The following is a 72089-nucleotide window of genomic DNA, read 5'->3' on the forward strand; positions in this document are numbered from 1 at the left end:
TGATATATGATACTCATTATATTTAACTTTTAATTAATTCAAATATGCATGTTTGGTCTCTTCACATATAAACTGTTGTTACATTTGAATATTAAAATATAATATTATTAAAGATGGTTGCATTCCTTGTGCACATTTGCTGCCAAAAAAGTAAGAGACATGCCATTTTACTCACATGAATTAGTGGTATGAAATTGCCCTTAATTATTCTTTTATTCAAAGAGGAATGTGATCATAAGTTTTCTCCTAATTTTTATTATATATTATTTTACCTAATTATTCTTATAACCTAAAAACTATTTATTTACTATTTTGACTATCTCACTACTTCTTATTCATTAATATTACATATTGAAAGAATTATACACCTATAGATATTGATATTTCTTTCTTTGTGTTGTAGAATATTAAGTATAAGAAAAAGATGAGAAGTGTGGGAAAATATTATTTATTAATTATGTGTAGTAGTGAAAGAGAATTGAGACACACAAACATTTTAAGTCTTCAATTATATATTTTTTTTTTTGGTGTTCCATTCGGTGTTTGGTGCCCGCATTGGAGCCTCGACTAATCCGGATCGTGCGTTGCAGGGCTCATTAAGGTGGCAGCGCTCCCAACAGAGTTTTTTTCATACCCAGGGTCGAACCCTCGACCTCTGGTTAAGGGTGGAGCAGCCCCATCCACTGCACCACAACTCATGTTGGTAACTATATTCATAACGTAGAGTAACTATATTAGGAAAAGAGAGAATTGAGACAAAAAAAATATTATGGGTCTACAATATATTATATTATCACTATGCAAAAGAGGGTTTTTAATATGTTGAAGAAAGATATTTTTATGGTGGATTCGAGCTTTGGACTCTTCAATTAATTCAGAGTTGTTTGAGTTGTACATCGTTGATGGGTTGTTGTATCCTGAAGGAGACAAGTCAAAGAGATATACTGCCGAATCGATGTAGATTACGCCGCAATGCTCTTGAATCTACTTGAGAAAGAGCGAGATACCCATGCTTCAACCAAGAAGAATATTATTTTATTTTCTTCATTTTTGTCGATTTTTATTTTTCAATTTTATTATAATTGTGGTATATTGCACCAATAGAAACTATCTCACTATTGACTATTCTAGAACTATTTTACCATTAAACATAAGCTAATAATACAAATCTAACATATCACATGTGTATGTGTATTTAAGTGGTGAAACAATTGAAAATTAAGGTAAATTTGTGAATATTTTCACTAGAAAAGGGATATAAAAATGCTAAAAATGCACTATTCAATGAATTGAAGATTTAATATGCTTAATCAGATATTATGTAGACTAGAATCCACATTTACCAATAACTAAAGAACAGTTAACTTTTAAGAAATTACCATTTTTTTTAGAAAATATTTTGGATACTCTAAATCCAATTCAAGAAAAATAACTAGCTTTAAATAGTAAAACTTTATTTACAGATTTCAAGTTAAATTTGGTCATAGATCATAATATAAACTTTTTAAATTAAAGTTCCATAAAATATGGAAACTTCTAGCTTCCTTCCACCGATAAATCATTTGGAAATTAGCAACTTTTCTTACACAGTGTTTCTTAAAACAACTATATTTATTATTTAATCAAACTATATTGCACAAAAGGCAAAAAGAACAGAAAAAAGTTGAAACAAAACGTACGTAACAAACATAAATTCCTTTTCTCATAAGATATGATTTTTTCTCTTTTTAATTTACACAATAAAGGGAAAATAAAACAAGAACAAATGTACACACTATAGTCTAAATAGTTTAGACCACGAAAATATTTATTTTTTTAATATTAAAGAAATTCAACAATTTATATATGTATATAGGTTAAAAAAGAGTTTGTCCTTGTCCTATATTTTGCCCATCAAAATTTAAATAAGAATTTGAGAAAAAGGGGAAAAAAGAGAAATGAGGAGGTTAAAAAAAGGAAACAACTTCTCTTACCTATTTTAATTTTTTTTTTTTTTGTTAAATATTAATAGTTGTTGAATAACGTCAACATGCTATTTATAGCTAGGCTTTGATAACGGATCAGGTCTCATGATCAAATATGATACTTGCTTTATGGACTTAGTTTAGAGATAAATGTGCTATCACTATTAATTATTTACTCTTGACATAATGATAAGTGAATTAAGCTCCATTTAGTAGACGATTGACAATTCAATAACCTTATGAGCCTACGTTGTTTAAATTCTCCAAAAATACAGTCGCGCCTATGTTGGGTTCATAGAAGTGTGAATGAAAAATGAAGAAAAAAAAAATAGTGGAGAAGAGCAGATACCAATTTGAAAAGTGTACTCCCAAAATTGAAAAATTCACTAATTCTCCCACATTGGTGGGAGAAGGGAATTTTGGAGTGTTTATAATGATTTGGATTTGAATTTGGCAAATAATCGATCGATGAGGTTTATCGTTTTGGACAAACTTTATTTGACGAAATCTGCTCAATACTCCATTTATATGCATGCAGTAACAGTAACAAATGCAACGTTTCGACAGAACTGATACACTGTTTCGACTGAACTTATGCATGCACTGAACTGATATACTGTTTATGTTTCGACTGAACAGATTCAATTCTTCAATAAAGTGATGCACTGTTTCGAACCGGTGCACTGTTTGGTGAAATGGTATACTGCTTCAGCAAAAATGCTGCGGACATGCATTTTCAGAAACATCACACCATTTAAGTGAACCAATGCCACCTTTTCGAAGAGACATCTGCTAGGCTATATAAAACTGCTTTCCTTCACAAGTTTTGACAAGAAATTTTCAGATTAAAAACTCTCTTCTTGTCTCAAAAATATTCTGTGTGATCACTCAAAACGTTCTGTGAGTTCAAAGATATTTCAACCGTTTGAGGTACCGCTACTGTTGGTCTGTTCACCATTTTATCCTGGGAGGAAAAATTCCACAACCTCGGATACAGTGAGGAGGATTATTTCCTTAAGGAAAAGTCATGAATTCGGACGACTTGGCTATTTTGTGCTTCATTTTAATTTCTGCAAAATAAAATACACCTCTTGGAAAGGTCATTTTGATCTTGTGTTGAGGGTATTTGATATACTTCATTGTGTTTTTGTTTATACTTGAACTCAAGTTGAAGTTAATGTTGTAATATACAAATTCTGTGTACCCGAAGTACAAATGAAATAACAGCCCATACATATTTTTTCCTTAAAAAATAACTATTTTTAAAGAATTTGACATGTAACCATGTTAGACATTCTGAAGAATTAGTATTAATCGATTAGATCAGAGCTAGTAAAAGCATGTTGAATAAATCATTTTATTGATAGTTGATTCACCTTTTTATTTCAAGAAGTAACCATTATATATGCATCTAAGAAATATAATTATAATAAGAAACAAAGCAGCCACTATTTATTATCTGTTGCTGCCTCAATTCCAAATAAGAAAAATATCATATTTCGCTTTTTAAGAATCAGTTTGAGTAATCTTTAAATTAAATTCAATTAGATAAATTAAATAATTTAAATTTATAATTTAAATATAAAAGAACTACATGCCACTAGGCGATATTTTTCCATTTGTTATCTAGGTTTTGGTAAACATAATTACCTGATATTTATTGTTTGAAGGAGGTAACAGTTATTCCATGGAATTAGTTGAGGTGTGTATAAGCGTGCGGACGCGAACACTACAATTTTTTCTTTTAAATAATCAAAAACTACACTAAATGAGAAATACTATAATTAATTACTTGCAATTCACTCTCATATCAATATGATCAAAAATATATATATTAAAATATTAATCAGCAATTAATATTTTAAATTTGTAAGTTAGATATAAAAGAACTACATGACACCAGGTGATATCTTTCCATTTGTTATCTAGGTCTTGACGGATAAAATTACCTAGTACTTGTTGGTAAATGAAGGTGACAATTATCCGTAAAATTAGTTGAGGTGCGCATAAGTGCACGATCGCGAACACCATAATTCTTTTTTAAAAAAAAAAATCAAAAATTACACGAGACTAAAATTACTCTAATTGATTACTTGCAATTCTCTCTCATAAGAATATGATAAAAAATATATATATTAAAATATTAATAAAAAATAACCTAACTTGATTTTTTGAAAAATGAAACATGACAAGTATTACGAGACGGAGGGAGTAATAACTTTTGTCTGTTTTCCGTACCCCTCTATATATCTTTGTCAACTTCTCTTCTTGTCTCTCACCTCTAAAATTTTCCCTCCTTTTCCTCCTTTTTTCTTTTCCACCATTTTTCTCTTTGGAAAAAGAAAAGAAAAAATAATGGTGAAGTTTTCTAAAGAACTTGAAGCACAATTAATTCCAGAATGGAAAGATGCTTTTGTAAATTATTGGCAACTTAAAAAACAAGTTAAGAAAATCAAGATTTCAAGAAAACCAAAACATAATATTCATCATTTACGTGATGGAAATTCTTCTATTATTCATGATTTTGGTCGATCCATTTTCGATTCGATTCGTTCTATCACCATTTCTAACAAGCTTCATAAACCTCATGATCAAATTTCCCAAGTATGGTTTTTTTTTTCCTTTCTTGTACTATATTATATTGTATAGCTTTTTGTTTTTCAAGTTTTATTTTGTAGTATTGTTTGAAAAAGAAAGGGAAAAGCTAAGTGATGTTGTTTTGAGGCAAAAAAGTTTGTTTAAAATATTTAGTTAAAATATATAGTCCATGGTTGCACCACCACTATCAATAGTGTCAAATGCATGTTTACTCTTGCTTTTTGCCACCTTTTTTTCTTTTCTTCTCCTTCATGAAATATTTTAGTACAAAAATCGAAAACAGACTCTCTATCTCGAGGTCAATGTATATTTTATATCCTTTCCGGACCTTATTTATGAAATTACGTGGGATACATCGTTATTGTATTTTTAATTTTTTATACAATATATATAGTAAAGATGGTTGTTTAGTTTCTATATTAATCTTCAACATGAAGATTAATATCAAGAAAATATCAAAGGTGGTGTGTGATATATAGCATGGTGGCAACAATAATGAAACGGTTCTTTTTTTTTTTTTCCTTTTATGTCATTTTTATCATGAAGTTATCGTGAAGAGTTGAAACAAGTACAACAACCTGAAAAAAGGAGTCAAAAATGAAAATGACAATTTAATTATTATCTAGGAATTTTGTTAGAATTAGTAAAGTTATCAATATTACTTTCTATATTGCTATTAATATAGCTTCTTTTTTCTTTTTTTTTTTTTGAAATTGTTTATGGTAGGTGAAGAGCATAATCAAAGAAGGAGAAGATGGAGGGGAACAAGAAGAGCAACAAGAAATGTATGAAACTGAAAATGAGCTGGTTCAGTTGTTTTCTGAAGAAGATGAGGTAATAATAATAATTTATTTCATGATTTAAAAAAAGAGGTAATAATAACAATCTACTACTAATTAGAAAATTCAATTTGAAAAGGACAAAAAAAAGGAATTAGCTACAAAAAGTTGAATAACACGTAACTAATATAACATCTTTGATAATTTGTAGCTACCTTGAGCTTCGAGAGTGTATCAAATATACTCTCTCTACCTCTTAAGGTAGATGTACGGTCTGCGTATACTTTATTCTCAGACCTCACTCGTAAAATTATGCTGAATATATTATTATTGTTGTTGTTGATGATGACTTATCGATAATTGTATCAAGTTATTTGTCTAGCGATAAAAATTATATATCCTCGGTTGATTTTTTTTATTTTTTTTTTAAAGTGAAGTTACAAAATGGGGTATTGAAAATTTTCAAATATTATGTTAATTTAGTGTCTTTCAATTTTCTTAATTTTTTTTTAGTATATTTGCATTTGTATTTTGTAGGTGAGACTATTTTTTGAGATGTTGGATGAAGAGCTAAAAAAAGTGAATGATTTTTACAAGACGAAAGAAAGTGAGTTTCTTGAAAGAGGTGATATTCTTAATAAGCAACTCCAAATATTATTGGATCTCAAGCAAGTTCTCAGTGACCGGCGCCGGAAAACCCTCGGGTCAAGGTCCGGATCCGGGTTTTTCAGTCGGACCCAATCGTCGTCTGGCCGGAACTCTGATTTTTCCGGTGAGTTATTGTTCAATTTTTCATCCTTTGTTTACAACATTTCTAATTAAGCATGACATGTGAATATAGTTAGTAACACAAGTTTATTTTCCTTAATATAATGTAATGTTTGTATAGTTCTAGGGCAATTTTGGAATGTAGTCTAAGTAAATACATTAAAGTTGTTATATTGAGAATACTTTTCCAATTTGCTTGGGTTTAATGTCTAAATCAAAAAAGATAATGCATAAAGTATTTCATATTTATGCAGAATCTAAAAAAAGGTCGCATTTTAAAGGTTTAGTTTCTAAATCGAAAGAAGATAATTCTTGTCAAGATATCGCAATTCAGATTATTGTATTAAGTTGAACATTTCAAGGTACTCCTAGGTTAACTATTTGAAAAAAAAAAAAAATCCTTTTTCTCATACTTGAAAATATATTAAATGAAGATTTAGTTACATTTATTTTTAATTGTAGTGCATATTTTTCCAAATTTTAAAGAATTATATATATAAAAAAAAATACTATAATAAGATTGATGTGTGAATAGTCTTGAAAGCATGTATGTATAGTTTCCTCCATTTACATGAATCATGGTGGTCCCAAAATACAAAGATTGTAACTTAATTTTCTTCCAACAAAATAATTATTCTTGTTTGATGATATATATTAGTGGATTCCACAACATTTTTCATATAAAAATTTCCACCTTATGATACTCACTCTTTTAAGATTTTAAACTTAAAATAGCATAAAAGGATTTAAATTATATACGCTGATTGCATAAAACTTTTTACACTATCACTATCATTTGGCCTATTAATAAGATGTTAGCCAGTATGGTACCAATTTTATCATATTACCAATTAAAGCATTATAATAACTTTATCAATAACCTGATATTGTGTATAGAACTTAAACTCAATACTTATATTTTGTGTATAGAACTTAAACTCAATACTCATATTTTTTGCCAACCGTTAGGGTATAGATCTTAAACTCAATAAGTGTAGTGTCACAGATATCATATGATATCAATTTAATTTTTTTTTTTTTTCTGAAAGTTGTTCGGACTATTTTAAAATATTTCTAGATGTGTTAGATCCTCGAAAAGTTATACATTTTTCGATAAGATCCGACACGCAAGAGGCGGAAGGATATTCATCTGAACCCCTTTCACTAAAAAATCACACTGTGTATACAAAATCAAAATATGTTACTACATACGGCCTATAGTATATTGTAGATGAAACCCGTTGCTAAAAATTCTGCCTCCACTACTGCACTAGACTCTACAAAAATACGATCAGATGCGTGTTGGACCCTCCAAAACCTATGCATTTACCGTAAATCCATCACGAATGTGATAACATTTTTGAATGATCCGAGCAACACAGTTTGAAACATAATAACATTCTCTCTTTTTTTTTTTTTGATGTTGTGTAGAAACAGCAAGTGAATATTGTGTTAGCCCAACAGGGTCAGAAACACCATCACAAACAGAAGAAGTGATAACAGCACTAGAGAAAAATGGGATAAATTTTGTGAATTCAGCAAGCACAAGGGCTAAGACTAAGAAAGGAGGCAAACCAAAAGTTGCCATGAGGATTGATATACCAGCCACAACACCAACAAGAACCATTGCTGCTGTCACATCTATGTTATGGGAAGATTTAGTGAATAACCCTAAAAAAGATGGACCTAGAGAATACATCAACAAGAAGAAAATTCAATGTGCTGAAAAGATGATTAGAAGTGCTTTTGTTGAACTCTATAGAGGCCTTGGCTTACTCAAAAATTACAGGTTTGTCGTCAATCTGTCGCTAAATAGTCCATATCTGACATAATAATATACATGTCTGTCGTCAATCTGTTGCTAAATAGTTAGGTTTGTCGTCAATCTGTCGCTAAATGATTAGTTTCGTATCTGATATAATAATGCATGTTTGTCGTCAATCTTTCGCTAAATAGTTCGTATCTGACATAATACAAGTTTGTCATCAATTTGTTGCTAAATAGTCCGTATCTGACATACAGGTTTGTTGTGAATCTGTTGCTAAATACTTTGTCGTCAATCTATCGCTAAATAGTCCATATATGATATAATACAGGTTTATCGTCAATCTGTTGCTAAATAGTTCGTATCTGACATAATATACATGTTTATCGTCAATCTGTGTCACTGAATCGTTCGTATCTGACACAAATTTTTGATGATATATTGTTAAATAAGATTAGTCGCGAAATTTTGTTGTTTAGGGACAGAAGTTGTCTATTGCTAACTCCTATCTTTTATAGTATTTCATTTTTCAAATATAAGTCGTGTAGTTTTCAGGAGGAGATTCAGAATTTTAAATAAGTATATGTACGATATTATGAATATTATCACTATACCTGTTATATACCTGCATAATGATAATAATATAGTAACAAGCAGTAACAACATTAGAAATTTTGCTAAAGGTATTGTTAATCAAGAACGTCCAAGATTTAGCATAATAATATAAAATGTAATATTTGTAGCGTTAATTACACAATATAATTTTTGAACCGACAGCATGTTCAACTGACCAAGATACCGATAGTCGTAGAAAAAAGTAATATTTGTCGAGTACAATGTAGAATTTTAATCATATTAATCATGGTAATAATAAATTTTATAAGTTCTACATAATGTATCAATAGAGGGAAAATACTTATACAATCAAATTACTTAAGAGGTGATTGCGTATAGCTAGCTTTCTATTTAATAAAGTAATTAGGTAACATATTAAATTACACAATTAGTAATAACTTAAATCCTAACTAAATATATATATATATGTGTGTGTCAAATAATAGTCCTAATTTAGTTATGAAAAACAAAAACACTTACTCTTTTTAGGAATGTTATGTATTTGCATTTTATAATTTAATAGATTTATGTCGTGATATTTTATTCATTCAACCACATTTGGAAACAATCATGTAACAAACAATAAAGTGTGTATATCTTTTATAAACGGAAAAAAAAAAAAAAAGCATCAAGAAGATGACAAAATAAAGCATTAAAAGTTTAGCAAACATTTCTAAACTCTTTTTTTGTTTGTTTGTTTTTTTATTTCTCTATTTTGGCAAATTATATGTCAGCTTTTCATCAAAACGTTACTTTTTTTCATTACGAATGGAAGTAGTTTCTTCAACGTATTTATTACTTTAATTTCAGTTCTAATAATTTCACTAACTTTGTTTTTTTTCAGCTCACTAAATATGGTGGCTTTCGTGAAGATACTTAAAAAGTTTGACAAGGTAATGTATTTTAAAAAAATAAAAAAAATGGAAAAATCAGTGTTTGCATCAGATCAATAAATGCATGCAACTCGTTAAATATTTTGTGATAATTTTATTTTTATTTTTTTACCCTCATCAAACAGGTAGCTAAGCAGCAATCATCAGCAAATTATCTTAAACAAGTGAAAAGATCTCATTTCATTAGTTCTGATAAGGTAAATTTTACGTAAAAAATTAAGAACTTATTACTATGATTATCTTTATGAATTATCACCTGTGCTTTATGAAAATGATTTTTCTCATATCAAATATATTTATAGTTTAACATTGTTTTACATTTTCTGTTGTCTTAGTGAATGTTCTTGGAAGGGTAAAAGAAAAAAAGTTCTCATGCATCTATTAGTGATGAGATATGATTAAGATGTCACTAAGTATTTGTGTTAAATCCCCTCATCTACCTATATTGCTCGAACTCTTCAAAAAAGTTTTCGCACTCGTATCAATGTGATCTGCCTTTTGTTGTATCATATCACGGCACGCACATCGACACTTAGATTCATACCCTAAATCCTAAAATTTACGTGATGAAAAATCTGAATTTTAGATTCATATCTATATAAAGAATCGACCCGTGGCCAAGTCCAAGCAACATATAGCTATTCTATCATGAATGAAATAGAAGTATATTAATTATTTATATATATGAAATATTGTTAGTGGTTAATGAGTTAATGGTGGAAAATGCATGTACTAATGTTTACAATATTTTATTTTATTATGTGTTTTGGTTATTGGTGAGAAGGTGGTTAGGCTAATGGATGAAGTGGAGTCCTTATTCACACAGCACTTTGCAAACAGTGACAGGAAAAAGGCAATGAAGTTCTTAAGACCCCAACAGAATAAAGAATCTCATATGGTCACTTTTTTTGTTGGTAAAATTCTTCACTCACCACCCACCCACCCCCACCCCCTTATTATAAAAATAATATAACTAAATAAAAGTTAATATCCACTTCCTAATATCTCACTAGATAGATCCATCTATATGCATATGCTAAGTAGTGCTAATAAAAGGTACTGTAAAAAAAGTCCAATTAAGCTAACAACAATTGAAATGACAACTAGGAAGAGGTTGCTTCTTCCTTAATCAGAGATCTCGGGTTCGAATCTTGGGTATGAAATAATCCTTGATAGAGAGTGCTATCCCGAATGGGCCCTACCTGACGCGAAACTGAATTAGTCGGGCTCTAATATGGATACCAAACACCGGATGGAAACCAAAAAAATCAACAACATTTGAAATGAAAATTTTAATCTTTATATTTATTTACAAATTTTATAGTCTACTGGCTAAAAATGTTAAAGATCTCAATAAAATTTGACAATATTACTCAATCTGTTACAAACTACTCGCCATGTTTCCTTTTTTATGAATCAAATTACATAAACTCGATCAATGTTTTAAGATTTATTTTTTATTGGGCTATAGATTTGATATGAGAAGCAGCGCAACTTATATTACTTTTGTATAATTTTGGAATATATAAATCGTATTTTCAAAATATAGAATTAATGTAATTCAAGTTAATGCTGAAATTAATTAAATTGACTCTCGAGAAGCGAAATACAACAACTAATATGGGGCAGAGGGAGAACCAAACATGGGAATAGGATGACTAATGTACTTATTCAAAATTCAATGTGTAACTCAAATAAATTCATTAACTCAAAAAAATAAAATACAATGCAAAATTTGGTTATATAGTCGTGCATTGAACATGTAAAATACGACGAAAATCTGCTATAACATGTTAAATTATACCAATAATGTAATTTTTTTTACACTGACGTTATATATAAGTTAAATACGAGTAGTTATATTTATCGATTTTTATTCGATTTTGCAGGTCTTTTCACAGGTTGTTTTGTGACGTTATTTAGTGTATACGCAATTTTGGCTCATTTGAGTGGCATGTTTTCTCCTACAACTGAAGCTGGCTATGTTGAAACTGTTTACCCTATTTTCAGGTACTTTTTAAAAAAAAAAAAAAAATAATTCTCACATTATTCTCATTTTTCCCTCTTTTTTCCTCTATTTATGGAATGTCTTTTTCCTCTTAAAGTAGATACAATTTTTTAGAAAATTTGATATTGTCATTGATTAACTAGTTAGTATGTAGACTGGTCGTTCACCCAACTGATTAAACTAATAATAGCCGTCGGATGTATAATATATGTATAAATCGTAAGGATTGGTAAGGTAACACCTAGCGTCCCTTGCTTGTACTTATCCCTGTTGAGGATTACTAATTTTTAATAAAAGACTGTTAGAAAAAATATGTATAAATCGTGTATAATCAATCTATTTATACGAGCTAGAAAAAGTAACCAGTAAATCTGCTCCACTATTTATGTGAAGATCCCTATATTTTTTGACAAAAATCTACTAATGAAGGATAATTTGGTGTATGTTAAGATTGTTAACATCCTGAACTTTGTGTCACTAGTACTAATTTTCTCTCATTTTTTAAAATCATGTAACAGCCCATAATAAGTCATACCTAGAAAACAAAGTAGATAACCTGCTATAACATGTTAAATTATAATAATTATGTAAACGAAGTTAAGTGAAGGGGAGCCTTGGAGTACCTTTGTTACCTTAGAAACAGCCTCTGGCAGAAATGAAAGATAAGGCTGCATACAATACACCCTTGTGATGGGCTCTTCCCCGGACCCTGTGCATAGCGGGAGCTTTAGTGCACCGGGCTGCCATTTTTTTTATGTAAACGAAGTTAAGTATTTTCGATGATTACAACGTTGTATGATGCTGAAAATGAGTTACGTGTAATGTTGTGCAGCATGTTCGCATTGCTAAGCTTACATTTGTTCATGTATGGATGCAATCTGTTCGTTTGGAAGAGCACAAGGATCAATTACAACTTCATATTTGAGTTTCAACCTAAAACAGCTCTCAAATATAGAGATGCTTTCCTCATAGGCACTTGCTTAATGACTTCTGTTGTTGGGGCTCTTGTTATTCACTTGATCTTACTTTCGAGTGGATTTTCTCCGAGCCAAGTCGATGCAATCCCTGGAATTCTCCTACTGGTTTGTCAACCGAATTCTTGCTTACTCGAAACATTTATGTTGAATGCAGATTGAGAGTTTTTGAATTGACTATCCTTGCATTTTTCAGATTTTTCTTGCTCTGCTGATATGTCCGTTGAATGTTTTCTATCGCCCAACACGCTTCTACTTCCTCAAAGTGATACGTAACATCATCTGCTCTCCGTTTTACAAGGTACTTTCATATCCTGAAAAATGAAAATCTTAGAGTGGTTACTATAAATAGTTTTTAATAATGTAATGATGTTGATGCAGGTCCTGATGGTAGACTTTTTCATGGCTGATCAACTAACAAGCCAGGTATTCAGGCTATCTTCTACTCGAAGGGGAGCTCTAGAGCAACGATAAAGTTGTCTCTGTGTGACCGTGTGACCTATAGGTCAAGGGTTCGAGCCATGGTATCAGTCACTGATACTTGCGTCGGGGTAGGCTGCCTACATTACACCCCCTTGGGTGTGGCCCTTCCCCGGACCCTGAGTGAACGCAGGATGTTCTGTGCACTGAGCTGCCCTTTGCATTATCTTCTATTCAACCACAATCTTGAATAGCATATTGATGATCTTGTTTTTTTTTTTTTTCCTGTCTTTAGATCCCATTGATGAGGCACTTGGAATCATCAGCTTGCTACTTTATTGCTGGAAGTTTGAAAAGTCATGGACTTCCAACATGTAAATCCGGTAGGATGTACAGAGAGCTCGCTTATGTTATCTCCTTCGCGCCATATTATTGGCGAGCAATGCAGGTAAATATTGTAACAGCTATCACTGCCAAAGACTGGAACTTTTACAATTTTCAGTGTGAACTAACTAGCGTATGTTTGTGATCTATCTAGTGTGCAAGGAGATGGTTCGACGAGTCTGACGTGAATCACCTAGCTAACTTGGGAAAGTATGTTTCTGCTATGGTAGCAGCTGGTGCTAGGCTAACCTATGCAAGGCAGCCTGATTCAAAATTATGGCTGGCGATCGTCTTGGTGACTTCAGTTATAGCCACAGTTTATCAATTGTATTGGGATTTTGTTAAGGACTGGGGATTTTTTGACCTAAAATCCAAAAACATTTTGCTCAGAGATGAACTGATCTTGAAGAATAAGAGCATTTACTATGCTTCAATTGTAAGTCCTTTCTCTTTGAACAGCCTTTTCGTTACATACAACAATATCATAGAGTAACCGGTAAAGTTGCTGTCATGTGACCAGAAGGTCATGGGTTCAAGACGTGGAAACAGCCTCCTGCAGAACTGCAGGATAAGGCTGTGTACAATAGACGTCCGGACCTTCCCCGAACCCCGTGCATAGTGGGAGCTTTGGTGCACCGGGCTGCCCTTTTACAACAATGTCATATATCTGAACATATTTTTGAAAATTTCAATCTTAGGCTTTGAATCTGGTCTTGAGAGTTGCTTGGGTAGAGACAGTGATGCATTTCAACTTCGGACTATTTGAATCGCGTTTACTTGACTTTACGCTTGCCTCGTTGGAAGTTATTCGACGTGGTCACTGGAACTTCTACAGGTACACCAAGTCCCTAAATATATCAGATTTTGTAGGAAATGAATATTCCTTACTGTATCTCTCTGGTTGTTTAGGTTGGAGCACGAGCACTTGAACAATGTTGGAAAATTCAGAGCAGTGAAAGCAGTTCCATTGCCTTTCCGCGAGACAGACTCCGATGGATAGAATAGATTTTAGAACCATGTTTGGATAACGAAGACAGAGGCTTCTCAATAAGAGGAAAGCAGTGCTTTCTGCAGCAGAAAATTGGAGGCACTTATCGCTTATGGTGTGAGTGGAGAATCCGCCATCATCTTGTTGATCGTTTAACAATCAATCGACCCTTATGGTTCAACGTGTTTCCAAGCAAAGTTGTTATTTCCATGCCTGTTTGTATATGTTCTCATTCTTAACAACTCAATTGTGATCAGAAATGTATCTCTGAGATCTTCTATTATTCTTAGTAAATATCAAATGTATCGATTTCCCAGAATAATTTTGTCCTCCTACCACAATATGATTGTATGTTATCAACATTCTGCGTCTTAAATCACATTATGATTGTCAAGTAATATCTAGGAATAAAGTAAGAGATGATAGTCCAAAACACACATGAAGTATCACATTTTTGCGAGTTTCATATCTGAACTAGAAGTTGTTTGTGTTTTCTACCTGAACTTTCACTAACTATTTATCAACACACAACTCGAAGATGACTAGAACAAGTGTGTTTGATTACAACCGCCAAAAGGCGCATGGCAACTTAATTTGGCCATAAAATTCCGTCCACGTGCCAGCTGAGTCATTAACTTCGAGACATTTTCTGATAAATTGTGTGTAATAGTTGAGGTAGTAAATGCAAACAACGGATAAGGAACTCGCAAAACAGTGATACTTCAGGTGTGTTCATCCGAAGAATGCTGAAGCTGATGGAAAGGACAAAACATGAATACTTTGTTTATTGATATCCTCTTTATCTGTACTAGTTACACATATCTTACTCGTTAAGAATGAAAGAGCGCTAAAATTTCATTGCAAATTACAAATATATGCACATTCAAAGAAGGACAAGGCATAACAAATGTGTATCGAAACAGTATATAGATAAAGAGGACGAATAGAGGAAAGCTTATCTAGAGAATTTTCCTACTTTTATCATCTCTGCTATCTTGTTGGACAGGCAATATGCAGTGGACTGGATAGTGATCATTGGATTTACGCCAACAGCGCCTGGAAGGACACTAGCATCACAAACAAATAGTCCATCTGCTTCCCAACTCTCTCCGTTCTCATCGACTGCACTGTCTTTTTCGCTCATTCCCATCCTGCAGCTTCCCATTTGATGGGCAGAACAGTAAGTTGTGAAATCCTTTACAAGTGACTTTGGCCCCTCAGCTGCTGTGACCGTGTCAAGAAACACCTCGATTTCTTTTTCACCTTTTCCCTTACATTTGATTCTCTGTCCATCGCTTTGTTGAGTGCCTACCTCATCAGCTCCTGCTGCTATCAAGATCCTTAAAGCTCGTCTTAGCCCGTGCTTCAAATTTTCTTTGTCTGCGGCATCAAACGTGTAGCTTATTCTTCCTTCTGACCTGACTTTTCCCGATCCTACGTCTTTAACCATTGCAAACAAATGAGCTGTTCTTGAATACTTGAGTAACCTATTCTTCATGTCCTCTCCAGATACCCAAGGACATAAAGCAGCGAATGATCCCGGTCCTAAAGCAGGTGCTTCTATAATAGCTCTTACATCGGAATCATAACTCCTAACTTCGTGCATTGAGGTAATGATTCCGCCTTCATGTATTTTTCCCTTGAGGTCTGAATTGGACTCAGGAAAGTACCCCCATGCCATTATGACTGGATGAAGACGGAGATTTCGGCCAATGTTTGGATTTTTCAATCCACTAGATATCATAAGTGGTGGTGTCAAAAGAGAACCACAAGCAGAAATGGTCACCTTGGCCTCAATACATATCCTCTTAGTGATATCTTTATTCAAACTACTTGCAATGACTCCTAAGCATTTCTTGTTTCTTGTTTTCCCATACTTGTTCTTTTCTAATATGAATCTCTCAGCTTTGCATCCTGTCATAATCACTGCTCCACAGTCCACAGCATCGACCAGCCAAGTTGTATCAGTTCCTTTCTTATCACCTCTTCTACATCCGTAGCAGCACGAGCCACAATAATGATTCCCGGATGAGTTTCTTGCCACGCCTTCAACTTCAAGACCGAGCTTTTCACACCCTTTTCGGAGAACTTGATTCTGAAGACCTTCTCGTGTGCACTCTTTTGTCACGTTGAGTCGTTCACAAACTTTGTCCATAGCTGATACATACTCAGGGCTTTGGAACATTGGGATTCTTTTATCGTCGCCCCATTCTTGTATAACGGAATCAGGGGTCTTAATGCAGACTGACCAATTAACAGCTGAGCCACCACCAACTGTTGAACCTGCCATGACCATAACTTTACCATCCAGCGTTGCGAGTATTCCTCCTGATTCATACATTTGACTCTGGGATGGTCCTTCAAGGGACGAATAGTCTGATTTGGTGAAGTAGTTTCCTTTCTCGACAACGACAACTTTCTGTCCAGAACTTGCAAGAACACTTGCTGCAACACCTCCACCACATCCTGAACCAACAATGACAACATCACATTGAACCTTGTACACGTTGTCTTCTGTGTCTTCTGTGACTTTTAGGCCTTTTTGGACAAGGGATTTGACAATGCTTGATTCTGTCTCATACATCGTCTCGACGATTCCCTTCTCGAGAGGTCTTCTCTCATCAGGTGTTTCTGAAGAATTCTCCTCATTGTCTACTTGATATCCCATGTCATCCCATGCTGGATTTTTAGAATCTTCACCAACCTATGACAAGAAAAGGACACTCAATTCAGCACTCAATGTGTTGAATGTAATGTCATAAACTATGTTGTTCGGACTCTTCAAAAATGCTGCTGCGTTCGGGTCGGATCCTCAAAAAATGCACTACTTGTAGAGGATCCGACATGCAACCATCAACATTTTTGAAGATTTTAAACAACATAGGTCAACAGCACTCACAAATTTGTTTTAAGTCGAGACAAATAATAGGTCCAATAAGTCTACTAATTGATGATCCAACTTCCCTATAAATGATTGGAAAGCATTTGAAAGTTAAAAAGGTTAAGAAGAAATGATACAAAGAGTCAACATCAATTACTCCCCAATCTCAATTTATGTGACTCTCTTTTAGTTTTAGTCGGTCCAAAAAAGAATGACATATTTCTATCATTCCTAAACTTCGTGTCCAATCAAACGTTATCACATAAACTGATACAGAGGGAATTCTTGATATTCTCATCAAATACTGAATATTGTAGCTACTGTTCATATTTAAACATCTCATAAACTCTATGTTGTTCGGATCCTTCATAAATTTTGCCGCATCATCAGTATCATGCATCTGAAGGACCAAACACTCGTCCAACGATATATTTGAAGAGTTTGAACAACATAGATCAAGAAAACATTAAATTAGTAGTGGTTTGTTGCTTTCTTCCATTTAAGATCCCATAATACTAAAAACCAAGAAAAGGAAACCAAAACCAAAAAGATGTACATTATAATTTTGGGACCAAATTATAGATGAGGTCTCCGTTTCTACTGGAAAAAAAAAAATTGGTCCACGGATAAAAAGTTACTAGTAAAATTTACTAACACATAATAAGTGACATTGACATTTGACACTAAGGGTGTGTTTGGTATGAAGGAAAACGTTTTCCTAGAAAATGTTTTCTTGGAAAACAACTAGATTTCTTACTTGTTTTCCTGTGTTTGATTGGTGGATGGAAAATATTTTTCGAAAAATATTTTGTATTGTTTGGTTGGTGAATAAAAAAATATTTTTCAAATATTAAAATTAAAATATTTTTTTAATAAGGGTAGTAGGGGGTGGCGTGGGGTGGGAGATTTGAGGGTCGGAATAGGAATGGGTGATTTTGAGAGTTGTATGAATATTTCAATTTAAGAATGAGGTTGAATGAGAGTTTTGGAAAATATTTTCCTTAATTTTTGAAGGGAAGTCATTTTCCTTAGTTTTAAGGAAAATAAGTTGATTTAGAAAATACTTTTCAAAATCTGTAAGCCACCAAACTGGACATACCAAACACACCCTAACTGTTAACATATGAAAAAGTCCAAGCTAAAGAGCTATCATTTTCAGCCACCTAACTTCTTAAGAAAAGAAAAATTATAATAATGATTTCTTGTCAACAAATAAATAGTGACTAATTAATTATAGGTCATCTTCAATAGTCACATGTTGTAACTTGCAAATTGTCATACATGTGTTTTGCTAGGATTTGCTAGTAAACAAAAAGATCATTATCCCAAAATTCATTTGTTAGTTTTTTTTTTTGGTCAAATTTATTTAATAAATTATATTAGAATATTAGTCTATTATTCCAGCCTAGTGTTTATATCAACTCGATAAATATATACATCTCTTCATCTAAATTGTTGTCAGTTAATTAATACATATTTTTACTTTATTTTATCATTGATTTAGTTTGGTATAAACGCCCAACAAAGGTAAAAAAATTTTCAACAAAATATAAGAGATCAATTTAAGACTAACGAGACTACTTCAGAGATGAATATAAACTTAGCTAGTATAGTCTCACGGAGCAGATAGAGAGTGCATATAGTTTATCCATATGTCAAAATAGAGAACTATTTTTGACAGATCCTCGACCTGAAAAGATGAAAAACTAACAAACTTTTTCTTTGTTAGTGTCTAAATTAAATTATGTGATTCACGCACCTAGTGATTTTCAATTATTTAAGCAACTTTTTCTCTCATTTCTTTCCAAGTGAGATGGGACTTTAAAATAAAATATGTGAAATTAAAAAAACATGATGCCAGCACAATTTCAGAGATTGATGTGATCTAATACGTTAAAATATGAAACTTCCTAATGACCAATTCTTCATAAACACTCAAGTCAAGATGGCTATATTGAGGGAAAAAAATATATTATTACCCATTTGTTTAATTTCCAAATCAAGAAAGATAATTATAAAGTACTTTTATAATTTCTCAATTTAGAAAGATACCTTCATTTCTAACTTAGCATGCTGTCCATATCACAATTAAAAGGGATCAATGATAAATTTTTATTTGATTTTTGTTATATAACTCGAATACATCTGGCCTTTAATTAATTAAAATGTGTGTTTTTGATCTTTTTATGTAGAAAATATGTTATGTTTAGAGTTTAGACTATTATTAAATGTACATTAGCAGCAAATATGAAGTAACAGAACGAGTTTTATCTAAGTCATGAATAATTAAACAGTGAAACAACTATTGATTCTGAAATTTTTTGAATATTCATCGTCAAAGATATCAAAATGCAAATTTCAAATAATTAAAGGTTAAATATATTTAATTACATATTACAAGGACTAAATTTAAAATTTATTAAGGGACAAAAAAACTCCATTAACCCCAAGAAAAAATATCCAACACAAATATTAACTAGAAGTTCCAAGTTCAAACTTCGAGTATAAAATTATCTTTGTTAAGAAACGTTTTATCCTAATATGGGACATTCCGCCACGAACAAGAATCGATTAAACCCTAATACAAATATCAGACACCGAATAAAATATGTTAGAAATAAACCCTAATACAAATATCAGACACCGAATAAAATATGTTAGAAAGAAAAGATAAGAAGAATTACCTGAGTAAAGAAGACATAGAGACACAAGAACTTGATGAACACAAATGCCAATCTAATAGGAGTTAAATATCTATTTTTTAACCATTTCTGCACCACAATTTCTCTTTTTTCCAGTGGAATATCAGAGAATTTGTTAATATAAGGCCAACTTTTTCCAAAACAAAACAATCCACAAATTAACAATGTCCCAATTCTTGTTGATAGAATTTTCAACAAACCCAACACCAAGATTCTTGCTTCAAAAAAACCCCTTTTCATTACAACCTCTGCAACCTACAAATGATTTAAAAAAAACCCCATTAAATTACAAAAATAATAACAACAAAATACTCAATATAATTCTATAAGCCGAGTCTCGTTAGAGTATAGTACCCCTATCAGAAGTAGGTTGACTATTTTTGATAGACACTCGACTCAAAAAAAATAATTATTAAATTATTTTTTTTTTAGTAAAAATGTGTGTGGCAGAAAGGGCTAGTAAATAGGGAAGGAGATTATGAAAATTCAGATAATCAATCAATTGAATTACTAAGATTCTTCAACCTTAAAACTACTTCAATTCACCCTAAAAAGAAAAGAAAACAGAAAACAAAAATATTGGTTTTAAACTTTTTATAAATCTTTTTTTGGAAGAATTAACCTAAATAGTCGTCCACTCAATCTTCAAAACTATATCATATGTACGAACGATCCATATATATATATATCGACTAGAAAAAAGTAAACAGTGAATCTGACCTACTATTTAACTTACCTCATCAGGAATTGGATATTGAGAGCCAGAAACTTGATGAAAGCATTGAATTTTCTGACCATTATTTTGAAGAGAATTTAAAGGAAGAAAAGTTTCAGAAATGGCAGACAAAGTTTCCATTTGAGATGAAGAAAACTTATGACTATATTTTGTTTCTCTTCTTCCACCTCTAAGTAAAGGATGACCTCTTTTCTCCATTCTTCTTCTTTTGTTTGTTTGTTTTTTTTTTTTTTTGATTCTTTTTATGTTTGTTGGTTTTTACTGAGTGTTTGAAATTTGTAAAGACAAGTGTTTGGTATTTATAGGGGAATGAAAATGAGATGAGGAGTATCTTTCTTGTCTCTATCTGCATGAGAAAAGGCAAGAGTTTAACAACTATCTCAAAATCTTCTTCTTTTTCTTTTTTTTTTTTGTACCTCACCCTATATTTTATCTTTTGTTTTTTCTACTTCATTTTTATTAATTTACTTGACATCCAGTTTTAATTAAGCGAGTTTAATATTTAAAGGAAATTTAACCTTAAGAGTTCAACATCTGATATAAATAAATAAAAATAATTTTAATCATGTATTTATGATATATTTTTTCATCAAGGAATCAAATAAAATCACCCCTAACCAAAAGTTAGTTTCGCCCTTACTAGGCATACAGATTAAAAAAGAAAAAAGATTTTTAAAATGTGTGGTTTAAAGCAGACCATTGATTTTTGTATGGTTATACATTATTATAATAAGGACTAAAAAAAAGAAAAAATTTAAAGTTAAATTCTTTTTTATTATAAAAGGACGACATATACATATATGAAAAAATTTAAATATAAGGTGAAGAAGAGTTCAAAAATGTTTTAGATTATAAATTTTTGAACCCTAAATGTAATTTAAATATAAGGTGAAGAAGAGTTCAAAAATGTTTTAGATTATAAATTTTTGAACCCTAAATGTGATCTTCATATTATTATTTCAAGGATTGATAAGTTGGCAAGTTTTTTGAAAAAATGTACTTAAAATTGTAGGCAAATTTTACATTAAGCATGTGAAAGAGGATAGTGAAAAGCTTTATAAATAATGTCATAGCATAAGTTTACATTATACATCTCTTTTGAGTTCGATAATAATATAATCCATTGAATAAATTTGTAAGATCTATTTGACGAGAACAAATAATGTGTTTTATAAATTATATCGTCACATAATTAAAATTTCTGATTCCGACACAACATTAATTTCACACCACCCTATGTGGTGTGTATGAACTTTCTCTGTTTCGTTTTAGTTGGCCCTTTTTTAAAAATATTTGTTTCAATTTAGTTGTTCTTTTGATAGAATCAAGAATATATTATTATGTTTTTTTAATACTACTCTTAATATTAAATGACTAAACAAAGTGTATTTACTCAAATTTATATTTTTAAGGCATAATTAATGAGGCTAATTTGATCAAATAAACCTCTAATTAATATTTTTTTAATGAATATGTCAAGTCAATAGGGGTCAATTAATATGAATTGGAGGGATTATTTGTAAGGCCATGTAATAATTGATTTATAATTAATAAGAGCAAAACGTGACAATTATATATACCACCACATATTTAGGACCCCAATGCATAGTGAATTTCATTTATTGATGTTTATAATATGATCTACCCCATCTTTAAATAATAAAGAACCGTGAATAATATTTCAACAAAATGAATTATTTAATGTTAGAGCAAAAGTAGAGCTCTATAGACTACACGTATTTGAATTTTATTTAATTCTGTTTTATTGGCTTTCTTTTCTTTTTTATTTGTCTAAGATCCTGTATATATTTTCTTTTTTCTTTTTGTGCATTTGATATTCAAAATTTAATTTGATTCGACTAATTCAAATTCCTATTTTGTAGGCTTTACTAAAAGTGGAAGTTGTCTTTACCGTTTACTATAAGGAAGTTAGTTATCTGATTGATTTTTCAAGTAGTTTTTGGAGAAAAACTTGATAAATAGCGTTTGGTTATATAATTTGTCATTATTTGGCAAATAATTCAAACTCGAAGTACTAGAAAAAAATAGTATTTAGGCCAAATTCTGTTTTTTTTTGATAATTTTTAAAAGTGAAATATATTTTTCAAATACTATTACCAAACACATGATGGAAGTTCACCCAAAAATGACTTGCCAAAAATATTTAAAAATCTATGGCCAAATGCTAAATAAGTATTTTCATTTTCAAAATTTGGATTTGAAACTTACATTTAAGAGTTAGGTGTGCAATTAGTGGCAGAACTAATTAATAAGATAAAGATATTTTTATTTTGTATATATTAATTTTTAAATTTCCTCGACATTAGAAATTTTTAAATATATAGATAAGATATGTTCAAAAATTGTGTTGGTTGGTTATAAGTTTGAATTGCGAATGTGATATTTATATATTATTTTTAATTCTCTTACTAAAAATTCTTAATATAATCTGCATTTCACTATACTATTGTTTGGTGATGTCTAAAGCTTTATATATTATTGCTGAATTAATTGGTTATTACTTTTTCGATTATATCTAAGTCTTCGCTAGAGCGCGCATTTATGACAATCACTAAGTTTATTTTTTTTTATTTTAATTCTCATAGTTTTTCTTCTCTACGATACATATAAAAATTCTTCCATTTGAAGTAACATCAATATAATATGAAAATCACTCTACATATTTAATCGTTAAATTCAAACAACACAAAATTAATATCCAAATTGAACTGAAAATGAAATTTAAGGTTAAAATATTCTTAATTAGTTTTGAATTGAAAAAATTGGACTTAAAATGACAATGTCTTAGAATTTAAAAAATTAAATATAAAAATAATTTCTTAAATTTTAAATTAGAATTTGAATTTTTTAGTACATTAATTATGTCCTACAAATAATGGCTACATCTTAGGGAGGCCCTTATTAAGTGGCTAGTTGGTGCAATTTCCACTTTATATATCAAAGTGCAAACGAAAATATTACTAACACCACACACATATTTGAACCTCATTGGACAAAGATCCACTTGCTATTTATTTTTATTTTTTTATTTCTCACTCGGTGTTCGATATCCACATTCGAGTTTGAATAACTTGGATTTGCGTTGGGAAGTTCCTATTGGCAGTAAAAAGCTCTCTATCAAAGGCGATTCCATACTTAACTTAGGGTTTGAAACCGAGACATTTGGTTAAGAATGAACGAGTAGAGGAGTACACACCACTTCAGCACGACTTTTGATGATCACTTTCTATTTAATTTTATTTATTTTATTTCTCACTCGATATTCGATATCCATATTAGAGTCTGAATAATTTAGATTTGCGCTAGGAAGTTCCACTATAGGCAGTAAAACGCTTCCTACCAAAGACGATTCCATACTTAAGGTTCAAAACTGAAACGTTCGGTTAAATGAAAGAGTAAAAGAGTACTTGTCGCTCTACCACAATATTTAATGGTGACTAGCTATTTATTGATGTAAAATAAAATATGATCTATTCCTATCTTTAAATCATCAACAACCATGATTTTTTTCTTCTAAAAAATGGCGTTTTTAAAATTGAAAAAATATATATTTAATGTTTGGTTGAGACTTCAATTATTTTAGGTATTCATCACTTTCTTATTGATTTGCATGAATTGTACAAAAAGGTTTTAATTGTGTCTTGAAAAAATTGCTTTAAGTCTAGATATTTCTTTTGAATGATTAGTTAGTGTGAGAGGGGGTGAAGTTTGTTATTAGTTATTACCATAATTCTAAAGTTTTGGTTAGGTTTGTTGTAGAAAATAATGCATGTTTTTGGCTTTCCTTTAATTAAGGGTATTAATTCCTTTAATTAATCCCAATTTTATGGATAAACATGTACATCTAGAGGGTTGTATAAGAAATGTATTTTTTTTTTTTTTTGGATTTCCTACTCATTAGGTAATCCTAGAAGAAAATATCTAGAATGTAATAAAGTATTTTTGATGGGTAAATAAAAAAATAATTAAATTTTTTAAAAATAAAACTTAAATTCTAGATAAATATGACTAATTATTTGACGTCTTCTTTAATTCGTGTTGATTCTATTAGCTAGGGGTAATAACTGAATATCCCCTCTCAGAGGCGGAGCCAACTCTCTTTAGGGGTTCATCCGAACTCCTTTCGACGAAAAAATATACTATTTATATATGATTAAAATTATTTTTTATGTGGTTATAGTAGGTGTTGAACCCCCTTCGACTTAATTTTCTTTAAACATTAAACTTTCTTACTTGAAATCCTGATTACGCGTCTGTCCCTTCTCTTTATCCCTATAAACCTAGTGTACTTTTGCTCTTCTTTTATTTTCGGGGGTCTTTCCCAAATTAAGGCAAGTAAAGAGTAGCTGCTTTCTCCGTCTCACCTGATATGACAAGCATTTTTTAGTGCTCTTTTTTCTGTCCCTTGGGTAGGCATTCGGTATTCGATTCGATATTTTTAAATTTTAGGTTTGGTAATCGATATTTGAAAGTAGATATCATATATCATACTTATAAATGTTGGTTCAATATTTTGGTAATCGGTAAATTAAACTTCGATTCGGTATGACTTTTGGTAATACCCATATTAAAGTTGAAAATGTCTAAATGTACGTTTTAACTTCAAAGAGTATATTTAGTAGAAACCATATTTAGTATTTCTTTTGTTGCTTTTTACCAATATATTACCAAGATTCAAGAGATTCTTTGGGATTGGCTAATACTATTGTCTATTGAGTTGGTTAGATATATTGTATTATAATATATATATATATATATATATATATATATATATATTTGGTAAATACCGAATACCAAGTGGTATTAATATCTTTTACCAAATCTAATTCCGAATACCTAAATATTAAATTCTACTCCCAAATACCGAATTATCGAATACCAATTACTAAATTATTTTATTTAGTTCAGTAATTCAATTTTCGGTATTTTATGCCCAGCCTTACTAGGGAAGACGTCTCAAGAATAGTTCTATTATTTTTTGTTAGCCGAAAACACGATTTTCAGATGAAAATTTTGCTTTAGCTTTTGCTTTATTCGCTGAATCTGGAGATTTATACTTGTTAGAAATTATATTTTTACTCTTCTTTATATTTTTGGGGTTTTTTTGCAAATTAAGGCAAATTAAGAGTAGTTGCTTTCTCTGCGTCACCGATATGACAAGCATTTTTTTTTTAATTATGTACTCTTATATTTGGCTAAGTTTTTCTTTAAATTATAATTATTATTATTATTAATTTTAACCAAGCCATATTCATTTATTCTTGGGGATCATTCAAAAATGCTACATTTTGCTGGAAAACTCACCTTTCATAGCCATATTTTACATAATTACCATTTATAACCGTTGTATTCAATTTACGCCCGCTGTATTCGATTTTATCAATAATTTGTATTCATATAAAATATAAATACAGTATCATTTAGCTGTTATATTCGATTCACATCCGATGTATTCACTTTTACTAAATAGTCTGTATTCATAAAAACATAAATACACTACATATTTAGTCTTGCCAAAAACACTACCATTTTTTTTTCTTTTTTTTCTTTTTTCTTTTTCGTGTTTTCCTATTTTTATTTTTATTTTTTCTTTTTCGTGTTTTCCTTTTTCCTATTTTCGTCGTTTCTTCTTCTTCTTTTTTCTAATTTTACCTATTTTTTTTTATATATATATTCTTCTCTCTTCTATCTCTCTTTCTTCTTCTTCTTCTTTTTTAATTTTTTCTGTACTTATTTTCTTTATCATTTTTTTGTTCTTCTTTATATTTTTTGTATTTTTTAAAAATATAATTATTCGAGCACAATTCATTGATGATAACGTAAATATCATAATTGTTTATCTATTTGTAATCACCGTCATTTATATTTTTGTATTCATTGATACAACTATATTTGTATTTGTATTTTAAAGTTCACGCTTGTATTTGTATTTTGTAGTTCGCGTTTATATTTGTATTTTATAGTTCGCACTTGTATTTGTATTTGTTAGTTCGCACCATCATTTATATTTTATATAATTCGCACTTGTATTTTAAAGAACTGTTTTGTATTTGTATTTTATAATTGACTGTATATTATATTGGATTATATTTGTATTATGATTTTATTATGTTTGTATATTTAGATTATATTTGTATTTGTATTCTATTTTCGTTGATGTCTTTTTATTTTTAAAGAATTATTTTATATTTTTATTTATAAGTTGATTGCATATTGTATTTAGTCGTGATTATGTACAATTTATTATTTGTATTTGTATACAAACAAGTAACTACATTAATTGTATTTTCTTGATTCTAAAATATATAAATATGCAATGTATCATTTGATAGAAATATACCGTTTTGTATTTGTATGTCAAAATTATTATTCGTATTTGTAAATAAATAAATATCACTTGATATAAATACAATTACAAACAAATGAAACCAATGATTTTAAAAATACAAATACATATTGTATTTTTATAAAAATTTGAGTTGTATTTATTTGTATCAATAAATACAATTCGTATAAATAAATACAAACAAATATTCTAAAAAACAAAATCAATCGTTCCTTTTCAATAATTAAAAAATACAAATGATAGTTCACACTTGTATCTATATGTTATAGTTTGCATTTGTATTTATATTTTATAGATCCCACTTGTATTTGTATGTTATAATTCGCCTTTGTATTTATATTTTATAGTTCGCACTTGTATTTATGTTTGCTAGTTCGCACATGAAAAGAAGGAGAAAAAGAAAAAGAAAAAAAAGGAGAAAAAATGTGAGAAAAAGAAGAAAAAATACAAAAAAGAAGGAGTGTAATAGAAAATAGAGAAAAAAAAACAAATGAGAAAAATAGAAAGAGAAAAAATAAAAAGGAAAAGGAAAAAAAGAAAAAAAAAAGACAAAAAGAAAAAAAAAAAAAGAAAAAGAAAAAACAAAAAAAAAAAGGAAAAGAAAAAAAGAAGGGAAAAAAAGGAAAGTAATAGAAAATAGAGAAAAAGAAAAAATATAGAGACTGTGAATTGTAATTATGAAAAATTAATAGGCAAGAGGAGGGTATGAATTATAATTAATTGAAACTAGGCTAAATAAGGTAATTAAAGTTAATATTGCTAAGTTATATAATTATCCCTTTATTCTTCTGTTATAAATTGGAATTAAAGTGAAATGAATAAATCTTATGACATCTAATAGAGGGCATTGCTCTTTTTGTAAATTGGAATTAAAGTGAAATGAATAAATCTTATGACCTCTAATAGAGGGCATTTGTCACAGGCCTAATTTTCGCCGCGTGCGGACAGCTTAACACTCGCGATATCGATGCTAAACTCAGTCCTAAACTCGCCCTAAATTCGTCCCCAAGAACCTTTGAACACTCACACAAACTCGAAAGGAAAATAGCAAGAAAGACACTCGGTTTTGGGAGGCCCGAAGAGCCAATTTTCTGATTATATTGCTTGAGTAAAAACAAGTATATGATCTGCCCAAGAGGGCCTTACAAGCTATATATAATGCCCCTTAGTCAAGGGATACAATAAATGCTTAGTCGACACTACTACATTTGGGCATGCAAGCCATGAACTAGTAGAAAGGCCTTTGTCTAGTATGCTGTTTTTGTTGTGCAGTCACTGCCCAGCTGGTCAAGGCTCCAAAGCCCCATAAATGTTGACCCGAGCTTGTATTTTGACCTCCCAAAGATGCCCCCACGTTGGCCTTGTCACGAGACGCTGTGGAAGCCCCGTCGGGCTCCAAAATGTGCCCGAAACGCTCGGAATTGTGCCCAAAACGGGATGAATTTAATGGGTGGTGACGCGGGGCATCACACATTGCTCTTTTTGTAAATTGGAATTAAAGTGAAATGAATAAATCTTATGACCTCTAATAGAGGGCATTGCTCTTTTTGTAAATTGGAATTAAAGTGAAATGAATAAATCTTATGACCTCTAATATAGGGCATTGCTCTTTTTATAAATTGGAAGTAAAGTGAAATAAATAAATCTTATAACCTCTAATGTAGGGCATTGCTCTTTCTTTATTCAATTAAATTGCCTAGTTCTTAACAAAGTAAATTAAGAGTAAAATAGATACAAAAATGATAAATTATCTCTTAGTTTTTCAATATAAGAAAATTAAAAGTGAATGAATATTTTAATATAATGAACAACTAAAAAATAACAAAGGTATAGTACTCTAGGATTAGGGCATTGACCTTTTAGCATATAATATAATATAATTATATTCTTTCTTTTTTAAGCAAAAAGATTCAACTTTAAACAAGTTGAGTTCAATGTACAGTTATTAACAAATGCTAAAAGGGTCCAGTTGGCCGCAAGTATAATGTAATCATACTATTAACAACAATAATAATCTAATTAATCCAAAATTAAAGAAAATGACAATGCGTCGTGTATTAAAGTTATCGTTATGTGCGAGTTCAGAAAAAAGTTAAATCATAAAGATATATTATACACATCTCACCTTGTATTTTTACTTTGCGACCTGAATCCATAAAATTCCTGATCACATAAAGCAACTTTATCATAACTAAATAATGAATAATTAAAAGTTTTCAGAGATAAATATCATACTGTCAAAGGCAACAATTAATTTTTAATCAGTGAAAATTAGTGTTATGAGATTTGACTTTGAAACGCGTAAGATATTAGAAGTTGTCATACTATGTCTTATCTCTAATTAAAATAGTTATTATAACAGTTTTGAAAGGGCAATTTGATAATGATACACAGGAGTCAAACTATGTTGTACCAGGTAATTAAAATGTTGTGTTTGAGTTTTTATTCTGATTTTTTTTAATCATATTTGAATTTTATCTTTTTTAGAGCAAAGATAAAATAATATTGTAATTAATTTTATCTTTTTCAGAAAAAAATTAATAATCTTCTTTCATAGTATTTGGCTAACCTCTTTTTTTATTTTTTTTAATATTAACTTTTAATATATAGGTCGTTTGACCAAATTATATTAATAATATGTTTTTAGTATATTTTTGTATCATCTGATTTATCGCCTCCATGAGTTACAATTTTAGCTTCTGCATGATGTCCCATCGATTTCGAACCTAACATATTGGTCGGTCAAGAATTTTTATTTTCAGAAGAAGAAAGAAGTAAGTGGTAGAAATAAAAATGCTTAGATGAATGTGTTGGGATATTAGGAGATACAAGATTGAAAAAGAAGGCATAAGAGGCAAGGTGAGAATAACTTTCATGGTGGACAAGATACGAGAAGCGAAACTTAGATGATTCGGTCATGTAAAGAGGAGTACAAATATTTCAATACGGAGGTGTGAGAGGAGAGGTACAAATAAATCGAAGAAGAATTGAAAAGAAGTAATCAAACGCAAACTTTCAGCTCATTAAGGACATAATCCTAGATAAAAGAGTAGAAGATCAATGATTACGATAAATGATTAGTGGGTTATTGAGCATTATTACTACTATTATTATTTCAGTATTTTTTTCTTTAATTTTTTATCATAACCTTTTACTCTTGCGTTTCAACTTAAACATGTTCTGTAAAATAATTTTTACCCCATAAAAATAAAAATAAGATCTACGTACGCTTATTTTTTCTGCCTCCACTATCAGTATATATATATAAATTAAATCCCTTTATAATGTAATAAGCCGCATTTGTTGTGTAAATCAGAGCTAGCTGTTAGATTAGAGTGAAGACAAAGTAAAAAGTGTTATCACTTAAGTTGTATCCAATTAATTAATTATTATCCTAATTTAAATTGAAAACAACCGAGTCAACCAGTGAATAATAAGCAGAAAGGGCATGGAAACTTAGGAAGGGAAATCCAGTATATTAAAGTTCTTGCTATATGCGGAATTCAGAAAAGAATCGAGCCATCGGGATTTATTAGACACAGTTTACCTCACATTTATGCAAGAGGTTGTTTCCACTGTTCGAACCGGTGATCTCCTAATCAAATAAAAGTAACTTTACCAGTTACTTCATGATATCAACTTTACCGACTAAGAATAATCATTTGATTTAAATATAATTTGGGCGGCTGATCAGTCATAATTAAGCAGTTACTAATATAATTTGTCATTGGAGAAAATAAATAAACCACATTAAGTCAAACAGTTCAACTTGAAAACTACTGTTTAATTGTGCATTTTATAATTGTCTTTGTCCTATATATATTCAACGTCTAAATTGCCTCTTTTTCAGGCTGTGATGGATTTAGGATTAAAAATTAGGTGTTTGAAATCTAAACTAACGTTTTATTATTTGACTATTGTTTCTAATTATGTTCTGCTTAGTTCATAGTGTAGACTTCAATAAGTTTTTCTTTTTTATTTCATGTTCGATATTTATATTAGAATTTGATTAATTTAAATTCATGTATTGCATGATCGAGTTCTAAATGGAGAGGTGAAGATAGTCCGAGGAAAAACTGGGAAGAGATGGTTAGATGCGACAAGGAGATCGACTATGTTGTAGGACGGCGAGTATTGGCCAATAAGAACTCTCATTTAAAAAATAAAGGTATGAAAAATGATAATGCATAAATGGACGTGTAGATTGACATGCTAGAAGAGACAAAATTAGAAACGAAGATATACGGGTTAAGATGGGCGCAGCCTTTCTGGCGGACAAGATGCAAGACTCGAGAATGATATTTGGGTAACGACTTTAAGCAAGATGGTACCTGTACCCGAAACCGACATAGGTGGGTAGGTAAAGAATACCTAGGGGTGTGAGACAATTCTCTCTAAGGAACTCGGCAAAATAAGCCCTGTGTGAAGAGCAGGAGCACAGATTCAAGGTGCTTATAAAGGTAGACCAAGGAAGAATGGAAAAAAGATGATTAGATAGGACACAGTGTATCTTCAACTTATCGAGAACATGACCCTAAATAAGAAAATATGGAAGTCGAAAAAGAGGATTGACAGTTAGTCGATTCGAGCGTTTTTTCTCTTTTCAGCGATAGAACAAGATTCTAATATGAAACACGTATATGTTTTCTTACCAGTATTACTATTATTATCTCAGCATTATCCGATTCTTCAATTTCACCGCTACTATTATTTCTTTCACTTGATTATCTTTACTATTTTTAGTGTCAATACTTTTTCCTTTATTTTTTTTATCATAGTTTTTTACTTTTGCATTTTAGTTCAAAGATGTTCTATAAAACGATTTTCGTGATTGGGTGCCTATCAAAAACAATATATAAGTAAGATCTGTATACACTCATTCTTTCCTGTCCCTATATATATATATATATATAATCCACTATAATGTTATGAGCCGCATTTGTTGTGTAAATCAGAGCTAGCTGTTATAATAGAGTGAAGTCAAATTAAAAAGTGTTATCACTAAAGTTGTATCCAATTAATCAATCATTATCCCAATTTAAATTAAAAATAAATGAGTAGACCAGTAAATAATAATCATTTGATGTAAATATAGTTTAGGCGCCTGATCAATCAACATATTGCTGTAATAATTAATTAATCAGTTACTAATACAATTTGTAATTGGAGAAAATAAAGAAACCACATTAAGTCAAAATAGTTCAACTTGATAACTTTTGTTTAATTGTGCATTTTATAATTGTCTTTGTCTCATATGCACCCGGGGCGGAGCCAGCTTAGAGTCAGGGGTTCATTCGATGAAAAATTATACCGTTTATATATGATTAAATTATTTTTTATGTATGTATAGAAGATGACGAATTCACTTCGGCTAATTCATATGTTAACGTATTCAAATTTTGAACCTTCTTAGTAAAAATTTCGACTCTGTCACTTATTTCAACACCGTAATTGCCACTTTCTCAAGCAGTGATGTATTTAGGATTAAAAAATAAGGGCTTAAAGTCTAAACCAATGTTTTATTATTTGACTATTAGTACTATATAACAAAAATACGAGTTTGAACATTTAAAAATTGTTCGTTGTTTTTATTATGTTCTGCTTAGTTCATAATGTAGACTTTAATAAGTTTTTTTTCCTGCTCGATGTGAAGTTTAACTAATTCGAATTCACGTATTGCATGGCTTATTTTTAAGAGTGGCGCTTTTAATATGATTTTTTTCATTTCTAAAATTTGAATTCTAGACCTCTGATTAAAGGTAAAAAAGTTTCAGTCATCTCGCCACAACTTAAATTAGACCTATCACTAGGATCCGTGATGACACTATCTCTTAGATTCTGTAAGATGGAGACATGGAGTCTTTATCATCTTTAAACTCATCTGCTGACATCCGCACGGTAAAATCAAATGTTATAATCACCCTTCGAGACAATCAGAACAACAACAACAACTACTACTACTACTTAACCAGCGTGATCCCGTAAGTGAAATTTCAGAAGGTGGGATGTACGCAGATCTTACAGAAGCTGTTTGTAATCGCCTCTTGGGACAATCAGTACCACGTACTTTAGTGTGATCCCATTGGGGGTGTTTTGTACACAGACTTTACAGAGGCTGTTTTTAATAAGAAACTCGACTTAAGAAAAGCCTTTCCAGAACAAGCAGCATTCTTCATAAACAAGCAGAGACTAGTCACATAACATAGTAATAAGATGAAAGACAAATTATCTGATAGATTCGATTAAAGGGTCAGAGAAGCTGCAGGGTCCTCTTATCGAGGATGATCAGATCAATTGTTCTTGTGATGCCCATGAGGGAGTCAAAGAGGAGGACAGTCTTTAAGGATAACAAGATTTTGTACAAGGAGTGCATATGACATCTTAGGTCAACCCACATAGGAAAGGGAGAAAACAGTGAAGTGCTATAAAGACGGTATACGTACACATGGTATGCACCTAGATGATCACATAGCTCAAGGGACAAATGTAATGCATGCCATTGTTTTGGGCTGTGACAATTCTTTACTGAAAAATGTCAAGAACTGGACTGCAAGTACTGAATTTGTTGCCTGAATATTATATGAAATATTATCCAATCATATTTCTCGTACGTCTCCAACTTCTAGTTTCGCAACTTATTTGATCAGTAATCAAAAAAGATTTTCATTAACTACAACAGCCAAGCATTAAGATAGCGCTGCGCAACATAAAAGTTCATCCCTTTACAACAATGGCCAGTTCTGAAACTTTTAACTATTCAATTACTATAACCAACGTGTTTAAGTTGTCTCAAAGAAGGTTGAAGTGCTATGAGAGAACAAAAGAATAGAAACAAGCTACGTTGATCAGACTCTTCAAAAATGTATGTGCCGGCCGGACCCTCCAGCAGTAGTGCATTTTTGGAGGATCCAATATTATAATGCATAGTCTACAACATTCCAACTTCTATATTATTACTTCATATTTTACTTCATATGAAATATAAACTTAACAGAAGGTATAATATAACCTTATACAATATTAAGACTTTCTAGTTGTATAAAACCAAATATTGCATAAAATGGCTCATCTATGTAATAATAACTTCTTAATGTATAACGTAATGAAATATATATAATAATAAATTTATTATACATTGGTCTTCCATGATAACTAATGTATAGTGTCTGAAATATTATAAATTATACGTTAAAATACAATCTTTCATAATGTATAATGGCACACCATACATATAAACTATTCACCTTATACATAAATTATCTACAATAATATCAGAATGTATAATGTAACCTTATACGGTATTCAGACATTCACAAAGTATAATTCCACTTAAAACAAAACTGCCTCATATAGGTAATACGAATTCTTAATGTATAATATAATGAAATATAAAGCAGAACACTTATATTATACATTAGTCTGATAATTAAAGTAATTTATAAGGTATGCACACTGTATAATCCGACAATATGATTATCAACTTATAATAAATCAGTTACTGTATTAAATCAAATAATATAAAATCAATACCTTCGGAAGACGTGGTCGACCGAAATCATCAACCTTCTTCTTACTTGCCTATTTTGATGCAGACTTCTTCAACCTAGAACTGGCCACTTCCTTCAATTTCTTCACAGCTACCAAATCGTTTCGGTGCTTGGAACAATTCTCTGCGAAACTTGGTTCTTCGTAATTAAATGTACCAGTAACAAAAGCAACAACGAAAATATTTTCTTCTTGAGCATCTAACTGATTAAGTCCTAAACTAAAGTTAGGACGAGAATCCATTACAAAATTTATACTATCTTGAATAAGAACTAACAACTTTAAAATAAAAAAATACAAAGTCTGACTTTTAATAAATGAAAAAAATGATATTATCAAACTATCAAACTGGAATGAATTTGCAAAAGTAATTAATTTCATAAAAAATAAACATGCAACCAAAAATCGAACCACGCTGTGATTTGGTAAAGTTGAAAAAAAATAAAAATAGTGAAAAAAATCAGTAAGTTCAATAAATGTTTGATGACTTACAAATTGGTAACCTTTAAGTATACGATTGCTTGAATTTGAGCGTGAAAAAAGGGATTTAATTATGGAGGAACAATCGGTTGTTTAATGGGAGAAAAAAAGGGAGCAAATATGGGAAAGAGAGAAAAAGTAAAGAAACGGAACCTTTTTTTTTAATGTATAAGAGAAATAAGAGAGAAAGTAAAAAAATAAGGGATTTTAATAATAATTTTGAAATTTATGTAATTACTTTGTCAATATAAGATTTATTGTAATAAGATAAAGTTACCTTGTGTATATATGTAAATTTTAGATTACAAATAGGTCAATTAGTGACCAAGTTGCTAGTTTGCTAGGTTGGTACAAAAATTTTTTGAGACTTGTGACACTAACTATTTTATAATATTTGTGTGGCTATAGAAAATTCTCAATAAGAGTGAATCCAAAAATTAAGTTAAATTATTTTCAAGTTTTTAAAGCTATCATTCTTTTCGATACGAACTAAAATGGAAAATTGGTCAAGTAGATGATCTTTCAAATGGAGAGTTTCAAGTTCGAAACTTTTGTTTGCCTTCTCAGTCGAACTAGTCGTATGAAACTTAATGCGATTTACCTTTTCTATATAGTTACGGACTATTACATTGAAGCGAAATTTACTTTATTCGCGTTCAAAAAATAGTGGCTATGAATGTCTTTGTGAACAAAGAAAAAATTGGCATAGAAGCTTAACCGACAGAAGCCATATATCCCACAGTAATATATATCATTATTGATTATTATATCTTACAAGTATTTATTTTTTTTACCATCTTAATTTTTAATTTTTAAAATGTCAAATAAATAATTGTACCAAAGTAGCACAAGCAACGTTCTCTAAATTTTAATATCTTTAGCTTCAATTGCTTCCTAAAAAGAAAATAAAACTCATATATGACTTGATAAAGTATATGTTACTTTATTTTCGTACTTCATAGTTAATTAACTATATATGAATAAACCAATCTTCAAAGATATCTCGTTGGCAAATAGAGGAAAAAATAATTAAGTTTTTTTTTTCTTTTTTTAAAAACTCCAGGAAAATTCGTAGCCGCTACAACCTCTGCCCTTCGGGTGAGCACTTTTACTGTGTGATCTCTCGTAAACCACACAGGAGATATAAACCGCACTAGGTAAACCTGGTGTAACGAGCTAAATTGAAGAGGCATTAAGGGGAGGATTGATACCGCGACCTCCGCTTTGAAAGTTACCCCTCAAACTAACTCAACCACACTCGAAGGTTAAAAAAAAAAAAATTAAGTTGATTGCTATAGATTATTAGTTTTGGTTTAACGTATTATATATCTACTTGTGCTAATTCATTCATTTGTTTAATAGCTTAGAGAACTTTCAACAAGTTTCTATACATGACAAATAAACAAATCTTATAGGATTATCTAGAAGAAAAGAACTAAAATCCATTTTTAAGTATAATAAAACAGTCTTTTTTCTTTAGCCATATCTTTATCTATTCAAGTTAAGCAGATTTTTTTCACCCAGTATTCGATAACCGTATTGATGTCCAAATAAATTTGAACTAAATCCACGAGATACATGTCACATGGGCCTCCCACGAGCAACAAGTATCAGGAATAAGACTAGTCATAAACTAGCAATACTTCATTGCTATTAAGGGAAAATCTTATATAGTTAATCCACATGAAAAATGAGCACACACCAAAGCCCTCAAAAACTAGAAAGGCATCATCATCAAGCATAATAAGTTGGAAAATACATTTGCAACTATACCTAAGATACCTAAACCTTAAAACATATACCTCCACATAGCTGGTCGATCTCTCGATATGATAAGAACTCTAGATGACAAATAATCAAAAGAAGGTGAATACAAATCATCTGGTCCAATTGCTTCTCTCAAATTCTGCCCATTGTTCTGATCCAACAATGCATCATCCTTATTCGTGTCGAAAACAAATAGTCCCAATCCACAAACTCCCATAACAAGGTTTGAGTTTCCCCACACTTGTGTTAAAGCCATGTAATGGGAGTGAGCATTTGATTCTGGCAGTACATAGGTGTTGCAAAGCCTCTGCTTGCGCAACGAGAACTGCTGGATTTGGGAGGTGACCTGTCTTTTCACAGCGGATTTCACGGTAGTGCAGCCAAGATATAAAGAATCACCACGGGCGAAAACTGACTGAACGTTTGCACCAATCTTGGGTATTTTTAGACCTATACCAGAAGGGTGACGGAAATCTAAAACGTTGATGGAATCAGAAGTGCAAAACACACCATCATTTCCTTCTGCTTCAGAGGAACTAACTCTGCATTAAAATATAAAGCTTTGAACTTTTGATAGAGATGAAAAGGCACAGCTATAAATTGAACTAAAAATGAGAAGTTTGTTACTGTTCTTTCGAATTCATTGTGATACTTGATATAGAGAAACAACCTCCCTACCTCCACAAACCCCACTCGTGTGATTACATTGGTCTTGTAGTTGACTTGATATTGAGGAAAAAACATACAGAAAAATCTTTGAGCCAATCATTTAAACTAGTGACTACAGACCCTGGCTTTAGTATAAAAGAATCTTCATATTACTGCTTTCGAACTAAACCAAGAAGGCAAGAATTGTACTTGGATGAAATTAAGGGTGATAAGATATTGTAACTTGTAAGACACCTATATAACTATTTAACCAGTCCTCGGGCTAAAAACTATTTTGCTATAAAGTTTTTCCTTTGAACCTCTATAGAGTTTATGGTTCATTTGCCGTATAAAGAACCAAATATTTAACTTTAGTTTGGAAAATATCAAGACATCCTACATACAAATATTGGATCTTTTTCACACCTCTCAACCCTATTCAACTACCAATAAGCAATAGAAGAAATTCTTTTCAGTTCTCCCAAGTTTTGAAGTAATATAATGTGAAGTATCGAATAGCGCCTAATTGACAATACTGCTTCTAATGTATTACACAACAGTTTCAGTATAGAAAAGCATATGTTCAAGAAGAAGCATATCCAAGGCATGGAAGAAACTAATTAGCATTAGAGGAAAAGTAATTTTTTCATGTTCCAATTTATCGTAAGGATCAGTTTTACCTCTGTCTAACTCCTCCCCCGAGCTCAGCATCTGTGTTATTTACATGTAGTGCAGAAATTTGCCGACTAGAGGATGATACAGAAAGCAGTGCTTGAGGGCTTATGGAATTAACATCCCATAAAGAAAGACCCTCTGACTCAGCTATCACTACTTTTCCTCTGCTTCGCCATTGCAAAGGACTTGAGTAATCCATAGACAACATTGGTCTTTGTAAGTCCCATTTCAGGACCTGCTCTCCATCACGGATATCATAAGTTCTGACCATCCTTTGGCAACTAGCACCTGATACGATGAGTGGTCCACAAGGTTTGTACCACCATTGCTGATTTTGAGGTGACATAATTGATGATAGAGCATTTCTTCTATACATTGGGTTATTGGGTAATGGAGCAAGGGCTGTTCTTGTATTACTAAATCCATCATCGACATGAAAGGCTCGTACATCTTTGGAGTAGAAGTCCCAAGAGCAAAAACCTGAATCCATGGAATTTCCAGCAGATGCTGCCACCACATATCTCCCTGCGGAACCATCTACACCAGGAGCACGAACTATCCAACAATCTCTCCACATATTTGATGAGACTCCTACAGGAGGTTTGTACTCGGCTTTCTCCTGAAATGATAACAAATGTTTATAAGGAAACACTCTTAGAAGCTAAAGAATTAACTAAAATATTGGACAATATAGCCTTCCAAACTTCATCTAAAGCTGGAACATCATCAAAATCACATATTTAGATTCATGCCCTGTCAGGAGACAACAACATACCCCTACTTCGCAAAGATAGAGAGGTTGTTTCCAGTAACCCCTTGGCTTTAAAAAAAGAATTTGCAAGTAGTTTGAAAAAGGGAATACGAAAAGGAAAGCAGTATAAACAACGAAATAATGCAAAAAGAAAACAATACAGAACATATAGAAGAAAGAACAATAACAATAACAAATAATGCAATAACTTCATTTGACATCTTGATATTTAGATGGATGGGAAGCTACACAGATAATACCTCACAGTGCACGATATCGTAGAAGGAACAAGAACTGTCATCGTGCGTAAGGAGAACAGATTCTCCCTCAGATACAAACCACCCTCCAGTAGAGGTCTTACGGCCAATCTCATTGAGCTCGCATATAGAACTATCTTCCGTCTCTTCCTCCATGAGCATTTCTGGTTTATTCTCTTGAGCATCAAAACTTTCAAGTCTCTCATCACTTGCCAGAAGATGTTCAACGCTTTCTTTTCCTTTGACCAGTTTCGAAGAAGAGCTTTGATTTTCCGAAGCTGCTGCATCATCCACATCTTGAACATTGGAAATCTGTAAACCAGCATGCTCACACCTAGTAGTAACATTAGATTGCTCCTTACTAAGAGAAGCCAAGAACTCCACGGCAATAGGATTTTCATCAATAGGATTAACAGATTTCTTCTCGGGCTTCACTTCACTGATTATTTCAGCAGATTCAAGTTCCTCGTTATTGGTACAGCCCAGTAATGTCTTCAGAGATGTCCTCTCTCTAAGCAATTTATGATGAGGGAACAGCCTCGCCTCTAATTCCTCTACATTTAATCCCTTCACAGAAATTTTTCCAACATCCGCTGGTTTTGCTTCCTCCTTCTCATCAATATTCATGTCGTCATTTCTACTGCTACTCACAACTATATTACACATTGCCTTCTCAATCCCGGATATCTTCACATCAGCATTCACACTCTCATTTTCACTGCTACTCAACAAACCTACTTTTCCATCACCATCAACTACTTTACCCATCGCTTTCTCAATCCCGGATATCTTCTCTTGAATATCCGAAATGATCAACTTCGACGAATCAGGATTATTCATATCCAACATCTCCTTAGTCCTCTTAATATCCGTTGCAATCCTCTTCACTTTCCCTTCCAAAAACGCAAGCTTCTCATGCAACTTACTCGGATACTTATTAACACTCAAACCAACCTTCCCTTGCTCATTTTCACATTTCTCCTTCGATGCTCCAGAAAAACTACTTGATTTTGTCAACAATCTTAGATCTTTCCCACTTTTCTCAGCCAAAGATCTCAACTTTACTTCCTCTAAACCGCGATTTTTCACATAGGACTCAACAACACCCCCACTTCTCTCAACCAAAGATTTCAACTTTAGCTCCTCTAAACCGCAATTTTTCACATGAGACTGATCAACATTCCCACTTTTCTCAACCAAAGACTTCAACTTTACTTCCTCCAAACCGCGATTTTTCACATTAGAATCAACAATACACCTGCTTTTATCGGCCAAAGATTTCAACTTTAGCTCCTCTAAAGCAGTATTCTTCACATATGAACTAACCACACTTGATTTTCTTGAAATTGAGCTTGAGTTAACCTCTTCTTTATCACAAAATTTAGAAACTTTTCGATCAAATTTCCCCGAAATTTCACCACTTTTCTCCATTTCCTTCAATACCCTTTTACCATTTTCACTCATTTTCTCGTTCACAACCCTAGAACTCCCTGAAACCCTAGATGTTTTTCGAATATCCGATAAAGTCTTAGTAAACTCCGATGGACTAGAACTCCTACCTCTTGGTACCGACGAACTTGACCACCTGGCACGTGGCTCCGCACGTGACTCGCCGCCGTCTACTGCTGTCGCCGCTTTGTCGATTCTCGGCATGGCGCGAATCGTCGGTTTTTGATTAATCGACGCCGTTGCTGCACGCACACGGGAGCTTGGTCTTGGATTTTCTTTGCCGGTGGATCGACGGAGACTTTCGACGGCGGCGGCGGATTTGGTGGAAAGTGGGGTTGACGATCTGGTGGTGGACGGCTGCGGCACGGTGATTTTGACTCCGGCGCCGCCGCGGTCTTTTAGCCGTCGAACGGAAGCTGCCGTCGACATCTTGGTTGTAACAAATTTTGCTTTTTTTGGGTGTTTTTTTTTTAGTTTTTTAAGGTTTTGTGAATGTTTTAATTAAGGTTTGTTTTGATGTATTTGTTTGAAGGAAAAAGATTGAGCGGGAAAATGAGATGTATTTTCAAAAAAATTTGAGATCCAAAATTCAAATTTGAGCGTTTGGTGTCTGGGTAAGTTTGGATTTTACTTTGATATGATTTTTTTTGGACATTTGTTACAGTAACTCTGCTACTTATCACTATTGTAGGAGTCGACTCTGTTGATGCGACGGTGAGAGGTAACTATTTTATGATGAAATTATTTTATGTGTAATAGCTATATAATTGCCGGATAATTTATTTTTAATTAGTTATTTTAAAATCATAGTGTTGTTTTTATTGTGAATTATTTTTGAATAACAAGTTTTCCAACCAAACAAGCTCTGAGATCTTGAAAAGAAATATTTCCTCCGTTTGAATTTATTTATCCTATTTTTCTTTTTAATTCATTTTTAAAAGAATATTTATTTTCCTTTTTAGCAATTCTATAATTTAAATTTTCTATGTGACATGTTCATGACCACGAAATTGAAGTATACTTTGATATATTTGACACATCTTTAACGAAAAATATTAAATTTGCCCCTGCACTCTCACAAATAAGTTATACTATTTACCTTTCGTTATACTTTTTCCTCATATTTGATCTCGAGATAATATATAAATATAACCCTAAAATTGACATCAAATTATAACTTTGACCTTAAACTTTGACAGTGCAAAAATAGGACCTTTAACTATTCAAAACCTGAACAAATATGACCTCCGATTTTGCAACTCCATGCGTGAGTCTCACTCGCGCCTATGTGGAAAGATAATCTAATCACACGGTGCCGCATCGTTAAAAGGGCTGATTTGGAGGGAGGTCATATATATGCAGTTTTGAGTAGTTAAAGGTCATACTTGTGCACTGTCAAAGTTTTGCCTTTTTGTATTAAAACGGCGTCGTTTTTATTATTATTATTATTATTATTATTATTATTATTATTATTATTATTATTATTATTATTGCTATTATTATTATTATTATTATTATTATTATTATTATTTATTTATTTATTTATTTATTTCTATAGCAGCAACATCTAGCCACTAGGCTATCTAAGTTTCTTATTTCATGTGGTTCAACATTAATATACCTACATAAATATACATTTTCTACCTTATATATATACAACGTAATTTTTTTACCGAGGGAGTTCGGGTGAACCCCATGGCAACTATGTAGGTCCGCTCCTGCGTTAATTTAATAATGTTTTAATAATGTTAATTTAATAACATTTTAATTACGTTAATTTAATATACTACTACTACTATCCTTAATAACATTAATTTAATAACATTTTATTAAAACTATATTTTTTTTTATTAGTATAGATTCATCTTTAATTTAATATTTACATAAATAATATTTAAATATATTATATAACTTAAATTCGCCCTCTGCTTTATAGTATATATACATACCCGCGCGATTTTTTCATATGAGGCTGACTCACCTAATTAATAAATTTTCAATATTGCTCTTTTTCTGCAATGACAAAAGAAATTAGATGTTATTTTCATCTTTGACCCGAAAATAATGAAAAAAATAATAGTGAAAAGTTATTTAAAGGTTATATTTGAGCAGTTTTGAATAGTTAAAGGCTATATTTGTGCACTGCCAAAGTTTAGGGTCATACCTATGTATTATGCCCTTAGATTTTAAGCTGGACGTGCCCAGTTTTGCATATTGAACACACGTTTTACCACGTAGGATCGGAGGTCATATTTGTGCAGTTTTAAATAGTTCAAGGACATATTCGTGCACTGACAGAGTTTAAGATCAAAGTTATAATTCGGTGTCAAGTTTAGAGTCATATTTATGTATTATTTCTTTGATCTCAGCATTCAACTTTACTATCATATTTTTTCTTGTACTCTAGAACAAAAAAACCATATATTTCCTCCGTTTTAATTTAGGTGGCATATCTCAACTTTTTAAATTCAAACAAATTAAGTTTGATCATGAATTTGGATATACATTTTTTTTTTCTAATTTAAAAATTATATAAAAAATATTACAAATTATAATAATTAATTATTCAAATATTTAAAGCATATAAGAAAATTTAACATTAAGGGTGTGTTTGGTATAAAGGGAAATGTTTTCCTGGAAAATAAGTTGATTTCTTACTTGTTTTCTTATGTTTGGTCGGTGGATGGAAAATATTTTATGATTTTTGGTTGGTGAATGAAAAAAACATTTTTCAAAAAATACATTTTAGTATTTAGTTAAAGCGTAAAAATACATTTTAGATTTATTATTTTTAAATAAATTAAAGTTTTTTTTGGGAAGGGGTTGGTAGGAGGGTAGGTGGGGGTGAATTTTTTTTTTTTTTTGTTAAAGAAAATTTTAAAAATTGCTCGGGGTTGGGCGGGGGGGGGGGGGGGGGGGGGGGGGGGGGGTAGGGGGGGAGGGAGGATAGGGGTGTGGGATAAGAGAAAAATTTGAATTTTTTAATAAAGACAAAATGACTTTCTGAACCCCTTTACTATGTTAGTTTTGTAACTTAAACACTTCTACTTACATGTTTGTCATCTGAACTCTTGAACCCATAAAAAAGTAATATTTCACACCCTTTGACCGTTGACCTTGCATATGTGGCAAATCATGGTGACTAGGATAAAGAGAGTGTAACCACTCGCCAAGGGATGCGAGTAGGGGTCAATTTTTAGCCAATTTACATTAAAATAATTAAAAAAAATAATATTCAATTTTTTTTTAAATAAAAAAGTGTTCTTTTTTTCCCTCCATCTTTTTAAATTTTAAAATATTTTTAAAAATTTAAAAATAATTTTACAATATTTTTATTTTTTTTTTTAAATAAAATGTTTTTAAATTTTTTCCAAAAATTTAAAAAGGATCCTTTTCTCCCCTCTATCTTTTATAATTTTAAAATATTTTAAAAATAATTTATTTTTTAAAAAAAAATTAAAAGACAATTTAAAAATATATATATATTTTTTTTTTTTAAATTCCCTCCCACCCCACCCCACCCCACCCCACCCCAGCCCGTCGCCACCCCCACACCCCACCCAGCCCGTCCCTATCCCCCAACCTCTCTTTTTTAATTTAAAAATATTTAAAAATTTAAAAATAATAAATTTAATTTTTTTATCCCCCCCCCCACTCCAACCCCTTATTGAAGTTAAATTTATTTAACTTAGGCAAGAATTTTAAATTTGATAAATTAATTAATTTAAAATTTAATTAATTTAAATAAATGAATTAGTTAAGAATTTTAATTAATTATTTTTTTACTAATTTAAATTTAAAATTTAAATTACTTAATTAAATTAATTTTAATATTTAATTAATTTTAATGTAATATTTTTTTGTTATTTTTTTATTTTAAAAATGATTATTCAAATTTTTCTTATTTAGTTAAATTATTTTTTTTAAATGATGTGGCAAACGTGGCAGCAGATGTGACAGCTGACATGGGAGAGGATGTGTTACATTCACAAAAAATAAGTTTAAAATGTTGTTTTTTAGTAGGTTCAGGGGTCCAGATGATAAACATGTAAGTAGAAGTGTCCAACTTACAAAACTGACATAGTAAAGGAGTCCAAAAGGTCATTTTGCCTTTAAATTGAGAATTGTATGAACATTTTAACTTTAAATTGAGGTTAGAAGAGAGTTTTAAAAAATACTTTCGTTATTCTTTAAAGGCAACTCAATTTTCTTATATTTAAGAAAAATAATTTGATTTGAAAGATATTTTTTTTTTTTAAAGGCAATCAAACATAAATATTTTCGTTTATGAACCTCGAAAAGCGAAACATGTGAGATGCAAAGCATATATGAGAAAGGGGAATATGATTTATAAATGTGGCACTACATGACGTTGCTCCCTACTGTACCAATGACAAGTCACCATTTTCTACCACCAACAATATCAACATATGGGTTGGGTTGGGTCCCTATTGTCCATTCTACACAGAGAACTAACTAGTAGACAATTCAACTTGTGTACCACCACCAATCATCATACTCCACAAACACAGTAATTGAGCCAAACACTTGAAGCTCAACCATGGCTTCTTTACTTCATTCTACACCTCCCCTTTCTCACAATCAATACTCTTCATCTTCTTCACCTCATTCTTGTCAGTCTTTTCCATGCCATCTTCCAGCAAGGAGCAAGAAAAGTACTCAAAGTTATGATAGCAAGAGGAGCTTAGTTTGCCAGTCTGGTGTTGATGAGGTCACTTTTACTGAGCCACCTGGTAGTAGCAAAGAAGATAAAGCTCAGCTTATTGCCTCTCTCAAACTCAAGTTATTGGTACTTTATAACTCTTAAAATCTTTTTACCCCCCTTGTCTTTATTTTCTTGAAATGATACTTCCCTATGTAGTTATTGTTGTTTCCTTTGATGGGTGTGCCTGGATTCTTTGTCTTGATTATTGGTAATTGTCTTACATGGTCCCCTTTTAGTCAATTTAATTATCCTTTCATTGAGCCACCTGGTAGTATAGAAGTTGAAGTTGAGCTTATTGGCCCTCTCAAAACTTAAAAATCAAATCTTTTTGACCCTTTTTTTTTTCCTGAAGTAATCTTTTTGTTGTGTCTTCCCCTTGCAGTTAGTTATGTTGCCTTTGATGAGGGTGACTTGTATTAACCTTTTGGCCTCCTTTTGTGTTGTTCTTGAATTGAACCTTTTTGTTCTTACTTCCCCTTTGTAGCTTTTATGTTGCCTTTTGATGGTTGTGTCTTGGATTCTTTATCTTGATTGTTGGTAATTGTCTTATGGTAAAGAAGCGAAAGTTGAGCTTATTGGATTGGTACTTAAAAATCAAATCTTTCTTGCTTCCCTTATGTAGTTATTTATGTTCCCTTTGATTGATGTCTTGTATTCTTTGATTGTTGATCTAATTGTCTATAGGTCCTCTTCTAGTCAGTTTCATTTATCCCTTTTATTTAAGTCACTTCCATTGAGCCACTTGATGGGTCTCTGGAACTCATGTTTTTGGTACTTAAAAATCAAATCTGCGAGAAACTTTTGTTTTTTTTTTCTTCTTGAATTAATTGTTTGTTCTAACTTCCCTGTGTAGTCATTTATGTTTCGTTTGATGGGTGTGTCTTGGATTCTTTATCTTGATTGTTGGTAGATAGGCTAGCCCAGACTTTGATCTATTTGCTCAATTTTTCCCTTTTAGTCATTTCCGTTGAGCGACTTGATGGAAAAGAAGCTAAAATTGAGCTTATCAAGTCTCTCAAACTCAAGTTATCAGTACTTACTCAAATCTTTTGGACCCCTTTTGGATTTTTTCTTGAATTGATCTGTTTGTTCTTGCCTCTTGCTGTAGTTATTTATGTTTCCTTTGATGGGTGTGTCATAGATTCGTTGTCTTTATTGTTGGTAATTGTCTTATGGAAATTTCACCATCTTGTAGTACATAGGCTAGCCTAGACTTTAATCTATTTGCTCTACCGGTCTCCTTTTAGTCAGTTTCATTTTCTATTTTCCCGTAAATATTAATTTCTTTGTTTGAACTCCACCCATGTGAGCTTGTTAAAACATAACCAACTCCATACTTGAGCGGAGTAAGATTGTGGTAGGTTGAAAGTCATCATAAAAATAGTCGAATTAAGATGAATCCTCTTGAAACTTGATTCAAGGGGAGTGGATACAAAGCTGACCCAACTAGTTTGTGGTTGGAGTAGTTGGATTGAATTGAGTTTCTTGGCTTGATATCTGCTTTCTGTTTTGGGCTTTCTATTATGCAAGTACATTGTTATTCCAGTGATACTCAAACTTGTTTGTCATCACGTAAACAACTCGAGCCACCGAGGATTTAGCGTGATGAGGTAAATGATAGATTAAGACTAAATCTACCTCTGATGCATCTTCTAAATTGATGCATAGTCATGTCGAAATTGCATTTCTAGTTACCTGCACCCATATCTATTTAGTATTTATCTATCTGATAACAATTGCTGTAGGCTTTGACTTTTCCTCAAGATCTGGATAAATTATGAGACTAGAGAGTATTAAGGTAGCCGGGATATCTGTTATTAGCCTTAACAATGCGATCATACATTCCATGCTGGTAAATAACTGTTGACAGGAGAAGCCGAGAAGCAGATAACATTTAGGTGAAGGTGGACATGTTTAGGCCAAAAAGAATCATAAATTAGAGCCCTTTTGCAACTGAATCATAATCCAAGTTATTACTGATGTTTGAGTTTGAGAATCAGAGAATACACTGTGCCACTTATTTTTTTGAGAGCAAATAGGAAGAGTTAGGGTGTGATTGTTATGAAGGAAAATATCCATGGAAAATGTTTTCCTAGAAACTGTTTTCTTAGTTCTAGTGTTTGGTACTTAAGCAAAAAAATGTTATCTCAAGAGCATTTACTATATGCTATCTAGCAAAAAACTATAGAGGTGGGAGGGGGTGAGGTGTGGCGCCTCGGGGGTGGGATGGTCAAGGGGTTGGGATTTGGGGGCATTGAGTGGGTTGGAGGATACCATAGAACATCACTTGTAACACTTGTTTTCCCTGCTTCTGTTAAGGAAGTCATTTTCCTCATTTTTAAGGAGCTTTTTTTCCTAGAGAAAATATGTTCCAAAATATTGTCCAACCAAACATGAGAAAAAATGTTTTCCTCCATACCAAACACACCCTTAAATGAAGAAGAATTTCCAAATTGTCTAGTCTTTAACCCCCCACCCCCACCAAACCACACCACCACCGCCACACACACACATACACACACAAAAACATAAGGAGGAGTAGAGGACATGTATATGCATATGCTTTAAAAATTAATGGTGTTGAGATATACGAGTATGTGTTTTCAAAATGAAAATTTCTTATAAATATAATTCCACTAAAGTACATGAGTCTTAGTCACTCCACGAAATACTGGAGGTTTAGCCTTGGTTGAGGATTGTAACCATGTTGAAAGAGTACGGGAATCAAGGTGCAGCATGTGGTGAGAAGCTAATATAAAGTAGTTGACATGCCGGTAAACATGGAACATGCGAATGGGGACGAAACAGCTGCTGCTCAATCAAGTTCCATGGGAGGCAAACTGGCTAAGGAATCAATTAGGAATGATTGTTCATGTGTGAGTACTGTTAGTAACTAGGTCCTCCAGGAACCCTTACAACAAATCCACAACAACTACGGCTCAGTTCCAAGCAAGTTGGGAGTTGGGAACGGCTATATGAATCCTCACTGACTATGTTTCTTCATTTAAATTCTCTAAGACACCCTTGCAACAAAAAATTACCAATAATTACAGAAATTACTTCCTATTGTACCACTATTTTGTACCATTGAAGGATCTGTTCAGACTTTGAGGATGAGTGACTGAGATACTAAGGAAGATTTGATATTGCTTCGGATGTTAAAATGTCTTTTGTCCTACAATATCAGGATCTTGGATTGGCCCCGACTACAGAAATCACCACTGGAATGACAATTTCTGAGGATAAAAAAAAGATGTATATTCTTACGAGAAAGTACTGCTGTCCTGCTTCAATTGCCAATTAACTTGCTTTACATGCTAAGAATGTTATGGTCTAGCACATCTAAATACAACAGAATGGTTCTTGATTTGGAGTCACGATGTATGCAACAGATGTTGCTATCACCATGAGCTTATGCCTATCTCCACGACAGCTTTCTTGGCTAGATCCATTATTTGGCTGAATCATTAGTATTTAATCATAATTAGTATAATTGTCATTGGGAGAGGTGGTGAATATTTTCCCATCTCTTCTTACTGTTTTAAGTCTTTTTCTCTTTTGCATGGAATTTAATCTTTCCAATTTTTAATTCCTTCTTACAATGACACATCCATATAAATCATTTGCCACTAAAGCTATAGAGACATGGGTCCTCCTTTGTAAATATTATATTATTATAGCAAGTCAGGTTCCTCTTGACAAATGCGTTGATCACTTGCAGAGTGCTGTTTCTGGGCTAAATAGAGGTCTTGCTGCAAGTGAAGATGACCTGAAGAAGGCAGATGAGGCTGCTAAGGAGCTAGAATCTTGCGCAGGAGCTGTAGATCTTGCAGCTGATCTTGATAAACTTCAAGGGAGGTGGAAACTGATTTACAGCAGTGCATTCTCATCTCGTACTCTTGGTGGAAGTCGTCCTGGACCCCCTACTGGAAGACTTCTTCCCATTACTCTTGGTCAGGTACGCTAAAAGGACCGATTTAATTCAGTAAGAACTGGCTTCTGCCTGTCTCTAGTTACAAAACATGCGTACAATGGTTAACCATGAATTAAAGAGAACACAGCATGGTTGGTTGGACATCTCTTATGATTACCGTAGACATGTTATGAAGAGAGAGACAGTTACCGTAGACATGTTATGAAGAGAGAGACAGTTTGTCATTATATTTAGAAGTGGATGTACGATTTTAAGTTGGTGAGTGTGATTCTATTCTGAAGGAGAAGTTGGAAATGCAGCCCAACTGCTACCTTCTGACATAGATCAGCTTGATTGTATTCTGTATGAGAAGTTGGATTCTTCGAGTTCTCATGTCATGGATTTTCCGTCACACATTCCCTAGTTTTCCATGCAGTTATGCTGACCAATATGTCCATTTTTTAGTTTGCTGCCGAACAATGTAGATTGTTCTAACTCACTGCTAAATGTCAAGCTTAATATATATTTACGCAGTACCATAACTGGCTGTTTGATTTGGTTTGATCAGGTATTTCAAAGAATTGATGTACTAAGCAAGGATTTTGACAACATAGTGGAGCTCGAATTAGGTGCTCCCTGGCCTTTACCGCCAGTTGAAGTGACTGCCACTTTAGCCCACAAATTTGAATTGACAGGTTGGTTCTGTCTGTTCTCATATCTTTTGGACCAAGAATTTTGGTATTATTGCTTCTCTTTTTGCAGTACAAAAGCTCTAAAGTACGTTTTCCTATCTCACGACTCGTGTCATTTTTATACATCTGCACATACAGGAACATCTACGATTAAGATTACATTCGAGAAAACTACAGTGAAGACAACCGGAAACTTATCACAGCTGCCACCATTAGAGGTGCCTCGCATACCGGATCAGTTCAGGCCACCATCAAATACAGGAAGTGGCGACTTTGAAGTTACCTACATCGATTCAGATACACGTGTTACAAGGGGAGACAGAGGAGAGCTTAGAGTTTTCGTTGTCTCATAAGTTTGGCTGCAATAAATATAGTTTTCCTACAATGGTTTGTTGCTACAATTTCATGTAACAACATATCAAATGTGTAGATATGTTTCAACATTATTCTGCAACTGAAAAAATATAATTTGTATGCAGTATATTTGATGTGTGACTATTAACAGCTGTGAGATTTCAAGAATGCAGAAACTATAGAATTACTCAACCGCGGAGTGCGTAGAACTTCTGATAATCCTATCCAAGAGATGGTCGATCTCGAAAGATATGAAAGATTTCCCTCCAAGCCGTACATACAACTTCCATCAAATATGGCTTTCAGCAGTATTCTATATGAATCTATGAGATCGAGTATGTAATTCAAACCTCTCTTTTATTTAATGACATTGCAATTTGCAACAAGCAGGATACTTAAAAGTTGGAGAATATAAATGAAGTAGGCTCCTCCATTTATTTTAGGATAACCAATTGATGAGGAGCCACTGTTGTAAATGAAGTCATGTACAAAAGTATCTTGGTTCTACTACTTGATAAGTGGAGACTTGTACACAAATCATTGGGGAAAAGTTTCGAAAGATAACTAAATTTTGACCAAATTTGTTGTAACATGCCTCAACTTTGTGGGGTCCTAGGATTCGAAATCGAGAGGGCGTCACACATGAAGTAATACTAAAAACTTAATATTATTATATTATTTGGTCAATTGACCTACAAATAAAATCTAATATTAAAAAAATAAAACTAATGAGAGATAAAATCTCCCTATAAACTAGACTCGTTCAAAGATTATATTGTTACATTGTGGATGCAGTTGTGTTATGATATTTGAGTTACAAAACCTAATAGAAATCAAATAGGAGAGAGATTTTTTTCCTACTAGGAAATCTTTTCTACTAAGAAATAAGTAAAACACAATAATGGTAGAATCCAAGTAAGGTAAGAAACTCAGGACAAATCCTAACACTATGACCCCCTCGACTATTTATTATCGTATTTTTATGGCATTTATGGGTCTAAAGTGGTTCAACTGGACAAATATATGCCACAAAAATATGGTAATAAATAGTCGAGGGGATGAAAGGAGCTGCAAATTTGAGGTGTGTTACAACAAATTTTGTCAAAGTTTAAATATATTTCTGATTTTTTTTCCCAAATCATTCATTCTACTAAAAGTTCAAGAGGTCCATAAGTATCAAAATAAAGATAAAAGACGCCTGCGTCAACATGATATTTTGGTGTGAATTTCAAATTAGTTGAGATTGAATGTGTGGATCAATTATATCCATTTAGATTTATGTAGTTCAATATTAGTAGGTTTTATCCCAGTTTACCAGTTTAGGCAAGTAATATTGGAGTGTTCGACTAAACAAGCTTATAAACACTATTTAGCTTATCAACATATTTGACAAATATTTGAAGTGCTTATAAGGTTAGCACTTAACTCAAAATAAGTCAAAATTCATAAGCTATCACCACATTTTAGTACTTAGTGCTTATCAATTACTCCGTACTTTCATCCTTATAAAAAAAAAACAAAAGATAAAATACTTCTTGCTTTTCAAATGTATAATTTAAATCAAAATTGCGAAAAATCACATTTTGTTATAAAATTATATAAAAAGAAAGGAATGAAAACCAGAGGAAAGCTTTGTATATTGATCTTTTCTTCTTCTTACTTCATTCTGCATACAGCAGTGGCTATTTATAGCCGAGATACCTAATGGATATATATATCAAGAAAGGGGAACATAATGATGCATTTTTCTACTTTTGTTAATGATGTGCCCCATGTCTTTTACATGGACTCCACCATATTCTATAACATTCCCCCTTGGATGTCCATGTAAATAAAAATTTAAAATTTATTGAATACGCATTTGAGTGCTGTCTCATTAAAAACATTACCAGGAACAGCTTAGTGGGATAAAAACCTTAGTTAAGGAAAAAAGAGTACAACGCGTATTCTTACTTTCCCTGATGAAGACCCCGATTTAACCAATTTAGTCTTCGTATCCCAATCCTGTATACCATCTTCTCAAAGGTTGAAGGTAGTAAAGATTTGGTAAACAAATCTGCTGGATTGTCACTAGAGCGGGTTTGTTGCACATCAATATCACCATTCTTCTGAAGGTCGTGCGTGAAGAATAACTTTGGCGAAATGTGTTTCGTTCTATCTCCCTTTATAAAGCCTCCTTTTAATTGAGCTATGCATGCTGTATTATCTTCAAATATGACTGTAGGTACCTTGATATCAAGCTTCAGGCCACATCTTTCTTTGATAGAATATACTACTGATCTCAGCCATATGCATTCTGTACTTGCTTCACTGATTGCTATTATCTCAGCATGATTAGAAGAAGTAGCAACGCTGGACTGCATTGTCGATCGCCATGATATTGCAGTACCTCCATATGTAAACACATAGCCTGTTTGGGACCGTGCTTTATGTGGGCTAGATAAATAACCTGCATCTGCATAACTAACAAGATCTGGACTAGCTTTGTTAGTATAAAACAGACCCATATCAATAGTCCCTTTTAGGTACCTCAATATATGCTTTACTCCGTTCCAGTGTCTTCGCGTAGGAGAAAAACTATACCTCGCTAGCAAATTAACAGAAAATGCTATATCCGACCTTGTAGCATTAGCGAGGTACATAAGTGCACCTATAGCATTGAGATATGGTACTTCAGGACCAAAAATCTCTTCACCTTCTTCTAGAGGTCGGAATAGATTTTTACTCACTTCGAGTGATCGAACAACCATTGGAGTACTTAATGGATATGCTTTATCCATGTAAAAATATTTCAAAACCTTCTGGGTATAGGCAGTTTGGTGGATGAATACTCCGTTTGCTAAATGTTCTATTTGCAGACCAAGATAATTTTTTATCTTTCCAAGGTCTTTCATTTCGAATTCTTTCTTTAGATATTCGATTGCCTTCTGGACCTCTTTTGGAGTCTCGATGATATTTATATCATCCACCTAAACAACGAGTATGACAAACCCCGACATTTTTTTCTTAATGAAAATACAAGGACAAATAACATCATTTATGTATCCTTCATTTTTCAAGTACTCACTTAGGCAATTATACCACACACGCCCTGATTGTTTTAGACCGTACAACGATCTTTGTAATCTGATTGAATATAATTTCCAAGACTTTGAACTATATGCTTCGAGTAATTTTAATCCTTCTAAAATTTTCATGTAAATATCAGTATCAAGTGAACCATAAAGATAAACTGTAACCCATTCATTAGATGGATTTCAAGATTGTCATGTACAGCTAGACCGATGAGGTATCAAAACGTTATTGCATCCATGACAGGTGAATATGTTTCTTCATAGTCAATACCGGGTCTTTGAGAGAATCCTTGTGCAAAAAGGCGTGTCTTGTATCTTACAATTTTATTTTTCTCATTTCTTTTACGTATGAAGGCCCATTTATGGCCAACTGATTATACATCATTTGGGGTTTGGACTACAGGTCCAAAAACCTCCCCTTTAGCAAGTGAGTTCAATTCTAATTGAATCGCTTCTTTCCATTTTGACCAATCTTTTCTTCGTCGACATTCTTTGATAGATAAAGGTTCAAGGTCCTTATTATTTTGCATGATGTTTAGTGCAACATTATATGCAAAAACATTATCCATCATAATTTTCGATCGATCTAAATTTACCTCATCATTAGTAGAATTTATTGAGTTTTTTATTCACTTGAGTCTCGGGTTCACTGATTTTTTCAGGAATATCAGGATTTATCAAATTTTGAGTTTCTTCAGGTGAATCTTTTATAATACCATCTTTATCATTTTTTGCACTTCTTTTTCTAGGATTTTTATCCTTTGAACCCAAAGGCCTACCACGATTCAGGCGTGTTTGGGATTCAGAAGCTATTACATTAGAAGATGGTTCTATTAAAATTTCAATTCGGACAGGCACATTCACTGCAGGGATATATGACTTGGTTATCCTTTTCAAATCAGTAAATGCATTTAGCATTTGATTTGCTAATTTTTGTAAATGAATGATCTTCTGGACCTCACTTTCACATATGGGGAACGTGGATCAAAATGAGATAATGATGAAATTTTTCACGCCATTTCTCTTTTAAGGTTACATTTTTCTCCCTCTAATTGGGAAAATTTGTTTCATCAAATCGACAATCAGCAAATAAAGCAGTAAATAAATCTCCCATCAACGGTTCAACGTAGCGAATTATAGAGGGTGACTCAAACCCAACATATATTCCAAACCTTCTCTGGGGGCCCATCTTAGTACGCTGAGGTGGTGCAATTGACACATATACAGCACATCCAAAAATTCGTAGATGAAAAATATTTGGCTCATGGCCCAAAACCAATTGAAATGGGGAGTATTTATTATAATGAGTTGGCCTGAGATGAACAAGTGATGCTGCATGTAAGATAGCATGACCCCAAACAGTAGTAGGCAATTTTATTTTCATAAGCAGTGGTCTTGCTATCAATTGTAGGCGCTTAATAAATGACTCAGCAAGGCCATTTTGAGTATGAACATGAGCAACAGGATGTTCAACTTTTATCCCAACTGACATACAATAATCATCAGAAGTTTGAGATGTAAATTTTCTAGCATTATCGAGGCGAATAGCCTTAATAGGATAATTTGAAAATTGCGCCTTTAATCGTATTATTTGTGCCAATAATTTCGTAATACGCCAGGTTGCGAGATGACAAGAGACACACATGCAACCATCTTGAAGATGCATCTATTAGGATCATAAAGTATCTAAATGTCCCACTAGGTGGGTGAATAGGTCCACATATATCCCCATGTATACGTTCTAGAAATTAAGGGGATTTGACGCTAACTTTCAGTGGCGATGGCCTAGTTATCAGTTTGCCTTGATAACAAGCAGCACATGAAAATTCATCCGGTGTAAGAATTTCAGATTCTTTAACGGATGTCTTTTTGAATTTTCAATGATTCGTTTCATCACTATTGAGCCAGGATGGCCCATTCGATCATGCCAAAACACAAATGTATTTATATCAGTAAACTTCTGGTTTACGATAGAGTGTACTTCAGTGAACTTCTGGTTTACGATAGAGTGTACTTCAGCTATACTAATTTTGGCATAGTATAAGCCTGAAGACAAAGCTGGTAATTTCTCTAGCATTTGTTTTTGTCCTGAGATATTCTTGGTAATGCTAAGATATTCGGCATTCATCTCATTTATTGTCTCAACATGATATCCATTTCGGCGAATATCTTTAAAACTTAATAAGTTTCTTGGGGATTTAGAAAAGAACAATGCATCTTCTATAATTAATTTTGTTCCCTTAGGTAGAAATATAGTAGCTCTTCCGGAGCCTTCGATCAATTTTGAATTACCAGCAATTTTTGTAACATTTGTTCTTCTTCTAAGTAAGTGGGAAAAGTATTACTTATAAATTACGATAATTAATAACTTAAAAATATTTAAATAACAGAAAATTCGGTCAAAGTTGACTATTTAATTTTAACTATTCCACACATGTAAATTTTTTTAGTTTCTTCACATGGGATTTATCCAAGTAATAGTTAAACCATTATATAGATTAGGTTTAGATGTGTCTATATGTCTACTCTTAAGAGACAATAGATTATTAAACTTTGATAGACAATAGATTATTAAACTTTGATGATTCCTTCTAATAAAATAGCATAAATAGAAAGTGGTTTACAAAATTGTAACATTCCAAAAGAAGGTTTTCGATGCGTCTATAAAACTGGACACTTTGATTTTATAAATAATTATAATATTAAAACCTCATAATCTACGATCACCATTAATAAGAATATTGAGACTGTTATTTTTGCTTTCAATAATCATAATTACAGTCTTCTCTAATCATGTTCTTGTCAAGGAAAACATCTTTATATCATCTAAAATTATCTAACTTTAGACATAATAAACATGATAATATTTCTAAACTCCTATCTTGAAAAAGTAATTTGGCTTTGATACCATATAGAAACAGATTGAAAAAAATAAAAATCCGTGCAGAACAAATATTTAGTCATTAGTTACTCCTACATACACGTACAGTAAAAAACATGTACTAGTAGTATATGGACAGATGTACTATGTAACACGTATTAAAAACGAAAAGACCAAAAGCTTCTCAAAATTAACACTACAAAGAAACAAAAGGCACATGTTCAAGATAATGATGAAAAGGACCGTATACAACAAATTTGTTTTAGTACAAATTATACAATAAATTCGATTGAACATAGATTAGCAGATGTAAATGATCCCGAAAGTATTCAATATTCAAAGTTCACAATTAAAAGAATTCTAAGGAAGATATAGAAAGAAAATTAAAAGAAGTAAATTTTTGAAAACAATTTTTAAAGTGGAATATGAACCTAAAAATTTAAATCCTAAAAATTAGTAAGTCCTACTGCTAGTGAGATGTTAGGAGTAAAAGATTCTTTATGGAAAACAACATAAATCTCGTTAGTTTGGAACTTAATTACAGAAATTTTTGACATTTTGCATAATTAATGAAAAATGCGATATTGGTTTTGTTGAGATACATAATTAGGTCCTGATACTTCCAATGGAGATATGTTTTTTCTTTGTAAAAATACATAATTAGCCCCCGAAACATTTTTAAGATTTTGGGTCTGTCGAAATACATAATACATCCAACGAAGATATATCTTTTTCGTCGTAAAGATACATAATTAGTTTTCGGTATATCTTTTTTTTGGTTTTGGATCTATCGAGATACATAATACATCCAACGAAGCTATTCTTTTCTTTGTAAAGATACATAATTAGCTCCCGATATATTTTTTTCGATTTTGGATCTATTGAGATACATAATTAGCTTCGGCCAATCCAACGAGATACATAATTAATTGAAATTTTGTAATGACTTTGTAAGAGTAGGAATTTGTATAAACACGATAAGTTAAGATGTATGTTTATGTAATTTTTCCATATATATATATATATATATATACATAAATACACAACTTATGTTTTCAATATTACAAAAAATCCCAACTCCCTAAGCATATTACAAAAGCCCCACATATACACAAAATGCTATGCATATGTCGGTTATGTTATGTATATTAATGGGGAGAGAGAGTAAAGTAATTAAAAAAGTGAAAGAGAATGTAATTACTTTTAAAAGGTTGGTATTTATGTTATTTATACATACATACATACATACATATATATATATATATATATTTATGAAAAAATTAGCAAGGGGAAAAAGACAGGCCCAAGTAGTGATCTGGCCCATCAAAGGCCCATGTATGTGCACAATAACAGTAACAGTTCAAAACAAATAGAGAAAGTAGCCGTTACCAAACGTTCATTTGAACTTTCAAAAAACAAAAACATCCAAACTTTCCATTTTCCATTCTCTCAATTTTATCAATTATCAATCAATCAACTCAGCTCCCATTTTTAATCTTGAAAAACAAAAAATCACCCTTTGTGTTGTTCTATCACATTCAAAATCTTGAAAAAAATTTTGAAAATCTTGAAAAAAGAAAATCACTTTTTGTATTGTTTTTCGTCGATGGCTCCTACACCGTCATCAAAGAATCACACAACTCCAACTACGACTCCTTCATCAAGATTGAATCATCACCCCCATGTGGGAAATTCAAGAACCCCACAATCGAAACATCGTTTGAATTTTACAGCGACGAAAGAAGGGGGTGCACCACCGGAGCATCCAGTTGAGGTTATAGGTAGAATTCGTGATTACCCAGATAAAAAGGAGAAATCTTTATCAGCATTACAAGTGAATGCTGATAGCCGGTCCTTGCGTGTTAGGACGGAGATTGGGTACAGGGATTTTACGCTAGATGGTGTGTCGCTGTCCGAGGAAGAGGACCTTGATGATTTCTATAAGAAGTTTGTTGAATCAAGAATCGAGGGGGTGAAGTTAGGGGAGAAATGTACGATCATGATGTATGGACCAACGGGGGCTGGTAAGAGTCACACGATGTTTGGGAGTGGTAAACAGCCCGGGATTGTGTATAGGTCATTGAAGGATATATTGGGTGATGGAAATGAAGAAAATGATGAAAATTGTGAGAAGAAGTTTGGTGTTGGAACGTTCGTTCATGTTACTGTGTTGGAGATATATAATGAGGAGATATATGATTTGTTGTCGACGACTAATAGTGGGGGTGGATTTGCTTTTGGTTGGTCCAAGGCCAATGCTTCTAAGGTAAACAAGAAAAGGAAGGTTTTTTTTTTTCTGGCAATTGTTCTCATTGATGATCTGCTGTAGTTATCCTTCCGTACTAGTAGTCATAGTATTATTTCTTGTTCCTTGTACTTCGATGATTGTATTATTTTGTTGTGTTACTGTTTATTATTAGGAATGCTTTGACATGCCTTCATTGGTAGTCTTGGTTTCTTCACACCTATTATGTGTTCATGAGGTGAGGGTCTATCGGAAACAACCTCTCTACCTCCAAGGTAGTGGTAAGGTCTGCTGCATACACACTACCTCCCCAAATCACACTTGCGGGATTACACCCGTATGTTATTGTTGATTGACTGCTGTAGATAAGACATTGACTACTAGTATCTCATACAACTAATAAACCTGGTATGTTGTCTGTGTATTGTTTTACGATTGATATGTTTCTCGAGATTTTAGCATAACACGTTTAGTTCTGTGTAACTGATTCTGCAATTGAACAGAATGAGCCTTGGCATTGTAGTTGCGGTTTGAGAAAAGTGTTGCTAGTTTTATTCACATGAAAACTGTGTGTATTTGTATTAAGCAAAATGCTTGTAATGTTCCGGTTTCTAAATGTCCTAGCTAATGTACTTGGATTTTTAGCAGCCACTGCCAAGGTTCTTAGTGTATCAAGTTTCCTATCGATAGCAATTTCAGCTGACTTTCAGCAATTTGTGCGATATAGATGTGCTTGTTGTTATTCAAGTGACATTTGTTCAATGTAGTTCAGTATGTCTACTTAATATTTCCTCCTTAGTATTCCCACTTGACTTGGGATAGTAGCGGTCTTCATTTATATCGCTTAAAATTAATTTGTGCGTACGTTTTTCTCTATCCGTTTTGTGCATGATCATGGAATGAAAACACTAGTATTGTTCAGTAAATAAAATGCCAATGCAAATGTATGGCTGATAGACATTAAGTCTTTACAATGCTGGTCTTGTCTTTTACCTTGCAGGTGAAGCTGGAAGTTATAGGTAAAAAGGCCAAAAATGCTACTTTTATCTCGGGGACTGAAGCTATTAAGATATCGAAAGAGATCCAAAAAGTAGAGAAGAGAAGAATAGTAAAGAGCACTCTGTGTAATGAGAGGAGCTCTCGGAGCCACTGCATGGTTTATGTTTAATCACTTTTTCATGGAAATAAGTTCGTTTAAGTTCTAGTTTTAACAATGCATTTTCGTCTTCAATTTCTCTCAAGGTGGTTAAATGTATTGCAGATAATCCTTGACGTTCCAACAGTGGGAGGGCGACTAATGCTTGTGGACATGGCTGGTTCCGAGAATATTGAACAAGCTGGTCAAACTGGTTTGGAAGCAAAAATGCAAGTAAGATTTCTGAATTCGCTTAGCTCACCTGTATCAAGTTTACTATCCGATATAACCGTGTCTTACTACTACCTTGATAATTGAATCTTGCAGACCGCGAAAATCAACCAGGGAAACATTGCATTGAAAAGGGTTGTTGAGTCCATTGCTAATGGTGATTCTCATGTGCCATTTAGAGACAGCAAGTTAACCATGCTATTACAAGTAAGTTCGTGCTTATGCTGGTGAATATAGTATGTCAGATTGCTTTCGACTGTGGAGGTTGATTCAACTGTTTTGTTTAGGATTCTTTTGAGGATGACAAGTCGAAAATTCTTATGATACTATGTGCAAGCCCTGATCCAAAAGAGCTCCACAAGACTATCTCCACTCTGGAATATGGTGCCAAAGCAAAGTGCATTGTCCGTGGTCCTCATACGCCATTGAAGGAGAAAGGTACAGAGGATTCTTCATCGACAGTTATCTTGGGATCAAGAATTGCCGTGATGGATCAGTTCATCCACAAGCTTCAGATGGAGAACAAGCTGAAGGAGAAAGAGCGCAATGAAGCTCAGAAAGAGCTTATGAAGAGAGAAGAAGAAATTGCTACGCTAAGGGCCAAACTTGAGTTAGTACAAGGAAAGGGAACTGAGATAACCGAGGAGCAGATCAATCTTAAAGTAAACGAGCGAACACAGATGTTGAAGAGTGAGTTGGAAATGAGGATACAAGAATGTCAGAAAATGGCAAATGAAATTGTTGAAATGGAGAGGAGGAAGATGGAAGAAAGAATGTTCCAGCAGCAACAAGAATTTGAAATGCTCCGGAGGCGCTTGGAGGATATGGAAGTTGAGCTTCGCCGCTCCAAGGCTGAAAGCGGTGGCTCAGTACAAGTGGAGGAAAATGCTTTCGCGAAAAGGCTGCAGGAGATATACTCTGACGATGCAGGAATGGTAAAGTCTATGGATTTGGACAGATCAATTGATATGGACGCTGGAAAGCTGGATGTACTGGTCTATAAACCTGAAAGTGGTAACACTTTCCAAGCAATCTTGGGTTATCCTAACACAAGCAATTCAGTAGAAGTTGAAGACCCACTTTTCACCAATAAAGTTAGCTTGAGCACCGTATTTGAAGAGGACGAAGAAGATGATGACGAAGGGGATACAGAGAAGAACCTCATTGCCGATGAGGAGGTGCAGAAGGAGGTCATTGAGGAAAAAACAATATGTTCCGGTCTCCTTGATCATGATGATATCAGTGATTTATCCAAGGACAATGATGTTTGTATGGGTGCAGCGCCTTCAAGGCAAGCGCTTATTCAGAACATTTTCACACTGTGTGGAAATTATAGAGAGCTTCCTCAGCACGCACAGAAGAAGTTTGAATATACTGACTCATCATTACCTACAGTTAAGACAATCGGAGAGGATTATGCTGTAAAAGATTTTCACAATGCGTCTGTGCTTGCTGCAGAAGGTTTCTCCGAGACCATAAAAAAGTCACCGGTTAATCAGACAGGAGCATTTAAGAGCTCTTACGATTCAAAGGAAAACTTCAATCCTTTGAATCACCTGCCCTTTACTCCACTGGAAAATAAGCTGCTTCCATCGACTCCACTGTCAAATATCAAAGAAGTAGGAGAGCATCTGAGTAGAACACCCTTTGTAACTGTCAAAAGATATCTGAATGAGAGCGTTCGCTGATATGTTCGTATTAGTTTGTGTTGAATCAACGTGACCATTATGATATTTTGCTCTCGAGTACACACTGCATATGTACTCGTATTGGACTTACTTTGTTACTTGGATTTCCTGTCTTTGCTTAATCTCTTACCATTGACTTAGCTGATTTGCAGGCACATGAGACTTGTTCAAGTCACACTTGAAGAATTATGTATGTTCCAGTAGACACTTAACAAAGTTATGTTTTCTTGTTACAATTTATTTATAAAATTAATTTATATTAGCTAATTGAAACGGGTACTAGTATATAAATTCTTATAGTTTGGCGTTGTTGAAATCTATGGCCTTAAGGCGAAAGTGAAATTACTAATCTACTCTCCTCAATATACATTAATCTAACGATACGCAAGTGACCGAACAGACCCATAGACATCTGTATAATTTCAAACGTCTGCACCTCCACTTGAAACGTAAATGTAACAATTTTATGTATAATCCCAAATTCGATTATTTTACATCCTTAAGTAAAACTAAAGCACCTTTTAATTGTCAGTTTAGACCAAGTGGAAGTGTCTAGACCCAATAAATATTTATTTCCTAGTAAAGTTACTGTGCCTAATCCGCAACCTCTACAATTGGTATCAAAACCTTGTTATTTAAAAAATACGGAAGTCGTATATATATGGATTTATTTGATTAATTTATTAATTATGATTTATTTGATAAAATTAGATTTAGATATTCCCCAAAATATTATTTAAATGAATAACGTACAAAAATATAAAGAATTAAAGCAAATAATATCTGAAAAACGTAAAGAATTAAAAATAAGGATAGAAAGACTACAATATAACATAATTGCCGGAGTTAGTAAAAACTCAATAAATGCACAAAAAGAAGAAATATCAAATTTATAATCAATAATAGATAGTCTAGAATATATATACCAACATGATCTATTAACAATTAAATAAAAAATGAACAAAGAAGAATTTATAATAGACGAAAAAACATATGAAAATCACGAAAGATTAAAAATAAAAATAGTGTTTTCTAATTTAGGTAGAAGGTATAAGAAAATAGGTGAACATTTATATTTAATGCTAGAAAAAAGAAGAATTAAAATTAGAAGATAAATTGACAGCTATGATGAGAATAGAAAAAAAAACGAAGAAATAGATAGAAAAAAGGAAATAGAAAAAATAGAACAACAAACTACAGAAGAAATACGAAAAATAGAATAAACTAAAAATAGTAGGATTGCTGAATTAGAAAAAGAACTACAAATGCTAAAAGATCTATATGAAAAAAGACAGAAAGAAAAAGAAGAGAAAGATAAAGAACAAATATTATTAAATGAGATAAATCAATTTAAAGAAAAATTAGAAATAGACAATAAAGAAATAGAAACCAAGGAATTAGAAATTACTACAATAGATGTTGAAGAAACAGATAATTATGATTCGGAAGATAGTGAAACATATACAGAAATCTTAACAAATACAAAAAATTTAGGAATCAATGGAAAACAAGAAGTAATTAATGAAGAAAACTTAGAAAATATAAACACAGAAATAAACACTCTTGGTAAAAAAGAAGATGAAAATATAATACCTAGAAGATCAGAAATAAGAAAACATACATATTATAAGAATAAGTTTAAAAGATATAATCTAAAGAATGAATATGACAAATGGACACAAAAAAAAATAGTTAATAAAAATTATAACTTTTTAGACTTAGATTGTGTAATAGATACAGAAAAAACAATACAATTATGGATAGGATATATGACAAAACAATTATTAGATAATAATATAAATGTAATAGATGCACCAGAATATATAGAAAGAACACTAATAGGAACAGTGAAATTATGGTTTTTAAATCTAACTGAAAATAGTAAAAGAGTATTAAGAACTGACAAACCCACAGAAGGAACATCATCAACAACCACAACTAAACTAACACCTATAGAATTATTAAAAAAATATGAAATAGCTATAAAAGACGAATTTAGTAGCATGACAATAACAGAAGAAGAACAAAATGAAGAGAAAGATACAAATAGGAATTTAATGTTAAAATTAGCAATATGTAATATGTGCTACATAGATGAATATACTTGCGCATTTAAAGAATATTATTATAAAGGAGCATATAATACATAAGAAAGTAAAGAAATAAGAAAATTATATTTTAGTAATTACCTAAACCATTTAGTTCAAAAATAATAAAAAGTTGGGATGAATAAAAAATACTAGATACTCTAGGAGCAAGAATAAAATTTTTACAACAATGGTATAGAAACCTATGTGAAAAATATAAAGAATAAATAAAAATGAAAAAAACATTAATAAGAAATTTAGCATGTTGCAAAGATAAAATAACACCTCAATTTGGATGCGAAGAAAGATATTATAAGAAAAGAAAAAGACATAAGAAATATAAGAAATACAAAAAATCAAAATATAAGTATAAGAAACCAAGAAAAAGATATTATGTAAAAAATTATAAACATAAAAGACCATATAGGAAAAAGAAATCTATAAAGGAATGTACTTGTTATAATTGTGGAAAATTAGGACATTTAGCTAGAGATTGTAAATTATCTAAAAACCCAACAAATAAACAAATATCAGAAATAAAAATAGAAAATACAGAATATACGCAGATAGATTATATAGATTACGAATTAGAAAGTGAAAACAGTATATATGAAATTTCAGAGAATGAAACAGATAATGAAATAGATAGTGAATTAGACGAATTAAATGACTGAAGAAGATATACAAATAAACCAAATGACTGAAGAAGATATAAAAATAATAACAAAAGAAGAATATTTAAATGATGAAGGAACAGATCAAAAAATAATATTTGATAATAATGTATTTGATGAAATAAAAGGAAAAAAGTTAGACTTAAGTGTAGAAAAATATTTAAAATACCAACAGTAAAAAGTATATTTACTAGAAAAAAGGAAGAATATTACGTAGTAAGTCAAAAGGAACATGTAATAGACTGCAGATATGCAAAAGGTAAAGCTAGTATACCACTAGTAACAAAAAGGTTAATTAATAAAGAAATAAATGATATAAAAAGTAGAGGAGACACAATAAAGTATGTACACCTTGGAGGTACGTAGATATTAATAAAAACATGTTTTAGAGAAGGAATAGATACACCAATAGAATTATATTTAGCAGATGATAGGATTATAAGACCTATAGAAAAAAGCATAATAACTGCGATTAAAGGAAATTTAATATACCAAAAATTTAAATTTATAATAAGTGCAAATTATTCAGTAGCAATAACAGATAAAAATATAGATAAATCATTAGTATTATATTGGAAAATATCAGGAATAGAACTAACTCCAGGAAGTAAAATATTTACAGCAAGATGTAAAAATCTATATGTATTAACAACAAAACATAAAATAACGGGAAAAAATAAAATTAATAAAATACAAATAGAAAGTCCTTTTGAACAATTCATAAAAACAATTGATAATAATGATTATAGTTACAGAAATATAGAAATAGAAGCAGATTTAGAAATAATAAATGATAGAATAAGTACAACAAAAAGAATAGCTTATGAAGAACTAGAATCATCAAATTCATCAAAAAGAACAAGTTATGAAACAAATTCAATAATTAATTTAAATCAATATTACATAACAGGAACAATAAATGAAAATGAATATTTAATACTCTTAAATACAGGACAAGAAGAAAATTATATAACAAAATATCTAGTAAAAAATGAGGAAATAAAATCTGATAATAACCTATGCCCAGATCTACCAAGAAGCTTAATAAACACTAAAAATATAGCAGAAAAAAGAAATAATAATAGGAGTTAGAAAAATGAAAATAGAATCAGAAATAAAGGTAGAAATGCAAAAAGTAGACATAATATTAGGAATTAAATGACCAGAACAAGTAAAACCATACAATATAAAATATACACAATTATCTATAACATATAATAGGGAAAGATTATTCCTAAGAAGAGCTCTAACATGATATGAAAATATATGTATTAATGAAGATAGTAGTAGAAGGATATTATAGTAGGTATTATACGCCTATGATAGATACAGGAGCAGAAGCTAATTTATGTAGATATAATTGTTTACCAGAAAGTAAATGAGATAAATTAAAAACAACAATAATAGTTAAAGGATTTAATAACGGAGGAAGCTTAATTACTTATAAAGCTCAGAATGTAAAAACACATGTATGAGATAAAATATTAACAATAGAAGAAATTTATAATTATGAGCTAACATCAAAAGATACACTTTTAGGAATGCCGTTTTTAGATAAATTATACCCACATATAATAACTAGAACATATTGGTGGTTTACAACACCATGTAAACAGAAAGTAAGAGCAAAAAGAGTTATTAATAAAATAAGAAAGAAAACTAATTGGATAAAAGGAAGTGAAAAAATTACACAAAAATTAGAAAATATAAAAAATACTGAAGATACAATAGAACTGGTCGTATTTTCGATAAATAAAAAGGAAATAACTATATTTTCAATAAATAAGATAGAAATAATTAAGAAAAAATTAGAACAATTATATAGTGAAGATCCATTAAAAGGATAGAAAAAATATAAAACCACTATAAAAATTGAATTAATAGATAAAAATAGCATAATAACCCAGAAACCATTAACATATAATTTTGATTATTTAAAAGAATTTAAAATGCATATAGAAAAATTATTAGAAAAACAATATATACAAAAAAGTAATAGTAAATATAATAGCCCAGCATTTATAGTAAATAAACATAGTGAACAAAAAAGAGAAAAAAGTAGGATGGTTATTGATTATAGAAATTTAAATGCAAAAACAATGACTTATAATTAACCAATACCAAATAAGATATTAAAAATAAGGCAAATACAAGGATATAATTAGTTTAGTAAATTTGATTGTAAATCAGAATTTTACCATTTAAAGTTAGAAGAAGAATCTAAGGAATTAACCGTATTTACGGTACCACAAGGATTTTATGAATGGAATATACTACCATTTGGATATAAAAATGCATCAGGTAGATATCAACATTTTATGGATAGTTATTTTAAACAACTACCTAATTGTATAGTATACATAGATGATATACTATTATATACAAAAACTAAAGAAGATCATTTAAAATTATTAGAACAGTTTACAGATATAATAGAAAAATCAGGAATAAGTTTAAGTGAGAAGAAAGCAGAAATTATGAAAAATCAGATAGAATTTTTAGGAATACAAATAGATAAAAGTGGAGTCAAAATGCAACAATATATAATCCAAAAAATAATAAATTCAGAAGAAGAATTAGATACAAAAAGAAAATTACAATCATTTTTAGGATTAGTAAACCAAGTAAGAGAATATATTCCAAAATTAGCAGAAAACTTAAAACCATTACAGAAAAAATTAAAAAAGGATGTAGAATATAGATATAATGAAGAAGATAAAAAACAGGTAAAGAAAATTAAATTACTTTATAAAGAGTTATCAAAATTATAATTTTCAGATGAAAATAAAAAATTTACATATATAGTAGAAGCTGATGCAAGTGAATATAGTTATGGAGGAGTACTCAAATATTTATATGAAGAAGAAAACTTAGAACATCATTGTAAATATTATTCAGGAACGTTTAACGAAACAGAAATAAAATGGGAAATAAATAAAAAAGAATTATGTTCTTTATATAAATGTTTAATAGTATTTGAACCATATATCGTGTATAACAAGTTTCTTGTTAGAATAGATAATACAAAGGTACGATGGTGGCTAACAAGAAAAATACAAAATTCGGTTACGACAAAGAAAATTCGGAGACTAGTATTAAATATACTGAATTTTACATTTACAATTGAAGTAATCAATACTAACAAAAATATCATTGTAGATTACTTATCAAGACAAAGCTATTCAAACTGATTTACCAATGGAAGATGCTGATGCCAAAGATACCCAGACTGATTTATTGCTCTAAATGTTCAAACAAATGGAGTTATTACAAGAACGAGTTATTACACTAACTACTGAAGTTACAAATGTAAAAGTGCAAGTCGAGCACTATAAAAAAGAAGATACTGCGCAGAAAAAGCACATTAAAAACTAGAACTAGAAGGTGACGATGAGAAATACCTTAAAACTCAAATTACTAACGAAACTTCAATTACAGCCGCAGGCACATCTAAAGGGAAAAATATAGTCACTCAAAATAGACACTGGAATACCAAAGAAAAAGAATTATAATCTCAGCCAAATATTTTCAAAACCATATACACCAAATATACAAACTATAGAAGCATTTGCACCTCCCCAGATACATACCTATTCTGAATCACTTAACCAAGAAAAACAGACATACAATTATTCTTCTCGTAAATACATTGACAACATACACACCTTACAAACCTTATTAAATACCAAACAAATTCAAAGTGAAGAGCTAGCCGCACAACAAAAAGGATATATTACCCAGAAATGCCAAAATTACAATAAACTTATTACCTTACCAGGTACAAGCCCAAATTTTATTAAATCATGTTACTATTATGGATTACTATCTACGGTTTACACAACCGATGGAGAAGAGTTAGCAGGAATTCCAGAAATTCACAAAGAATTTATGACTTACAAGAGAATTACTAACGGACAATTATTCTATGTTCGATTTTATTCCGCACCAGCAGAAATATTATTTGACGAAATTAAACAGACTATTAATGTGGTCAAAATGGGTATGACCAGAGATTATATTATTCCGAAAGAAATATGTGAACAGACCGAGATACCAAAAACACAGATACCAGCATTTTACCGCAACAAAAGAGTTATTGGAATAAGCAATTTATTATCAGAGTTATTTAATAATTATTCAAATGAAAAATCAGTTTGGATATATAATTCAAGGAATCAAACATTGATTTATTCAACCTGCAAAGAAGTTAGAGACCATGACATGGAAGAACTTAGAAAATGGGGATTAACACTCCTCAAACCAGAAGAACAACCATTAACGAGATCTATCAGTAAGACAATTATTTCAGAAGAAGCTATGGATCAATTTTGTGAAAAAGTTGATCAAAAATACAAAGACCACATATGCAGCAGATGTAGTGGCAAACACAACTTTATTCCAGATGTGATGCTATACTGAAAAGAAGATAGAAAAACAACAAATACGACAAAAAAGATAGCTACGGAGCAAAATAATAGAGATAAAAGACAAGATATTAAATTGTGAAAGCGACATGTAACAAACTTTCTCAATTTTTTTTACATAAATTATTAGAAACTATTGTATAGTTTGACTATTAGTCTAAGCATTAATAGATTTTGTCTTTTTAGAAAGACTTTTGTATAGTAAAGTAGGTTAGGTAGAAGACTTTTTGTAAAAAGTTTTAGAAACGTGTAAAATTAGAGAAACTTTTTCATTATAAATAGAAGGCATCGGAGACAGAAGAGAAACAAACCTTCATGCGTTGAAACAAAAACTCTCTCTCTGGTCTACAAAAAATATTTTGCTTATTTAAAAATAGGTATATTTCAATGAAAAAATCTATGGAGGGACAAAACTTAGGATTATCAAACTTATCAGAACAGGTATATTTATTCAGTATTATGAATAGCTAAATTCATAATTCCTAACAATCATGATATAATAAGATAAATTCATGTTAGTTACTTTATAGTAGAATTATTCGAAGAATAGCATGTTAAGAAGTTTATTAGCAAAGTGGAAACGGAGAAAAATCCCTAAGAACTATGTCATCCTAAAGGTGAAACCAATAAGGCATGAAGCCATGATGGGGAGTAGCCAGAGTTGAGGTGCTGTTTAAGGGAAAAGTATCTGAATTACCATGCTAATAGTGACCGACGAGCATGTTATTTAAGAATGATCTAGTATATAGTAATCTAATATGATCATATTTTGTTATGTGTATGATTGAAGGGAATATTTTGAAAATAAAAATTTTATGAAAAATGAATAATTATTTATCTGACGAAATGGTAGATAAATTTAAAATACTTATTTTGTATGCACTTAAGGATATAAAAGTAGTAAATATAAGAAAAATCATATTAGAAAAAACATTTGGTAAATATTATATGACTAGAATAAATTACATACCATGCCTACCTAACTACTCTTACAAATACTTACCATGATAAATTACATATATCTAGAATTTTTGGAAAAAGATATGAGAAACATACAGCTAATAGAAAAACAGATGAAAGTAAATTTAGACAAATACATGAAAACTAAAGATATAAAATATATAGAATTTTTTAATGAAAATATGCAAGAATTACTTATACTAAAACAAACAACTGAAAAATATTATGAAGCATTTAATCAAGCTTAAATGACGGATGATATTAAAATACTTGTTTTATATATACTTAGAGATATAGAAATTATAGACATAAAGAAAATAATATCAAAAAAATTACAAGATTATGAAGAGAAAAAATTATTAAACAGTATAGAAAACTTACTCATATATTATGAACACCAATACTATTTAGATTCAGATGGATATTATACAGACTAAAAATATCAGAATATATTAAGAAAATTAGAGAAAACCAAGAAGACCTACATAAAGAAATTGATTATAGAAAACAAATTAGAGAAATAATGAAAAATCTAATAGAAAATTAAAATGGATAGACGAAACCTTGAGAAATTTAGAAAAAAACAAAAATAAAAGTGTAGATAATTTAAAAAATTCATTAAGAAGAGAACAAGAAAAAATAGTTAGTAGTATTAATAAGCTCAAACAAGATATTAAATATAGTACAAGTAGAATAGATTATTATACATTTACTTTAGAAAAATAAAATGATAAACTACGAATATCTGAAATACTGGGAACAAAAAATGGAAGAAATAAGATTAACAGAAAATCTTATAAAAACGAATTTAATTGAATATTTTAAAACAAAAGATATAAAATATTTAGAATATCTTAAAAATAATATAGAAGACTTACAAAAACTAAGAGAAAAAGCTAAAGAATATTATAACAAAGTATTTAATCAACTACCATTTAATCACCCCTCAAAATATGAATATCAGTAAAATTGAATATATTAATAAAATATATGAAAATAAAAAATACAAGAACAAAGAAAAACAGTTAATGAATATCACTACAAAGCATTTAACAATTACATAAATTAATGGAAACATCTTACGAAAAAAATAAATCATTAAAAGAAATCGAAACCCAACTATATAGTTTATACCAAGAATACAAAAGATTACATAGTACTAATGAGGATCCTAGAATACTAGATAATTTAATTACGATAATATCTAATTTAGAATATGAATTAATAAAAATCTTAAGTCAAGAAGATAAAAATGAAAAATATTTCAATCGATAATATTCACAAAATACACTATATAAAAATAAATACTTATTACCCAATAACTATTTATTTCCTAGTAAAGCTACCCCGCCTAATCCGCAACCCCCTACAATTGGTATCAGAGCCTTGTTATTACGACTTCTGTATTTTTTAAATAACAAGGCTCTGATACCAATTGTAGGGGATTGCGGATTAGGCGCGGTAACTTTACTAGGAAATAAATAGTTGTGCACTCTCAAAGTTTGGAGTGCTTATTTGCTAACCGAGGCCAAGTTGAAGACATGTTTGAAGCATTCAAAAAAAAAAAAAACAGGCCTTAATAAGTTAAGATGTATGTTTATGTTATTTTTTCTGATTTTAACGTTGAAAATCATTAAGCGATTAAGGACATAATTTTTTCTTTTTTCCTTTTCTTAAATTGGCTATACATTAAATAAAGAGCGGTTCAATACACTAAAATTTCCACTCAGTGTGCGCTTCGGAGAAGCGTCGGATCACAAGGGTCTATTATATATAGTTTTACCTTACATTGTTGTTTCAACGACTTGAACTCATGACCTTTTGGTCACATGTCTACACATTAAACAGTGTTATGTAAATAAGGGCAAAAAACATAAATCCCGATAGTTTGGAGCTTAATTACAAGAAATTTTGATATTTTGCATAATTACTGAAAATCTCAATTACGGGCCCGTCAAGATACATAATTAGCTCCCGATACATCCAACAAAAATACATTTTTATACATAACTAGTGGATATGTCCGCGCTTTACGCGGTGATAAAAGATCCTGTTGTATTTATGACGAAATTTTATTAATACTAAAATATAAAAATTAACAAAAAATAGATGATATTGATCTAATTTTATGATCACCTCGATATCTAATTTCAAGAAAAGGAAAACAGAAAGATATAGTAGAAAATTCATTTATTTATATCCCCTTCGTGTACAATAACAATAATAATAATAATTACGCTTTAATTTCAAATAAGTTACAATCAACTATGATATTCAAAGTTAATTCTGTTAATTCTTTTGACACAAGTACTACAGTAAAATTAGTTTTAAAGAAAAACTCATTTCTCCTCTATTTTTAAAGTGATTGTTTTATTTTGAATGTCTTAATTTGACTTGATATTGATTTTAAAAAGTAAAAAATAAATTAAATTTTTTTGTCTAAAACTAAATATATATGTGATGTATCAAAATACTTTTTTCAATTAAAAATGTGTTTTTATATCTTGGGGTCTTAATCAATATGTCATAGGATATTGAGTTTTAAAAATTAATAAATATATAAAGTAATATTCAAAGAAGATAAAAGAAAA

The 72089-nt window shown here is 31.3% G+C and overlaps 5 protein-coding genes across 5 annotated transcripts; 3 read left to right on the forward strand and 2 right to left on the reverse strand.

Annotated features, from left to right (window-relative positions):
• The first annotated feature begins 4244 nt into the window (after positions 1 to 4244).
• On the forward strand, positions 4245 to 14535 carry LOC107864208 (phosphate transporter PHO1). The gene is made up of 15 exons (XM_016710513.2): positions 4245 to 4568; positions 5289 to 5396; positions 5879 to 6113; positions 7541 to 7898; positions 9334 to 9382; positions 9508 to 9579; positions 10167 to 10296; positions 11272 to 11392; positions 12223 to 12472; positions 12561 to 12665; positions 12746 to 12790; positions 13080 to 13232; positions 13323 to 13604; positions 13867 to 14003; positions 14078 to 14535. The coding sequence occupies exons 1-15, from the start codon at positions 4320 to 4322 to the stop codon at positions 14166 to 14168; spliced, it is 2385 nt and encodes a 794-aa protein (XP_016565999.1). The 5' UTR covers positions 4245 to 4319; the 3' UTR covers positions 14169 to 14535.
• A 379-nt stretch (positions 14536 to 14914) lies between these two features.
• LOC107864209 (long-chain-alcohol oxidase FAO1) lies at positions 14915 to 20816 on the reverse strand. Its single transcript, XM_016710514.2, has 3 exons — positions 20476 to 20816; positions 19722 to 19994; positions 14915 to 16860 (listed from the first exon to the last, which is right to left on the reverse strand). The coding sequence occupies exons 1-3, from the start codon at positions 20671 to 20673 to the stop codon at positions 15112 to 15114; spliced, it is 2220 nt and encodes a 739-aa protein (XP_016566000.1). The 5' UTR covers positions 20674 to 20816; the 3' UTR covers positions 14915 to 15111.
• A 15674-nt stretch (positions 20817 to 36490) lies between these two features.
• On the reverse strand, positions 36491 to 41098 carry LOC107864207 (KIN14B-interacting protein At4g14310). The gene is made up of 3 exons (XM_016710509.2): positions 38969 to 41098; positions 37963 to 38576; positions 36491 to 37176 (listed from the first exon to the last, which is right to left on the reverse strand). Exons 1-3 carry the CDS (start codon positions 40841 to 40843, stop codon positions 36657 to 36659), a joined length of 3009 nt encoding a protein of 1002 aa, XP_016565995.2. The 5' UTR covers positions 40844 to 41098; the 3' UTR covers positions 36491 to 36656.
• A 3622-nt stretch (positions 41099 to 44720) lies between these two features.
• LOC107864206 (plastid-lipid-associated protein 6, chloroplastic) lies at positions 44721 to 50243 on the forward strand. Its single transcript, XM_016710508.2, has 4 exons — positions 44721 to 45224; positions 48862 to 49098; positions 49622 to 49748; positions 49884 to 50243. Exons 1-4 carry the CDS (start codon positions 44976 to 44978, stop codon positions 50096 to 50098), a joined length of 828 nt encoding a protein of 275 aa, XP_016565994.1. The 5' UTR covers positions 44721 to 44975; the 3' UTR covers positions 50099 to 50243.
• A 7206-nt stretch (positions 50244 to 57449) lies between these two features.
• Positions 57450 to 61451, forward strand: LOC107864205 (kinesin-like protein KIN-10A). The gene is made up of 5 exons (XM_016710507.2): positions 57450 to 58320; positions 59300 to 59455; positions 59561 to 59668; positions 59762 to 59872; positions 59953 to 61451. Exons 1-5 carry the CDS (start codon positions 57661 to 57663, stop codon positions 61351 to 61353), a joined length of 2436 nt encoding a protein of 811 aa, XP_016565993.1. The 5' UTR covers positions 57450 to 57660; the 3' UTR covers positions 61354 to 61451.
• Positions 61452 to 72089: the final 10638 nt, after the last annotated feature.

Source organism: Capsicum annuum, chromosome 3 (assembly GCF_002878395.1).
Source record: "Capsicum annuum cultivar UCD-10X-F1 chromosome 3, UCD10Xv1.1, whole genome shotgun sequence".
In the NCBI taxonomy this organism is placed as follows: domain Eukaryota; kingdom Viridiplantae; phylum Streptophyta; class Magnoliopsida; order Solanales; family Solanaceae; genus Capsicum; species Capsicum annuum.

Excerpts from the sequence above, each read along its gene's own strand:
- LOC107864209 (XM_016710514.2), bottom strand. The coding sequence starts at position 20,673 with ATGGAGAAAAGAGGTCATCCTTTACTTAGAGGTGGAAGAAGAGAAACA. Across the intron at positions 19,995-20,475 it reads AATATCCAATTCCTGATGAG|GTTGCAGAGGTTGTAATGAA; the intron begins GTAAGTTAAATA and ends AATCATTTGTAG. Across the intron at positions 16,861-19,721 it reads TCTATGTCTTCTTTACTCAG|GTTGGTGAAGATTCTAAAAA; the intron begins GTAATTCTTCTT and ends TTCTTGTCATAG.
- LOC107864208 (XM_016710513.2), top strand. The coding sequence starts at position 4,320 with ATGGTGAAGTTTTCTAAAGAACTTGAAGCACAATTAATTCCAGAATGG. Across the intron at positions 6,114-7,540 it reads CCGGAACTCTGATTTTTCCG|AAACAGCAAGTGAATATTGT; the intron begins GTGAGTTATTGT and ends GATGTTGTGTAG. Across the intron at positions 7,899-9,333 it reads GGCTTACTCAAAAATTACAG|CTCACTAAATATGGTGGCTT; the intron begins GTTTGTCGTCAA and ends GTTTTTTTTCAG.
- LOC107864207 (XM_016710509.2), bottom strand. The coding sequence starts at position 40,843 with ATGTCGACGGCAGCTTCCGTTCGACGGCTAAAAGACCGCGGCGGCGCC. Across the intron at positions 38,577-38,968 it reads ACGATATCGTGCACTGTGAG|GAGAAAGCCGAGTACAAACC; the intron begins GTATTATCTGTG and ends TTATCATTTCAG. Across the intron at positions 37,177-37,962 it reads GGGGGAGGAGTTAGACAGAG|AGTTAGTTCCTCTGAAGCAG; the intron begins GTAAAACTGATC and ends ATTTTAATGCAG.
- LOC107864206 (XM_016710508.2), top strand. The coding sequence starts at position 44,976 with ATGGCTTCTTTACTTCATTCTACACCTCCCCTTTCTCACAATCAATAC. Across the intron at positions 45,225-48,861 it reads CTCTCAAACTCAAGTTATTG|AGTGCTGTTTCTGGGCTAAA; the intron begins GTACTTTATAAC and ends GATCACTTGCAG. Across the intron at positions 49,099-49,621 it reads TTCCCATTACTCTTGGTCAG|GTATTTCAAAGAATTGATGT; the intron begins GTACGCTAAAAG and ends TGGTTTGATCAG.
- LOC107864205 (XM_016710507.2), top strand. The coding sequence starts at position 57,661 with ATGGCTCCTACACCGTCATCAAAGAATCACACAACTCCAACTACGACT. Across the intron at positions 59,456-59,560 it reads GCTCTCGGAGCCACTGCATG|ATAATCCTTGACGTTCCAAC; the intron begins GTTTATGTTTAA and ends AATGTATTGCAG. Across the intron at positions 59,669-59,761 it reads GTTTGGAAGCAAAAATGCAA|ACCGCGAAAATCAACCAGGG; the intron begins GTAAGATTTCTG and ends TGAATCTTGCAG.